Source organism: Pseudophryne corroboree, unplaced genomic scaffold (genome assembly GCF_028390025.1).
Source record: "Pseudophryne corroboree isolate aPseCor3 unplaced genomic scaffold, aPseCor3.hap2 scaffold_870, whole genome shotgun sequence".
NCBI lineage: Eukaryota > Metazoa > Chordata > Amphibia > Anura > Myobatrachidae > Pseudophryne > Pseudophryne corroboree.
In genome coordinates this window covers 190189-259185 of record NW_026970449.1, presented here as the reverse complement: position 1 = coordinate 259185, position 68997 = coordinate 190189, and the positions used below count along the sequence as shown (strand labels likewise).

Below are 68997 nucleotides of genomic sequence, written 5' to 3'. Positions count from 1 at the left end.
GGTCACCTCAGTCCCCACCCCCGTGATTGGCTCCGCCCAGTTCTGGAAACCCCCCCATGCAAATCCTGCGTTTGCCACTGCAAAACTGGGATTGATATTTTGGCTCTTTTATTTTTACTTAAAGTACAATAACTTTTACCATTTTAATTTGTTTTTATAGTATATTGACAGTATTGTTTTCTTTCAAAAATCCACTTAATTTTCTTTACCCTATTATTAAAATGGTAATTGACAAAAACAAACTACATTGTCACCAGAAGAGCAATACAAAATGTACAAGTGATATATTAAAATCATCTTTCCAGCTTGAATTTCAATGATGCATTGGGGCAACGATTTTGTGAGAAACATCTTCACCCTTAAATAAAGATTTTCTTAATTCCTTACCTGTGTGCTAATTAGATATCACCTTGTTTTCACATTAAACAGACTTCCACATGAGAAAGCAGCAAGGATGCAGTGGCGTTAATGTTTCCTGGTGTCAACCTGTATTATTTCAGTAGACATTGAAATGAGGATGCATCTTGCTGCCTTTCCAATGAAGCAAGTTTAATTTAGTAATAGGTGAAAAACCATCCTTACAAAGGTGTTAATCAGAGACTTGGCTTTGTGGACACTTTTCAGAGAACAAATTTGTTAGCATAAAAATAAAGCCAGAAAATAAAGAGCTGTTTAATCACTCAATTGGATTTTTCTGCCAGCATATTTTTTTTCTCTGCAACCCACTGCTAAATTGTGCTTCCTAGCTGTTTTTATAAAATCACTGAATCAAATCTAACTCTGATTACATCAGAGAAGACCAGGTACCCTACACCATAACAGGGGGTTTGAAATTTTGACTTGTCTACTTAAAGATCACCAAAATCTGATAACAAGGTCAATTACGTACCTGGGTGGGATTGATCCACCAACCTTTTGGTTAATAGCCGTACACACTAACTGATTGCGCCACAGAGACACATTGCAAAAGTATATACTGACAAGGTCTAATAAGCATTCATCTAAAACGTTTCCTAGAAAAACTTTAAAAAGTCAATAATCTGGAGAGTTTTTGTAAGATGTTTCTTCCATCAACCAACGAATAAACACATTGGTACTTTCCCATGATGAGTGAGTGTTTCAGGATCTCTTGCACTTACATGTGCAGCAGAGTACAGCAATGGAAGCATGCTGGGCCCATAACCCAGAGGTAGGCAGATTGAAACTATCCTCTGCTATATGCTTTTTTTTTGTTAATTAAAGTAATCCAAAACTGGGATTGATATTTTGGCTCTTTTATTTTTACTTAAAGTACAATAACTTTTACCATTTTAATTTGTTTTAATAGTATATTGACAGTATTGATTTCTTTCAAAAATCCACTTAATTTTCTTTACCCTATTATTAAAATGGTAATTGACAAAAACAAACTACATTGTCACCAGAAGAGCAATACAAAATGTACAAGTGATATATTAAAATCATCTTTCCAGCTTGAATTTCAATGATGCATTGGGGCAATGATTTTGTGAGAAACATCTTCACCCTTAAATAAAGATTTTCTTAATTCCTTACCTGTGTGATAATTAGATATCACCTTGTTTTCGCATTAAACATACTTCCACATGAGAAAGCAGCAAGGATGCAGTGGCGTTAATGTTTCCTGGTGTCAACTTGTATTATTTCACGAGACATTGAAATGAGGATGCATCTTGCTGCCTTTCCAATGAAGCAAGTTTAATTTAGTAATAGGTGAAAAACCATCCCTACAAAGGTGTTAATCAGAGACTTGGCTTTGTGGACACTTTTCAGAGAACAAATTTGTTAGCATAAAAATAAAGCCAGAAAATGAAGAGCTGTTTAATCACTCAATTGGATTTTTCTGCCAGCATATTTTTTTTCTCTGCAAACCACTGCTAAATTGTGCTTCCTAGCTGTTTTTATAAAATCAATGAATCAAATCTAACTCTGATTACATCAGAGAAGGCCAGGTACCCTACACCATAACAGGGGGTTTGAAATTTTGACTTGTCTACTTAAAGATCACCAAAATCTGATAACAAGGTCAATTACATCCCTGGGTGGGATTGAATCACCAACCTTCTAGTTAATAACCGTACACACTAACTGATTGCGCCACAGAGACACTTTGCGAAAGTGCATACTGACAAACGCTAATAAGCATTCATCTAAAACGTTTCCTAGAAAAACTTTAAAAAGTCAATAATCTGGAGAGTTTTTGTAAGATGTTTCTTCCATCAACCAATGAAGAAACACATTGGTACTTTCCCATGATGAGTGAGTGCTTCAGGATCTCTTGCACTTACATGTGCAGCAGAGTACAGCAATGGAAGCATGCTGGGCTCATAACCCAGAGGTAGGCAGATTGTAACTATCCTCTGCTGTATGCTTTTTTTTTAATTAAAGTAATCCAAAACTGGGATTGATATTTTGGCTCTTTTATTTTTACTTAAAGTACAATAACTTTTACCATTTTAATTTGTTTTAATAGTATATTGACAGTATTGTTTTCTTTCAAAAATCCACTTAATTTTCTTTACCCTATTATTAAAATGGTAATTGACAAAAACAAACTACATTGTCACCAGAAGAGCAATACAAAATGTACAAGTGATATATTAAAATCATCTTTCCAGCTTGAATTTCAATGATGCATTGGGGCAACGATTTTGTGAGAAACATCTTCACCCTTAAATAAAGATTTTCTTAATTCCTTACCTGTGTGCTAATTATATATCACCTTGTTTTCACATTAAACAGACTTCCACATGAGAAAGCAGCAAGGATGCAGTGGCGTTAATGTTTCCTGGTGTCAACCTGTATTATTTCAGTAGACATTGAAATGAGGATGCATCTTGCTGCCTTTCCAATGAAGCAAGTTTAATTTAGTAATAGGTGAAAAACCATCCTTACAAAGGTGTTAATCAGAGACTTGGCTTTGTGGACACTTTTCAGAGAACAAATTTGTTAGCATAAAAATAAAGCCAGAAAATAAAGAGCTGTTTAATCACTCAATTGGATTTTTCTGCCAGCATATTTTTTTTCTCTGCAACCCACTGCTAAATTGTGCTTCCTAGCTGTTTTTATAAAATCACTGAATCAAATCTAACTCTGATTACATCAGAGAAGGCCAGGTACCCTACACAATAAGAGGGGGTTTGAAATTTTGACTTGTCTACTTAAATATCACCAAAATCTGATCACAAGGTCAATTAAGTCCCTGGGTGGGATTGAACCACCAACCTTTTGGTTAATAGCCGAACACACTAACCGATTGCGCCACAGAGACACTTTGCAAAAAGTACATACTGACAAAGGCTAATAAGCATACATCTAGAACGTTTCCTAGAAAAACATTAAAAAATCAATAATCTGGAGAGTTTTTGTAAGATGTTTCTTCCATCAACCAACGAATAAACACATTGGTACTTTCCCATGATGAGTGAGTGCTTCAGGATCTCTTGCACTTACATGTGCAGCAGAGTACAGCAATGGAAGCATGCTGGGCCCATAACCAAGAGGTAGGCAGATTGAAACTATCCTCTGCTATATGCTTTTTTTTTGTTAATTAAAGTAATCCAAAACTGGGATTGATATTTTGGCTCTTTTATTTTTACTTAAAGTACAATAACTTTTACCATTTTAATTTGTATTAATAGTATATTGACAGTATTGATTTCTTTCAAAAATCCACTTAATTTTCTTTACCCTATTATTAAAATGGTAATTGACAAAAACAAACTACATTGTCACCAGAAGAGCAATACAAAATGTACAAGTGATATATTAAAATCATCTTTCCAGCTTGAATTTCAATGATGCATTGGGGCAATGATTTTGTGAGAAACATCTTCACCCTTAAATAAAGATTTTCTTAATTCCTTACCTGTGTGATAATTAGATATCACCTTGTTTTCGCATTAAACAGACTTCCACATGAGAAAGCAGCAAGGATGCAGTGGCGTTAATGTTTCCTGGTGTCAACTTGTATTATTTCACGAGACATTGAAATGAGGATGCATCTTGCTACCTTTCCAATGAAGCAAGTTTAATTTAGTAATAGGTGAAAAACCATCCTTACAAAGGTGTTAATCAGAGACTTGGCTTTGTGGACACTTTTCAGAGAACAAATTTGTTAGCATAAAAATAAAGCCAGAAAATGAAGAGCTGTTTAATCACTCAATTGGATTTTTCTGCCAGCATATTTTTTTCTCTGCAAACCACTGCTAAATTGTGCTTCCTAGCTGTTTTTATAAAATCAATGAATCAAATCTAACTCTGATTACATCAGAGAAGGCCAGGTACCCTACACCATAAGAGGGGGTTTGAAATTTTGACTTGCCTACTTAAAGATCACCAAAATCTGATAACAAGGTCAATTACATCCCTGGGTGGGATTGAACCATCAACCTTTTAGTTAATAGCCGTACACACTAACTGATTGCGCCACAGAGACACTTTGCGAAAGTGCATACTGACAAAGGCTAATAAGCATTCATCTAAAACGTTTCCTAGAAAAACTTTAAAAAGTCAATAATCTGGAGAGTTTTTGTAAGATGTTTCTTCCATCAACCAACGAAGAAACACATTGGTACTTTCCCATGATGAGTGAGTGCTTCAGGATCTCTTGCACTTACATGTGCAGCAGAGTACAGCAATGGAAGCATGCTGGGCTCATAACCCAGAGGTAGGCAGATTGAAACTATCCTCTGCTGTATGCTTTTTTTTTTTATTAAAGTAATCCAAAACTGGGATTGATATTTTGGCTCTTTTATTTTTACTTAAAGTACAATAACTTTTACCATTTTAATTTGTTTTAATAGTATATTGACAGTATTGTTTTCTTTCAAAAATCAACTTAAATTTCTTTACCCTATTATTAAAATGGTAATTGACAAAAACAAACTACATTGTCACCAGAAGAGCAATACAAAATGTACAAGTGATATATTAAAATCATCTTTCCAGCTTGAATTTCAATGATGCATTGGGGCAACGATTTTGTGAGAAACATCTTCACCCTTAAATAAAGATTTTCTTAATTCCTTACCTGTGTGCTAATTAGATATCACCTTGTTTTCACATTAAACAGACTTCCACATGAGAAAGCAGCAAGGATGCAGTGGCGTTAATGTTTCCTGGTGTCAACTTGTATTATTTCAGTAGACATTGAAATGAGGATGCATCTTGCTGCCTTTCCAATGAAGCAAGTTTAATTTAGTAATAGGTGAAAAACCATCCCTACAAAGGTGTTAATCAGAGACTTGGCTTTGTGGACACTTTTCAGAGAACAAATTTGTTAGCATAAAAATAAAGCCAGAAAATGAAGAGCTGTTTAATCACTCAATTGGATTTTTTTTGCCAGCATATTTTTTTTCTCTGCAACCCACTGCTAAATTGTGCTTCCTAGCTGTTTTTTATAAAATCACTGAATCAAATCTAACTCTGATTACATCAGAGAAGGCCAGGTACCCTACACAATAAGAGGGGGTTTGAAATTTTGACTTGTCTACTTAAATATCACCAAAATCTGATCACAAGGTCAATTACGTTCCTGGGTGGGTTTGAACCACCAACCTTTTGGTTAATAGCCTTACACACTAACCAATTGCACCACAGAGACACTTTGCAAAAAGTACATACTGACAAAGGCTAATAAGCATTCATCAAGAACGTTTCCTAGAAAAACTTTAAAAAGTCAATAATCTGGAGAGTTTTTGTAAGATGTTTCTTCCATCAACCAATGAAGAAACACATTGGTACTTTCCCATGATGAGTGAGTGCTTCAGGATCTCTTGCACTTACATGTGCAGCAGAGTACTGCAATGGAAGCATGCTGGGCCCATAACCCAGAGATAGGCAGATTGAAACTATCCTTTGCTATATGCATTTTTTTTGTTAATTAAAGTAATCCAAAACTGGGATTGATATTTTTGCTCTTTTATTTTTACTTAAAGTACAATAACTTTTACCATTTTAATTTGTTTTAATAGTATATTGACAGTATTGTTTTCTTTCAAAAATCCACTTAATTTTCTTTACCCTATTATTAAAATGGTAATTGACAAAAACAAACTACATTGTCACCAGAAGAGCAATACAAAATGTACAAGTGATATATTAAAATCATCTTTCCAGCTTGAATTTCAATGATGCATTGGGGCAACGATTTTGTGAGAAACATCTTCACCCTTAAATAAAGATTTTCTTAATTCCTTACCTGTGTGCTAATTAGATATCACCTTGTTTTCACATTAAACAGACTTCCACATGAGAAAGCAGCAAGGGTGCAGTGGCGTTAATGTTTCCTGGTGTCAACTTGTATTATTTCAGTAGACATTGAAATGAGGATGCATCTTGCTGCCTTTCCAATGAAGCAAGTTTAATTTAGTAATAGGTGAAAAACCATCCCTACAAAGGTGTTAATCAGAGACTTGGCTTTGTGGACACTTTTCAGAGAACAAATTTGTTAGCATAAAAATAAAGCCAGAAAATGAAGAGCTGTTTAATCACTCAATTGGATTTTTTTGCCAGCATATTTCTTTTTCTCTGCAACCCACTGCTAAATTGTGCTTCCTAGCTGTTTTTTATAAAATCACTGAATCAAATCTAACTCTGATTACATCAGAGAAGGCCAGGTACCCTACACAATAAGAGGGGGTTTGAAATTTTGACTTGTCTACTTAAAGATCACCAAAATCTGATCACAAGGTCAATTACGTCCCTTGGTGTGATTGAACCACCAACCTTTTGGTTAGTAGCTGTACACACTAACTGATTGCGCCACAGAGACACTTTGCAGAAGTAAATACTGACAAAGGCTAATAAGCATTCATCTAAAACGTTTCCTAGAAAAACTTTAAAAAGTCAATAATCTGGAGAGTTTTTGTAAGATGTTTCTTCCATCAACCAACGAATAAACACATTGGTACTTTCCCATGATGAGTGAGTGCTTCAGGATCTCTTGCACTTACATGTGCAGCAGAGTACTGCAATGGAAGCATGCTGGGCCCATAACCCAGAGGTAGGCAGATTGAAACTATCCTTTGCTATATGCATTTTTTTTTGTTAATTAAAGTAATCCAAAACTGGGATTGATATTTTTGCTCTTTTATTTTTACTTAAAGTACAATAACTTTTACCATTTTAATTTGTTTTAATAGTATATTGACAGTATTGTTTTCTTTCAAAAATCCACTTAATTTTCTTTACCCTATTATTAAAATGGTAATTGACAAAAACAAACTACATTGTCACCAGAAGAGCAATACAAAATGTACAAGTGATATATTAAAATCATCTTTCCAGCTTGAATTTCAATGATGCATTGGGGCAACGATTTTGTGAGAAACATCTTCACCCTTAAATAAAGATTTTCTTAATTCCTTACCTGTGTGCTAATTAGATATCACCTTGTTTTCACATTAAACAGACTTCCACATGAGAAAGCAGCAAGGATGCAGTGGCGTTAATGTTTCCTGGTGTCAACCTGTATTATTTCAGTAGACATTGAAATGAGGATGCATCTTGCTACCTTTCCAATGAAGCAAGTTTAATTTAGTAATAGGTGAAAAACCATCCCTACAAAGGTGTTAATCAGAGACTTGGCTTTGTGGACACTTTTCAGAGAACAAATTTGTTAGCATTAAAATAAAGCCAGAAAATGAAGAGCTGTTTAATCACTCAATTGGATTTTTTTGCCAGCATATTTCTTTTTCTCTGCAACCCACTGCTAAATTGTGCTTCCTAGCTGTTTTTATAAAATCACTGAATCAAATCTAACTCTGATTACATCAGAGAAGGCCAGGTACCCTACACCATAACAGGGGGTTTGAAATTTTGACTTGTCTACTTAAAGATCACCAAAATCTGATCACAAAGTCAATTACGTCCCTGGGTGTGATTGAACCACCAACCTTTTGGTTAGTAGCCGTACACACTAACTGATTGCGCCACAGAGACACTTTGCAGAAGTAAATACTGACAAAGGCTAATAAGCATTCATCTAAAACGTTTCCTAGAAAAACTTTAAAAAGTCAATAATCTGGAGAGTTTTTGTAAGATGTTTCTTCCATCAACCAACGAAGAAACACATTGGTACTTTCCCATGATGAGTGAGTGCTTCAGGATCTCTTGCACTTACATGTGCAGCAGAGTACAGCAATGGAAGCATGCTGGGCCCATAACCCAGAGATAGGCAGATTGAAACTATCCTCTGCTATATGCATTTTTTTTTTTGTTAATTAAAGTAATCCAAAACTGGGATTGATATTTTGCCTCTTTTATTTTTACTTAAAGTACAATTTCTTTTACCATTTTAATTTGTTTTAATAGTATATTGACAGTATTGTTTTCTTTCAAAAATCCACTTAATTTTCTTTACCCTATTATTAAAATGGTAATTGACAAAAACAAACTACATTGTCACCAGAAGAGCAATACAAAATGTACAAGTGATATATTAAAATCATCTTTCCAGCTTGAATTTCAATGATGCATTGGGGCAACGATTTTGTGAGAAACATCTTCACCCTTAAATAAAGATTTTCTTAATTCCTTACTTGTGTGCTAATTAGATATCACCTTGTTTTCACATTAAACAGACTTCCACATGAGAAAGCAGCAAGGATGCAGTGGCGTTAATGTTTCCTGGTGTCAACTTGTATTATTTCAGTAGACATTGAAATGAGGATGCATCTTGCTGCCTTTACAATGAAGCAAGTTTAATTTAGTAATATGTGAAAAACCATCCCTACAAAGGTGTTAATCAGAGACTTGGCTTTGTGGACACTTTTCAGAGAACAAATTTGTTAGCATAAAAATAAAGCCAGAAATGAAGAGCTGTTTAATCACTCAATTGGATTTTTTTGCCAGCATATTTCTTTTTCTCTGCAACCCACTGCTAAATTGTGCTTCCTAGCTGTTTTTATAAAATCACTGAATCAAATCTAACTCTGATTACATCAGAGAAGGCTAGGTACCCTACACAATAAGAGGGGGTTTGAAATTTTGACTTGTCTACTTAAATATCACCAAAATCTGATCACAAGGTCAATTACGTCCCTGGGTAGGATTTAACCACCAACCTTTTGGTTAATAGCCGTACACACTAACCAATTGCGCCACAGAGACACTTTGCAAAAAGTACATACTGACAAAGGCTAATAAGCATTCATCTAGAACGTTTCCTAGAAAAACTTTAAAAAGTCAAGTGAAGGAGATCCAACTGAGGCAGCACAAGGGAACTCTCGAAAGAGGAACAAGGCAAGAGGAAGATCTGAGACAAAGAAATCTGACTTTTACCAGAGCTGACCAGAGGAAAGCACAAACACAGTCCCCCTCTACCACAAATAATGCAGTCGAGTTTCCCACATTTGGGGAAATCACAGGGGTCAGCATACCCAGAATGCAATGAATGAACCTCACCCTGGGAGAACAATCTTCATGACCATGGTATCTCCTATGCAAAATAAGTATGATTTGGGATAGGGCTGGGGAGGGCCGCTGCTCAGGCACATCTCTGTCAAGTAAAGGAGATTCAACTGAGGCAGCACAAGGGAACTCTCATCTGGGGACAACAACTGCAGGGAGAACACATATTTTCAGATGAACATGGGAGGGCAGAAGGCTGCCTAATACTGAAGCACCCCCAAACAACAAACCAAATGCAACAACTAGTGCAAGCATTCCTGGGGGAAGGCCTGCAGCAGATGGATTTGCATATGATGTCATCCAAGCAGTGGGTCAAAGTTGGCTTCAACCCTCGTCTGCATATGAAAAGAAAAAAGGGATGTGCAGGGCATGGCGTCCTTTTGTGGCGCTTGGATGAACCCTCCTTCGGTGTGGGGCTCATGTTGGCTATGCCCCAGCCCCTGAAGCATTCAAGATGATTTCTTGCAGCAGCTGGGCACTGTAACAGCTCCAGAGTTGCTCTGTAAAGCATGTAAAAGGGTGTGGGCCCTGCAGCACTACCTGTAGTATGCATTGTGCGTTGGAAGGCACAAAGTAAGCAGACGGGAGAGGTCAGGATAGTGCGCAAGGGCATAGAAGGGAGCGGCTCAAGAAAAGAGAAGTGGAAACAGACAGCAAACTAGGCTGGAGAAAGACCTGAGACAAAGAGATCTGAATTATATGAGAGCCGACCAGAGGAAACACAAATTATGCAGTCAAGTGTCCCACATTTGGGGAAATCGCAGGAGCAGCACACCCAGAGTGCAATGGGTGAGCCTTGCCCTGGGAGAAGCACCTTCCTGATCATAGTATCTCACCTGGCAGGTAAATAGGAGTTGGGCTAGAGCTGGGGAGGGTCGCTGCTCGTGCACCCCCCTGTCAAGTGAAGGAGATCCAACTGAGGCAGCACAAGGGAACTCTCGAAAGAAGAACAAGGCTAGAGGAAGATCTGAGACAAAGAAATCTGACTTTTACCAGAGCTGACCAGAGGAAAGCACAAACACAGTCCCCCACTACCACAAATAATGCAGTCGAGTTTCCCACATTTGGGGAAATCACAGGGGTCATCATACCCAGAATGCAATGAATGAACCTCACCCTGGGAGAACAATCTTCATGACCATGATATCTCCTATGCAAAATAAGTATGATTTGGGATAGGGCTGGGGAGGGCCGCTGCTCAGGCACATCTCTGTCAAGTAAAGGAGATTCAACTGAGGCAGCACAAGGGAACTCTCATCTGGGGACAACAACTGCAGGGAGAACACATATTTTCAGATGAACATGGGAGGGCAGAAGGCTGCCTAATACTGAAGCACCCCCAAACAACAAACCAAATGCAACAACTAGTACAAGCATTCCTGGGGGAAGGCCTGCAGCAGATGGATTTGCATATGGTGATGTCATCCAAGCAGTGGGTCAAAGTTGGCTTCAACCCTCGTCTGCATATGAAAAGAGAAAAGGGGCGTGCAGGGCATGGCGGCCTTTTGCGGCGCTTGGATGACCCCTAGTTCGCATTAAACACCTCCACCCTACTTCGGTGTGGGGCTCATGTTGGCTATGCCCCAGCCCCTGAAGCATTCAAGCTGATTACTTGCAGCAGCTGGGCACTGTAATAGCTCCAGAGCTGCTCTGTAAGGCAAGTAAAAGGGTGTGGGCCCTGCAGCACTACCTGTAGTTCGCATTGTGCGTTGGAAGGCACAAAGTAAGCAGATGGGAGAAGTCAAGATAGTGCGCAAGGGCATAGAAGGGAGCGGCTCAAGAAAAGAGAAGTTGAAACAGACAGCAAACTAGGCTGGAGAGAGACCTGAGACAAAGAGATCTGACGAGAGCTGACCAGGGGAAACACAAATTATGCAGTCAAGTTTCCCACATTTGGGGAAATCACAGGGGCAGCACACCCAGAGTGCAATGGGTGAGCCTTGCCCTGGGAGAAGCACCTACATGATCATAGTATCTCACCTGGCAGGTAAGTAGGAGTTGGGCTAGAGCTGCGAAGGGTCTGTCAAAGTCAGAAAAATATCTCTATGCACACTACCATATTTGCACCTCACCCAGGTCCGTGCTGCGCATGCGTACGCTCTCCCGTACGTGCGCATACTCACAGTCGCGGGCACCCGCAGGCGCATGGTATGCGTATTTACGGTAGAGTTTATGTGGTTGTAGCGTGCGACTCAATCGTAACATATTTTCACTAATAATGTATTTTGTAGATCATGGTCCCTTTGATAGATTCTGAAAGTTTGGTTAATATAGAATGTTTATGAACAGAGGAATCCCTCTTTGTTTGATACGAAGGGTCAGACAGGAGTAATACAGTGGTGTTTAGTATCCATCGGAAGAATATTTAATTAGAAATATTCCTGTGTTGGTTTGAAGCAGATCAATCGCTCGTGCGAATAGTTATGGACATAAGAAGTTTATGAACATTTACTTTATTTGCACTTTATTACCCATGCGGCGGGAAACCCAGTTTCCCTCCCACCTGAGCAGTTGGAAATAGTCACAGCCCACCTGTATGAATCAACCTATGACCTTTTGTTATAATGCGAAGCCGAATTCCTGTGTCCAATGAACAATGAGATTGTAGGGACCATTGAATTGTATTGTGTGTGGGGCATAAATAGGCAGGCCGACCGTATCCAGTTCTCTCTCTCTTCAACGGTTCTCATTGCTGATAATCGGGAGCTGGATATCGAGGCGCATGCGATCGTTCCCCTAGTGCGTAAGTTTTCTCCGTAATCATATTGTCTTACTGTGAGCCATCTCTCTCTCTCTCTATCTCTCTCTCTCTACTCTTTCTCTCGTATTTTCCTTTAATTGTATTGTATTGTATTTCCTGTGTAGTTTATCTGGTTAGTTGGTTTATGTTATATTGTAGTGTATGCTTTGTACTGTGATTCTTTTTGCAAGTATAATAGTCATAATACATATAATAGGTTTCGGACCCTAAGCCCAGGTATCTGTGTATTCTTTATAGTGTTAAGTATTCTCTGAGCGCCGGTGACGCTCAAGCAGCTTTGTAGTTAATCAGGTTACACCAGGTTGCACTTACACTCTGTCTCTACACTAAGGTATACTGTGTATCTCATCGTTAAAGGTATAGAGATAAAGGTTTAAACGTTGTAAGCGTCTGCACCGCTGGTGATCTCCTCGTGGTCCCGAGCGTACGCTACGCTATAGCGAATCATTACGTTAGTCGGCAGCCAATAGCGTGCCTGCCTGTGATCACTGGGCCGTAAGCGAACGTGACGCTTGAGCGTCTCGACTACGGTTGAGCGATCGCTACACAACTTGCGTACCCTTACGGTACTTCTTACGTAGATAGCGTATAGTGTTCTTAGACCTCTTAAAGTGTTTTATATACGATAAATATTCAGCTTTATCAATTGGCGGCTCGCCCGTCCTTCACATATCTGCACTAGGTAGATCAGCAGACATTATCCCTCAGCAAAGGGCGGGAGGTTGTATCCCTCGTAGTGCTGACAGGATAAGCGTCTGCTTCACTTAGGTAAAGAGTGCTGAAGGAATCCGGGAACCGGAGGTAAGAACAAAACGCTAGTGTCTTTTAAAACTGTTTATTTTTCTGTCTTGCGTACACACGCACGCACACATATATATATCTGCATTTCTTTTTCTTTTTCATTTTCGTATATCACTCTCCTGTCTGCCAGTTTTTATAGTTGATAGAAGTGCTAAAAAGAGAGTTGCCGTTATTTCATAGTTTAAGAGTAAAGGTAATATAGTTAAAAGATAGACAAACACACAGTTTCGCCTGGGAGATAAGGCGAAGTAAGTGTGTTTGTGTGGTAGATGATCAAGGATCATCTACATTGATAAAAGTATAAATTGTGTTACGGTGGATCTTTGCTTTGCGTATACGTGTCTCTAACAAAGACTTGCGTACGCAATCCAAAGGCCGACGCACGCAGCGTACGTTACGCAACGGAGCGTCCGGTTACGCCCACGTAGCTCAAGTCACGATAAGTTGATTTTTAACGCAAAGCGATAAATAACGCGAGGCGAGAAATAACGCAAGTCTATTTTTGGGTGTCCGAAATTTAGTTAACAGATCCTGCTCCTAATTGGTAACACACCTGATCTGAAGAAAAATTTCTGCGCAGAAATAGAAATAGAAACAAAAGTGTACATGTGATGAGTGAGTGTTTTTACAATTTTTAAAGGTTGAACCACAAGAAAAGTCGAGTACTCGTGAGGTACATGCGTGTAAGTGACGTGCACGGTGGCTAGGGAGGCATCTCTGGTTAAATATACAATTTTGAGCATTAGAGTATAGCAGACCAGGAGGTCATACTGTAACAAGACCAGGAGGTCATAACAGACCAGGAGGTCCAGGTACAGCTGACAAGGAAGTCTGCTATACAGTTCACAGGCACAACACCGAAAAGGGTTGGTGCAACACCCATATAGGCCATATAAGCTCTGGCTGAAGGAATTCGCAGTCGTAAGTTTCGATTCCATTGGTCTTTCCGTACATAAGCTTAGTTGTTTGTGTACTGAACGACTGGACCGCACGTAAGTGTGTGCAGTAGTTAGTAATCTGACCTAATACCATTAGAGTAAAGGGGTCACAAACGCTATCTGTACACTCTAACGTGATTTGTGTAATTTTTTTATTTTAAGGGAAGTTCGCTGCTCACTCAGGAACTATCCAGCAACCAATAGTTACTGGAAAGAGTAAGTGTTCTTCGGATAACCCTCGCAGGTTCCAGTAAATAGAGGTTCAGGTCGCAGGGGCCCTAGGTCGAGTACGCCAGCACCATATCGGTGTGATCAGGTCGTATTGGTCGGCGTGGGCGAGTGAGTGGGGTACTCGGTAAACCGCCACCGTCAGCCTATTGTTGGCATTTGGTTTTGCGTAAAGGGTTGGCTAAATAAAGCAACACTTTCGAACTATGGGGGCCACTTGTTCAGGTAGGGGGCGATCAACCTCGGTTCGGGTTGATTCAGTGGTCCGGCCAATTGGGTCGGCCAGGTATATAATGTGTGAGAAATATGGAAGTCACACAGAAACTTTATGTGATGAATGGGAGAGAATGACTGTACATGACGGGGAGAAATTCCCAAGAGTAGGGAGCTTCAGCTCAGAAGTGTTACAAAATTTAAGGAGGAGGATATGTCTCATAAAATCAACAAAGAGACGAATCCAGCATTATGATTATTTACAGTTGTGGCAACAGGAAGGTGAGATACAGAGAGGTTTGGCTCAGGCGGCGGGATCTGGCTCTAACAGAAAACTGATTGCCACGGCCCCGCCGCCACCATACATATCAGGAGAGAAGTTGATTGCGGAGAAAGACGCACTAAGGTGTAACACAAAATCACTTAGTAACTGTGTAAATGTTAATGATAATGTTAACCCATTAACCCATGCAAGTATTAACCCGTGCAAGTTGTACCCTGTTTTGAACTTTCCTCAGGAGTGTGATCAAGAGGACGAATCGGCAACGATTTCAGCGCTCTCTCTAGCAGCCACCATAGCAGAGACCACAGTAGGCACAGCTCCACCCACGAGATTAGTAAAGGCCCCTAGCGGAGGGATAGGTGAGGTCGTATCAACTGGTAAGTACGGCACCATGCATTATGCTGAAACTATTTCACCACAGCCTGTAGAATCTACACAGAATGAGGTTGTTAGAATTACACCTGTTAGAGTAATAGCAGTGCCAAATGGGAAAACAGACGCATCAGGAGCCACTCCCATTAGGAACATTGCCATGTACACTCCATTTTCCCGAATGGAATTAAGGACCATAGTGTCTGAATTTCCTGACCCTAGAAAAGACTTAGTTGCCAGTCAAAAATACATCAGAGACTTAGGTAACACTGTAGAGCCCAACAATAAAGACTGGCAGATATTGCTGAGAGCATGTTTACCCTCAAATGTCGACGCAACTCAATTTTTAGCTGATTGCGGACTAGGTCATGATGTACCTCTTACAGATGTGTACAACCAAGATAATGTGAAAAGAATAAACTTGCCGTTAAAAGAGTATTTCCCAGCAGTAGCTAAATGGAATAAGATATTCTCCATTAAACAGAAGGAGTCAGAGACAGCTGCAGAGTATTTTCACAGAGCATTATTAGAAATGCCAAATACACAGGCATAGAGGACATTAAAACAGACACAAACCATCGGGAAGTAGCAGTATCGGTACTGATGGATGGTTTAAAAGAGTCATTGAAGACTAGGGTACAGACCACGCAACCATGTTGGCGAGGTCTGTCTGTGGCTACTTTGAGAGAGGCTGCTATTGATCACGACAGAAACATCACCAGACACAGGGAACAACAAGGTGACAAATTAATGTCAGTAAGTATACAGGCTCTGACCACAAGGCAGCCTTTGTTTGTATCACCAAATCCTGTGGGTAAGTCAAGTATGGTTACTTGTTATTCTTGTCACAAACAGGGACACATGGCACGAGATTGTAGAGTAAAGAATCCACGAAACTCATACCAAACCCCTAGACAACGACACGACACACGACATTGGGAGCAAGGTCCGCAGAAACGGAGTTATGAGCCACATACAGGGGAAACAAAAAGATATCCCCCAAACAGAGACTGGCATGCCTCTGGTAGTTCCCAACTATCTCCCTCACAAGTAGTTGCTGCCAGCGGGATTCAGGGAGGTCACCATACCCAATAGGGGTGTGGCCATACCTGTAATCTGCAGCCAGTAAAATTAATTGCCAATCTTGGAAGTGAACCCGAGATCGCAATTAATGTAGCTGGTAAAACTTTAAACTTTCTTGTAGACACAGGTCAGTGATAAATTCGACAGTGGGCATGAGAACCACTGGTAGGACAATTCCAGCCATGGGAGTAACAGGAGTAGTCCAGCACTACCCTGTTAGCAAACCAGCCGAGATTACAATAGGGCCTTTGCATACCAAGCATTCCTTTTTGCTGGCTGCATCGGCACCAACCAATCTCCTGGGAAGAGACTTACTGTGTAAAATGGGGTGCGTCATTTATTGTACTCCTGAAGGTGTATTCTTGGACATACCTGAGAAACACGCTCAGGAAGTGCGAGACATGTTAGACTCCCCATCAAAATTAATGTCACATACCATTATGACAAATAGGAATCCATCCCAAATAGAAGAGATGACATCTCAGATACCAGAGTCACTTTGGACAAAAGACGGACAAGACACTGGATTAATGGCAAACGTAGCTCCAGTAGTTGTACAAGTAAAAGATGGTAGGATAGCTCCAAAAATCCCACAGTACCCTCTGAAGCCAGAGGTGGAGTTAGGAGTTTACCCAGTAATAGAGCGCTTGCTACAACAGGGCATTCTGGTAAGAACGTCCAGCACTGCTAATAGTCCCATCTTCCCTGTGAAAAAGAGTGGGGGGAGGGGTTACAGACTAGTGCAGGATCTAAGGGGGATTAACAAAATAGTTGAGAGTCAGTTCCCCGTAGTGCCAAATCCAGCTGTCATCCTAATGCAAATCCCTCCCACTGCCAAATTTTTCACTGTTATTGACCTCTGCTCCGCTTTCTTTTCGGTACCTCTGCACCCTGACAGCCAATATTTGTTTGCATTCACATACAGAGGAGTCCAATACACGTGGACTCGATTACCCCAAGGTTTCATAGATAGTCCAAGTATATTTTCTCAGGCTTTGCATGATTGTTTACAGTCTTTGCAACCAGACAGTGGATCAGTATTGATACAGTATGTGGACGATTTATTACTGTGTTCAGATTCACTGGAAGCATCTCTGAAGGATACGAAACAGCTCCTGTTTCATCTTTCAGACACCGGACACAAGGTGTCCAAAGACAAGTTACAATTATGCCAAACTAAGGTAAAATATTTGGGACACTGTCTAACACAAGGACTGAGACACCTGACCGCTGATAGAATCCAAGCAATTAGAGACATGACTCTGCCACAAACCCAGCAACAGATCAGAACGTTTTTAGGAATGTGTGGGTATTGCCGTAATTGGATCCCAGGGTTTTCCATTTTGGCGTTACCTTTGCAGGAAATGGTCTCCTCAAACAAACCTGATAGGATTTCGCATACAGACGAGTCCGAAACAGCATTTGAGAGACTCAAACAGTGCCTAACGCAGGCACCAGCACTAGGTATGCCAGACTATGGGAAACCCTTTGAACTATACGGAACAGAAAGTGCTGGTTGCGCGGCAGGTGTACTAACCCAAAAACACGGTGATGCCAGTAGGCCAGTTGCATACTACAGCGCTCAGCTAGACACGGTAGCGCGATCCCTCCCCACATGCTTGCGAAGCGTTGCTGCAATAGCATTGCTAGTGACAAAAAGCGAAGACGTCGTGCTAGGCCACAACCTCACAATCCATACGCCACATGCAGTATCAGCCTTATTGAATTCTGCCCAAACCAGACACGTCTCATCAGCGAGATTTACAAGATGGGAATTGGCACTAATGGCCCCCGTAAACATCACCATAAGGAGATGCAGTGCATTAAATCCTGCAACGTATCTCCCAGGTGTGCCTGGTCAGGCACAAAGGGTGGAAGGTGAGAGTGATGGGGAAGGAGGATTTAATACAAAGGAAGATACACATGATTGTATGGAATATTTGACCCAAAATTTTACCGCAAGGCCTGACATCAGTGACAACCCACTGGAAGATGCAGAACTCACGTTCTACACGGACGGTAGTTGTCATAGACAGTCAGACTCGGGAGACTTGTGTACTGGATACGCAGTCGTAGATGACCAAGACACCATAGAAGCGGAACCGCTAGGCCCACCTCACTCAGCCCAGGTTGCTGAACTGGTCGCCCTAACCAGAGCATGTGAATTGGCTAAGGGTAAGTCAGCCAATATCTACACCGATTCTAGATACGCATTCGGGGTAGTCCATGATTTCGGAGCCCTATGGCGCCTCAGAAATTTCATGACGGCCGCTGGTACACCGGTAGCGCATGCAGCTCACATAAAAAGGCTTCTAACAGCGATACAGGAACCCGACAGAGTGGCTGTTATCAAATGTAAAGCACACACATATAGCCAAGACCCGGTATCACTTGGTAACAGCCGAGCAGACGAAGCTGCTAAGTTAGCAGCTGCTACCCCCATACAGACAGACACCACACAATTAATGGTATTTAATACCATTAACACACAGAAGTTGTGTGAAATGCAAAATTTGTGTTCCACACAGGAAAGGGCAGTCTGGAAGGCAAAGGGATGTGGCCAGGAGTCCTCAGGACTCTGGACGGATGGACATGGTAAACCAGTGGCCCCCAGAGCATATCTTCCATGTCTGGCTGAAGCAGCTCACGGGCTGACTCATCTAGGCAAGGAAGGAATGTGCAAATTGGTAAGAGCATACTGGTGCGCCCCAGGATTCTCCTCTCATGCGAGTAAAAGAGCAATGTCATGCCTTACCTGTTTGAGAAAGAATATTGGAAAGGCAATACCTACAGAACCATCCCATATCCCACCTGCCGGCGGCCCTTTCCAGGTAATACAAATTGACTTTATACAATTACCCCCTTGTCGGAATTTGAAATATGTACTTGTTTGTATAGATGTTTTCTCAAATTGGGTCGAAGCATTTCCAGCGACAACAAATACCGCTATGTTTACTGCTAAGAAAATTGTGCAGGAATTTGTATGTAGATATGGTATCCCTAGAATAATCGAAAGTGATAGGGGTACCCATTTTACAGGTGATGTCTTTCAAGGAATGTGTAAGTTGATGGGAATTGATAGCAAGCTGCACACTCCGTACCGTCCACAGGCGAGTGCGAAGGTCGAAAGAGTGAACAGCACTATTAAAAATAAATTGAGTAAAGTGATGGCAGAGACAGGATTGACATGGCCAGAAGCTTTACCCATTGTATTGTACAGTATCAGAACCACTCCCAGGTCCCCTCTTAATCTGTCTCCCTTTGAAATCTTGTTTGGTCGACAACCGCATGCCATGATTAACCCTCAGGATGATTTGAAATGTAACAATGAAGTAACTGTAAAGTACTTGATTAACATGAGTAAACAGTTGAGGAATCAAAATGATAATCTGAAGTTAGTGATTCCTGATTTACCAGATAGTAATTGTCATGACATTGAACCTGGGGATTATGTAATGATACGGAATTTTCTACGCTCAGGTTGCCTTATTGACAGATGGGAAGGACCATACCAGGTCTTATTGACTAGCACTACGGCATTGAAGGTTGCTGAGAGAGAGACTTGGGTCCATTCATCCCACTGCAAGAAGGTTGCTGATCCAGAGAAGTCCCGTGATAAGAAACAGACGGTAGAGGTTGTATCACTGGAGTGTCTGTTCCAGGAGGACTGAGGCGGCACCTGAGCCTTGAAGACCGAGAGCTGTTGTCGACTCCCCACTCCCTTTTATTATTTTCCTCCACTTCCCATCCCCTCTCCCTCAAATTTCTTTTTCCTCCTTCTCATTCTTCTCCATTTCCTCCTATAAGATGGACTTGCCCCAAGAGACTGTGATCCGGATTTTCCTGTTGACCATGATGTTGACCAGAGCAGTCTGTTCCGGCGAGAGTACCATGGAGGTCGATAGAGGTTCTGGAATGGGTTCTGATGATAAAGATGGAGGCGTAGTTTTCCAGGATCAACCTAACCAACAAGCAAAGGCGAGTATCAGAAAACGATCCAATAGCATTGACCATAGAAGAAATTGTGACGGATTGTTAGCTGAAGAAAACTGTATCTGTAGGCTCTGTAACAATGTCATTGAAGATGGGTGCATTAAGAAATGCCAATCCAGTTTTAATATCCATATGGACCGGCATCCATTGAGTGACTATCACTCCTTAGTGGGTAATGTGTTAAACAAAACAGATTGTTGGGTATGCTCTCAAGTACCTCAAGGTCATAGCAAATCAGGGCTAGTACCATTTCCTTTAACGATAGGGGAGGTACTTGAGTTAAATGGTGGGAGACCGGTGGACAGGAGGTTTAATATCTCCAGCCCTCCTAGTTTGAAGCTCCACCAATACCATGTGGATAGGTCCCTATTATGTTTCAACATCTCCAATCCCAGAAAGCCGGGAAATTGGGAAGTGTCATGGAGTAACCACACCATGACCTTTTCGCATAGAGCAGATAGAATGCCTACAGATACAGAGCTTGTACGCCACATAGCCAGTAGAGGAAAATCTTTCCGGTATAGGTACACCTTAGGAAATAGGATTACGAGAGTTGGAGAAGTATCACCAGGATACTGTGCACATATCGTACAACCTGATACGTGTATTAAGCAGATGGAAGAATTAGGGTTAGGAGATTTCACCTGGAAGGTGTGTAATATGGTTATGTCCTTCTCCGTCCCATATGTTCTCCCCGATGATGCATATTTCATATGCGGGAGAAAGGCGTACAAGTGGCTTGCCCCAAACTCTGAAGGATTGTGTTATATTGGAAAAGTATTGCCTGAAGTAATGACTGTAACACATGACAAAATGAAGGACATACATCGTGGTGCCCAAGCTCCTTATACTCACACCCACTACGAGCACGTTGTTAAAAGACACCTGATAGAGAAGACAGAGCATCCGGCCTCTGATCTGATAAGTGAATCCACCGGGATTCAATTCTTAATCGCGTTAGATTTCACCCGCACCGCTAGAGGAGTGCTAAATTATAAATACATATTGGCGCTCGCAAATTTGTTAGACAATATCACTGAAATGTATGATGACACATTTAGATATACGGGAAGGGAACTTCAAGCTTATAAAACAGAACTGGTGCAGCATAGAATGGTTCTTAATTACCTCACAGCAGTGACAGGCGGATATTGTGTTACATTGGCAACACAGTACGGCGTGAAGTGTTGCACGTATATCACGAATAGCACCGAGGATCCGGTCGAGGTCATAGACCAAAAGATGGACGATATTCTCCAATTGAAGTGGGAATTTCGCCGAAAACACAATCTCACTCTTGCTGCTGTAGGTAATGAGCTGACTGGTTGGGTGTCATGGTTGAACCCGCGAAATTGGTTCTCCGGTTTGGGAGACTGGGCTCAAGGAGTCATAATGGATGTTGGGAAGTTTCTCCTATGTATCTTAGGTGTTATCATAACCATTGGCTTGATATTTAGATGCGGTCAGGCTTTAATGAGGTGCAATCGTCGTACTAAGGTAATGAGTTTGAGGAGTGAGGAAACTGTAATTAACCTGGATTTGATTTATGACCCAATGATAGAAACAATGATGTGATGAAAATGCGATTTCTACGGTCCGTTTCTTTCACCTGTTTTTCTGGTTTTTCTCCAAGATAAAAAGACCCACTTGGACGAGGAAGTTGACGAGACGCTATACAGACAACGGATAGACCAAAGAAGAAGTTTTGACCACTTGAGATATGGACATTTGATGAACTTTGCCAGGGATCCCCAGTTTCCCTAGAATTCTTAAACTTACGCTAGCCCAACATTTTTTGTAAATCTAATGGCATTGACTAAGCTTTTTGCTCACCCCTAATGGGCAACACAGCGCAAAGAAGACGACTTTCAACTGATACCGAACAAAACTTCAACCGACAGATATACATTAACCTGACATAGAATACCACCGCATTTACCGTAATTATGTCTTTTCTTCATTTCTACAACCCTCAGGTAATGACACACATAGTATAGGGAATACAGGCACAGATATCAGCAATCACATATTCCCCCATTCATGTATCATCAACTAAAATGTGCTCCCCATTTTGTTCAAAATCCGAAAAGAGCTCGGTAAAGTTTGACAGCCCATCCACAGACCCGTACCACGGGATAAGAAGGAATTCAAATGTATACTTCGCAATACCTCGAAGCTTGATTTACAACACGTACGGCACGATGATACATGACCCCCCAAACACGGATTCATACACACATGCTTCTGCTATCTCACTAGGTCATACCCTCTTCACACCTACTCCTCTCTCCTCCCTTACCCAACCATGGAAATGAATTAACCCCTAACATATATTTTTCTCCTTTTGAAATGTTTTCAGGAAGTGGCAGTTATTATTGACTGCCAAAGGGTGGACTGTCAAAGTCAGAAAAATATCTCTATGCACACTACCATATTTGCACCTCACCCAGGTCCGTGCTGCGCATGCGTACGCTCTCCCGTACGTGCGCATACTCACAGTCGCGGGCACCCGCAGGCGCATGGTATGCGTATTTACGGTAGAGTTTATGTGGTTGTAGCGTGCGACTCAATCGTAACATATTTTCACTAATAATGTATTTTGTAGATCATGGTCCCTTTGATAGATTCTGAAAGTTTGGTTAATATAGAATGTTTATGAACAGAGGAATCCCTCTTTGTTTGATACGAAGGGTCAGACAGGAGTAATACAGTGGTGTTTAGTATCCATCGGAAGAATATTTAATTAGAAATATTCCGGTGTTGGTTTGAAGCAGATCAATCGCTCGTGCGAATAGTTATGGACATAAGAAGTTTATGAACATTTACTTTATTTGCACTTTATTACCCATGCGGCGGGATACCCAGTTTCCCTCCCACCTGAGCAGTTGGAAATAGTCACAGCCCACCTGTATGAATCAACCTATGACCTTTTGTTATAATGCGAAGCCGAATTCCTGTGTCCAATGAACAATGAGATTGTAGGGACCATTGAATTGTATTGTGTGTGGGGCATAAATAGGCAGGCCGACCGTATCCAGTTCTCTCTCTCTTCAACGGTTCTCATTGCTGATAATCGGGAGCTGGATATCGAGGCGCATGCGATCGTTCCCCTTGTGCGTAAGTTTTCTCCGTAATCATATTGTCTTACTGTGAGCCATCTCTCTCTCTCTCTATCTCTCTCTCTCTTCTCTTTCTCTCGTATTTTCCTTTAATTGTATTGTATTGTATTTCCTGTGTAGTTTATCTGGTTAGTTGGTTTATGTTATATTGTAGTGTATGCTTTGTACTGTGATTCTTTTTGCAAGTATAATAGTCATAATACATATAATAGGTTTCGGACCCTAAGCCCAGGTATCTGTGTATTCTTTATAGTGTTAAGTATTCTCTGAGCGCCGGTGACGCTCAAGCAGCTTTGTAGTTAATCAGGTTACACCAGGTTGCACTTACACTCTGTCTCTACACTAAGGTATACTGTGTATCTCATCGTTAAAGGTATAGAGATAAAGGTTTAAACGTTGTAAGCGTCTGCACCGCTGGTGATCTCCTCGTGGTCCCGAGCGTACGCTACGCTATAGCGAATCATTACGTTAGTCGGCAGCCAATAGCGTGCCTGCCTGTGATCACTGGGCCGTAAGCGAACGTGACGCTTGAGCGTCTCGACTACGGTTGAGCGATCGCTACACAACTTGCGTACCCTTACGGTACTTCTTACGTAGATAGCGTATAGTGTTCTTAGACCTCTTAAAGTGTTTTATATACGATAAATATTTAGCTTTATCAGGTCGCTGCTCGGGTACCCCCCTGTCAAGTGAAGGAGATCCAACTGAGGCAGCACAAGGGAACTCTCGAAAGAGGAACAAGGCTAGAGGAAGATCTGAGACAAAGAAATCTGATTTTTACCAGAGTTGACCAGAAGAAAGCACAAACACAGTTCCCCACTACCACAAATAATGCAGTTGAGTTTCCCACATTTGGGGAAATCACAGGGGTCAGCATACCCAGAATGCAATGAATGAACCTCACCCTGGGAGAACAATCTTCATGACCATGGTATCTCCTATGCAAAATAAGTATGATTTGGGATAGGGCTGGGGAGGGCCGCTGCTCAGGCACATCTCTGTCAAGTAAAGGAGATTCAACTGAGGCAGCACAAGGGAACTCTCATCTGGGGACAACAACTGCAGGGAGAACACATATTTTCAGATGAACATGGGAGGGCAGAAGGCTGCCTAATACTGAAGCACCCCCAAACAACAAACCAAATGCAATAACTAGTGCAAGCATTCCTGGGGGAAGGCCTGCAGCAGATGGATTTGCATATGGTGATGTCATCCAAGCAGTGGGTCAAAGTTGGCTTCAACCCTTGTCTGCATATGAAAAGAAAAAAGGGATGTGCAGGGCATGGCGGCCTTTTGCGGCGCTTGCATGACCCCTAATTCGCATTAAACACCTCCACCCTCCTTAGGTGTGGGGCTCATGTTGGCTATGCCCCAGCACCTGAAGCATTCAAGCTGATTTCTTGCAGCAGCTGGGCACTGTAACAGCTCCAGAGCTGCTCTGTAAGGCAAGTAAAAGGGTGTGGGCCCTGCAGCACTACCTGTAGTTCGCATTGTGCGTTGGAAGGCACAAAGTAAGCAGACGGGAGAGGTCAGGATAGTGCGCAAGGGCATAGAAGGGAGCGGCTCAAGAAAAGAGAAGTGGAAACAGACAGCAAACTAGGCTGGAGAAAGACCTGAGACAAAGAGATCTGAATTATATGAGAGCCGACCAGAGGAAACACAAATTATGCAGTCAAGTGTCCCACATTTGGGGAAATCGCAGGAGCAGCACACCCAGAGTGCAATGGGTGAGCCTTGCCCTGGGAGAAGCACCTTCCTGATCATAGTATCTCACCTGGCAGGTAAATAGGAGTTGGGCTAGAGCTGGGGAGGGTCGCTGCTCGTGCACCCCCCTGTCAAGTGAAGGAGATCCAACTGAGGCAGCACAAGGGAACTCTCGAAAGAAGAACAAGGCTAGAGGAAGATCTGAGACAAAGAAATCTGACTTTTACCAGAGCTGACCAGAGGAAAGCACAAACACAGTCCCCCACTACCACAAATAATGCAGTCGAGTTTCCCACATTTGGGGAAATCACAGGGGTCAGCATACCCAGAATGCAATGAATGAACCTCACCCTGGGAGAACAATCTTCATGACCATGGTATCTCCTATGCAAAATAAGTATGATTTGGGATAGGGCTGGGGAGGGCCGCTGCTCAGGCACATCTCTGTCAAGTAAAGGAGATTCAACTGAGGCAGCACAAGGGAACTCTCATCTGGGGACAACAACTGCAGGGAGAACACATATTTTCAGATGAACATGGGAGGGCAGAAGGCTGCCTAATACTGAAGCACCCCCAAACAACAAACCAAATGCAACAACTAGTGCAAGCATTCCTGGGGGAAGGCCTGCAGCAGATTGATTTGCATATGGTAATGCCATCCAAGCAGTGGGTCAAAGTTGGCTTCAACCCTCGTCTGCATATGAAAAGAGAAAAGGGGCGTGCAGGGCATGGCGGCCTTTTGCGGCGCTTGGATGACCCCTAGTTCGCATTAAACACCTCCACCCTCCTTCGGTGTGGGGCTCATGTTGGCTATGCCCCAGCCCCTGAAGCATTCAAGCTGATTTCTTGCAGCAGCTGGGCACTGTAACAGCTCCAGAGCTGCTCTGTAAGGCAAGTAAAAGGGTGTGGGCCCTGCAGCACTACCTGTAGTTCGCATTGTGCGTTGGAAGGCACAAAGTAAGCAGATGGGAGAAGTCAGGATAGTGCGCAAGGGCATAGAAGGGAGCGGCTCAAGAAAAGAGAAGTGGAAACAGACAGCAAACTAGGCTGAAGAGAGACCTGAGACAAAGAGATCTGAATTATATGAGAGCCGACCAGGGGAAACACAAATTATGCAGTCAAGTTTCCCACATTTGGGGAAATCAAAGGGGCAGCACACCCAGAGTGCAATGGGTGAGGCTTGCCCTGGGAGAAGCACCTACATGATCATCGTATCTCACCTGGCAGGTAAGTAGGAGTTGGGCTAGAGCTGGGGAGGGTCGCTGCTCGGGCACCCCCCTGTCAAGTGAAGGAGATCCAACTGAGGCAGCACAAGGGAACTCTCGAAAGAAGAACAAGGCTAGAGGAAGATCTGAGACAAAGAAATCTGACTTTTACCAGAGCTGACCAGAGGAAAGCACAAACACAGTCCCCCACTACCACAAATAATGCAGTCGAGTTTCCCACATTTGGGGAAATCACAGGGGTCATCATACCCAGAATGCAATGAATGAACCTCACCCTGGGAGAACAATCTTCATGACCATGATATCTCCTATGCAAAATAAGTATGATTTGGGATAGGGCTGGGGAGGGCCGCTGCTCAGGCACATCTCTGTCAAGTAAAGGAGATTCAACTGAGGCAGCACAAGGGAACTCTCATCTGGGGACAACAACTGCAGGGAGAACACATATTTTCAGATGAACATGGGAGGGCAGAAGGCTGCCTAATACTGAAGCACCCCCAAACAACAAACCAAATGCAACAACTAGTACAAGCATTCCTGGGGGAAGGCCTGCAGCAGATGGATTTGCATATGGTGATGTCATCCAAGCAGTGGGTCAAAGTTGGCTTCAACCCTCGTCTGCATATGAAAAGAGAAAAGGGGCGTGCAGGGCATGGCGGCCTTTTGCGGCGCTTGGATGACCCCTAGTTCGCATTAAACACCTCCACCCTACTTCGGTGTGGGGCTCATGTTGGCTATGCCCCAGCCCCTGAAGCATTCAAGCTGATTACTTGCAGCAGCTGGGCACTGTAATAGCTCCAGAGCTGCTCTGTAAGGCAAGTAAAAGGGTGTGGGCCCTGCAGCACTACCTGTAGTTCGCATTGTGCGTTGGAAGGCACAAAGTAAGCAGATGGGAGAAGTCAAGATAGTGCGCAAGGGCATAGAAGGGAGCGGCTCAAGAAAAGAGAAGTTGAAACAGACAGCAAACTAGGCTGGAGAGAGACCTGAGACAAAGAGATCTGACGAGAGCTGACCAGGGGAAACACAAATTATGCAGTCAAGTTTCCCACATTTGGGGAAATCACAGGGGCAGCACACCCAGAGTGCAATGGGTGAGCCTTGCCCTGGGAGAAGCACCTACATGATCATAGTATCTCACCTGGCAGGTAAGTAGGAGTTGGGCTAGAGCTGCGAAGGGTCTGTCAAAGTCAGAAAAATATCTCTATGCACACTACCATATTTGCACCTCACCCAGGTCCGTGCTGCGCATGCGTACGCTCTCCCGTACGTGCGCATACTCACAGTCGCGGGCACCCGCAGGCGCATGGTATGCGTATTTACGGTAGAGTTTATGTGGTTGTAGCGTGCGACTCAATCGTAACATATTTTCACTAATAATGTATTTTGTAGATCATGGTCCCTTTGATAGATTCTGAAAGTTTGGTTAATATAGAATGTTTATGAACAGAGGAATCCCTCTTTGTTTGATACGAAGGGTCAGACAGGAGTAATACAGTGGTGTTTAGTATCCATCGGAAGAATATTTAATTAGAAATATTCCGGTGTTGGTTTGAAGCAGATCAATCGCTCGTGCGAATAGTTATGGACATAAGAAGTTTATGAACATTTACTTTATTTGCACTTTATTACCCATGCGGCGGGAAACCCAGTTTCCCTCCCACCTGAGCAGTTGGAAATAGTCACAGCCCACCTGTATGAATCAACCTATGACCTTTTGTTATAATGCGAAGCCGAATTCCTGTGTCCAATGAACAATGAGATTGTAGGGACCATTGAATTGTATTGTGTGTGGGGCATAAATAGGCAGGCCGACCGTATCCAGTTCTCTCTCTCTTCAACGGTTCTCATTGCTGATAATCGGGAGCTGGATATCGAGGCGCATGCGATCGTTCCCCTAGTGCGTAAGTTTTCTCCGTAATCATATTGTCTTACTGTGAGCCATCTCTCTCTCTCTCTATCTCTCTCTCTCTACTCTTTCTCTCGTATTTTCCTTTAATTGTATTGTATTGTATTTCCTGTGTAGTTTATCTGGTTAGTTGGTTTATGTTATATTGTAGTGTATGCTTTGTACTGTGATTCTTTTTGCAAGTATAATAGTCATAATACATATAATAGGTTTCGGACCCTAAGCCCAGGTATCTGTGTATTCTTTATAGTGTTAAGTATTCTCTGAGCGCCGGTGACGCTCAAGCAGCTTTGTAGTTAATCAGGTTACACCAGGTTGCACTTACACTCTGTCTCTACACTAAGGTATACTGTGTATCTCATCGTTAAAGGTATAGAGATAAAGGTTTAAACGTTGTAAGCGTCTGCACCGCTGGTGATCTCCTCGTGGTCCCGAGCGTACGCTACGCTATAGCGAATCATTACGTTAGTCGGCAGCCAATAGCGTGCCTGCCTGTGATCACTGGGCCGTAAGCGAACGTGACGCTTGAGCGTCTCGACTACGGTTGAGCGATCGCTACACAACTTGCGTACCCTTACGGTACTTCTTACGTAGATAGCGTATAGTGTTCTTAGACCTCTTAAAGTGTTTTATATACGATAAATATTCAGCTTTATCAATTGGCGGCTCGCCCGTCCTTCACATATCTGCACTAGGTAGATCAGCAGACATTATCCCTCAGCAAAGGGCGGGAGGTTGTATCCCTCGTAGTGCTGACAGGATAAGCGTCTGCTTCACTTAGGTAAAGAGTGCTGAAGGAATCCGGGAACCGGAGGTAAGAACAAAACGCTAGTGTCTTTTAAAACTGTTTATTTTTCTGTCTTGCGTACACACGCACGCACACATATATATATCTGCATTTCTTTTTCTTTTTCATTTTCGTATATCACTCTCCTGTCTGCCAGTTTTTATAGTTGATAGAAGTGCTAAAAAGAGAGTTGCCGTTATTTCATAGTTTAAGAGTAAAGGTAATATAGTTAAAAGATAGACAAACACACAGTTTCGCCTGGGAGATAAGGCGAAGTAAGTGTGTTTGTGTGGTAGATGATCAAGGATCATCTACATTGATAAAAGTATAAATTGTGTTACGGTGGATCTTTGCTTTGCGTATACGTGTCTCTAACAAAGACTTGCGTACGCAATCCAAAGGCCGACGCACGCAGCGTACGTTACGCAACGGAGCGTCCGGTTACGCCCACGTAGCTCAAGTCACGATAAGTTGATTTTTAACGCAAAGCGATAAATAACGCGAGGCGAGAAATAACGCAAGTCTATTTTTGGGTGTCCGAAATTTAGTTAACAGATCCTGCTCCTAATTGGTAACACACCTGATCTGAAGAAAAATTTCTGCGCAGAAATAGAAATAGAAACAAAAGTGTACATGTGATGAGTGAGTGTTTTTACAATTTTTAAAGGTTGAACCACAAGAAAAGTCGAGTACTCGTGAGGTACATGCGTGTAAGTGACGTGCACGGTGGCTAGGGAGGCATCTCTGGTTAAATATACAATTTTGAGCATTAGAGTATAGCAGACCAGGAGGTCATACTGTAACAAGACCAGGAGGTCATAACAGACCAGGAGGTCCAGGTACAGCTGACAAGGAAGTCTGCTATACAGTTCACAGGCACAACACCGAAAAGGGTTGGTGCAACACCCATATAGGCCATATAAGCTCTGGCTGAAGGAATTCGCAGTCGTAAGTTTCGATTCCATTGGTCTTTCCGTACATAAGCTTAGTTGTTTGTGTACTGAACGACTGGACCGCACGTAAGTGTGTGCAGTAGTTAGTAATCTGACCTAATACCATTAGAGTAAAGGGGTCACAAACGCTATCTGTACACTCTAACGTGATTTGTGTAATTTTTTTATTTTAAGGGAAGTTCGCTGCTCACTCAGGAACTATCCAGCAACCAATAGTTACTGGAAAGAGTAAGTGTTCTTCGGATAACCCTCGCAGGTTCCAGTAAATAGAGGTTCAGGTCGCAGGGGCCCTAGGTCGAGTACGCCAGCACCATATCGGTGTGATCAGGTCGTATTGGTCGGCGTGGGCGAGTGAGTGGGGTACTCGGTAAACCGCCACCGTCAGCCTATTGTTGGCATTTGGTTTTGCGTAAAGGGTTGGCTAAATAAAGCAACACTTTCGAACTATGGGGGCCACTTGTTCAGGTAGGGGGCGATCAACCTCGGTTCGGGTTGATTCAGTGGTCCGGCCAATTGGGTCGGCCAGGTATATAATGTGTGAGAAATATGGAAGTCACACAGAAACTTTATGTGATGAATGGGAGAGAATGACTGTACATGACGGGGAGAAATTCCCAAGAGTAGGGAGCTTCAGCTCAGAAGTGTTACAAAATTTAAGGAGGAGGATATGTCTCATAAAATCAACAAAGAGACGAATCCAGCATTATGATTATTTACAGTTGTGGCAACAGGAAGGTGAGATACAGAGAGGTTTGGCTCAGGCGGCGGGATCTGGCTCTAACAGAAAACTGATTGCCACGGCCCCGCCGCCACCATACATATCAGGAGAGAAGTTGATTGCGGAGAAAGACGCACTAAGGTGTAACACAAAATCACTTAGTAACTGTGTAAATGTTAATGATAATGTTAACCCATTAACCCATGCAAGTATTAACCCGTGCAAGTTGTACCCTGTTTTGAACTTTCCTCAGGAGTGTGATCAAGAGGACGAATCGGCAACGATTTCAGCGCTCTCTCTAGCAGCCACCATAGCAGAGACCACAGTAGGCACAGCTCCACCCACGAGATTAGTAAAGGCCCCTAGCGGAGGGATAGGTGAGGTCGTATCAACTGGTAAGTACGGCACCATGCATTATGCTGAAACTATTTCACCACAGCCTGTAGAATCTACACAGAATGAGGTTGTTAGAATTACACCTGTTAGAGTAATAGCAGTGCCAAATGGGAAAACAGACGCATCAGGAGCCACTCCCATTAGGAACATTGCCATGTACACTCCATTTTCCCGAATGGAATTAAGGACCATAGTGTCTGAATTTCCTGACCCTAGAAAAGACTTAGTTGCCAGTCAAAAATACATCAGAGACTTAGGTAACACTGTAGAGCCCAACAATAAAGACTGGCAGATATTGCTGAGAGCATGTTTACCCTCAAATGTCGACGCAACTCAATTTTTAGCTGATTGCGGACTAGGTCATGATGTACCTCTTACAGATGTGTACAACCAAGATAATGTGAAAAGAATGAACTTGCAGTTAAAAGAGTATTTCCCAGCAGTAGCTAAATGGAATAAGATATTCTCCATTAAACAGAAGGAGTCAGAGACAGCTGCAGAGTATTTTCACAGAGCATTATTAGAAATGCCAAATACACAGGCATAGAGGACATTAAAACAGACACAAACCATCGGGAAGTAGCAGTATCGGTACTGATGGATGGTTTAAAAGAGTCATTGAAGACTAGGGTACAGACCACGCAACCATGTTGGCGAGGTCTGTCTGTGGCTACTTTGAGAGAGGCTGCTATTGATCACGACAGAAACATCACCAGACACAGGGAACAACAAGGTGACAAATTAATGTCAGTAAGTATACAGGCTCTGACCACAAGGCAGCCTTTGTTTGTATCACCAAATCCTGTGGGTAAGTCAAGTATGGTTACTTGTTATTCTTGTCACAAACAGGGACACATGGCACGAGATTGTAGAGTAAAGAATCCACGAAACTCATACCAAACCCCTAGACAACGACACGACACACGACATTGGGAGCAAGGTCCGCAGAAACGGAGTTATGAGCCACATACAGGGGAAACAAAAAGATATCCCCCAAACAGAGACTGGCATGCCTCTGGTAGTTCCCAACTATCTCCCTCACAAGTAGTTGCTGCCAGCGGGATTCAGGGAGGTCACCATACCCAATAGGGGTGTGGCCATACCTGTAATCTGCAGCCAGTAAAATTAATTGCCAATCTTGGAAGTGAACCCGAGATCGCAATTAATGTAGCTGGTAAAACTTTAAACTTTCTTGTAGACACAGGTCAGTGATAAATTCGACAGTGGGCATGAGAACCACTGGTAGGACAATTCCAGCCATGGGAGTAACAGGAGTAGTCCAGCACTACCCTGTTAGCAAACCAGCCGAGATTACAATAGGGCCTTTGCATACCAAGCATTCCTTTTTGCTGGCTGCATCGGCACCAACCAATCTCCTGGGAAGAGACTTACTGTGTAAAATGGGGTGCGTCATTTATTGTACTCCTGAAGGTGTATTCTTGGACATACCTGAGAAACACGCTCAGGAAGTGCGAGACATGTTAGACTCCCCATCAAAATTAATGTCACATACCATTATGACAAATAGGAATCCATCCCAAATAGAAGAGATGACATCTCAGATACCAGAGTCACTTTGGACAAAAGACGGACAAGACACTGGATTAATGGCAAACGTAGCTCCAGTAGTTGTACAAGTAAAAGATGGTAGGATAGCTCCAAAAATCCCACAGTACCCTCTGAAGCCAGAGGTGGAGTTAGGAGTTTACCCAGTAATAGAGCGCTTGCTACAACAGGGCATTCTGGTAAGAACGTCCAGCACTGCTAATAGTCCCATCTTCCCTGTGAAAAAGAGTGGGGGGAGGGGTTACAGACTAGTGCAGGATCTAAGGGGGATTAACAAAATAGTTGAGAGTCAGTTCCCCGTAGTGCCAAATCCAGCTGTCATCCTAATGCAAATCCCTCCCACTGCCAAATTTTTCACTGTTATTGACCTCTGCTCCGCTTTCTTTTCGGTACCTCTGCACCCTGACAGCCAATATTTGTTTGCATTCACATACAGAGGAGTCCAATACACGTGGACTCGATTACCCCAAGGTTTCATAGATAGTCCAAGTATATTTTCTCAGGCTTTGCATGATTGTTTACAGTCTTTGCAACCAGACAGTGGATCAGTATTGATACAGTATGTGGACGATTTATTACTGTGTTCAGATTCACTGGAAGCATCTCTGAAGGATACGAAACAGCTCCTGTTTCATCTTTCAGACACCGGACACAAGGTGTCCAAAGACAAGTTACAATTATGCCAAACTAAGGTAAAATATTTGGGACACTGTCTAACACAAGGACTGAGACACCTGACCGCTGATAGAATCCAAGCAATTAGAGACATGACTCTGCCACAAACCCAGCAACAGATCAGAACGTTTTTAGGAATGTGTGGGTATTGCCGTAATTGGATCCCAGGGTTTTCCATTTTGGCGTTACCTTTGCAGGAAATGGTCTCCTCAAACAAACCTGATAGGATTTCGCATACAGACGAGTCCGAAACAGCATTTGAGAGACTCAAACAGTGCCTAACGCAGGCACCAGCACTAGGTATGCCAGACTATGGGAAACCCTTTGAACTATACGGAACAGAAAGTGCTGGTTGCGCGGCAGGTGTACTAACCCAAAAACACGGTGATGCCAGTAGGCCAGTTGCATACTACAGCGCTCAGCTAGACACGGTAGCGCGATCCCTCCCCACATGCTTGCGAAGCGTTGCTGCAATAGCATTGCTAGTGACAAAAAGCGAAGACGTCGTGCTAGGCCACAACCTCACAATCCATACGCCACATGCAGTATCAGCCTTATTGAATTCTGCCCAAACCAGACACGTCTCATCAGCGAGATTTACAAGATGGGAATTGGCACTAATGGCCCCCGTAAACATCACCATAAGGAGATGCAGTGCATTAAATCCTGCAACGTATCTCCCAGGTGTGCCTGGTCAGGCACAAAGGGTGGAAGGTGAGAGTGATGGGGAAGGAGGATTTAATACAAAGGAAGATACACATGATTGTATGGAATATTTGACCCAAAATTTTACCGCAAGGCCTGACATCAGTGACAACCCACTGGAAGATGCAGAACTCACGTTCTACACGGACGGTAGTTGTCATAGACAGTCAGACTCGGGAGACTTGTGTACTGGATACGCAGTCGTAGATGACCAAGACACCATAGAAGCGGAACCGCTAGGCCCACCTCACTCAGCCCAGGTTGCTGAACTGGTCGCCCTAACCAGAGCATGTGAATTGGCTAAGGGTAAGTCAGCCAATATCTACACCGATTCTAGATACGCATTCGGGGTAGTCCATGATTTCGGAGCCCTATGGCGCCTCAGAAATTTCATGACGGCCGCTGGTACACCGGTAGCGCATGCAGCTCACATAAAAAGGCTTCTAACAGCGATACAGGAACCCGACAGAGTGGCTGTTATCAAATGTAAAGCACACACATATAGCCAAGACCCGGTATCACTTGGTAACAGCCGAGCAGACGAAGCTGCTAAGTTAGCAGCTGCTACCCCCATACAGACAGACACCACACAATTAATGGTATTTAATACCATTAACACACAGAAGTTGTGTGAAATGCAAAATTTGTGTTCCACACAGGAAAGGGCAGTCTGGAAGGCAAAGGGATGTGGCCAGGAGTCCTCAGGACTCTGGACGGATGGACATGGTAAACCAGTGGCCCCCAGAGCATATCTTCCATGTCTGGCTGAAGCAGCTCACGGGCTGACTCATCTAGGCAAGGAAGGAATGTGCAAATTGGTAAGAGCATACTGGTGCGCCCCAGGATTCTCCTCTCATGCGAGTAAAAGAGCAATGTCATGCCTTACCTGTTTGAGAAAGAATATTGGAAAGGCAATACCTACAGAACCATCCCATATCCCACCTGCCGGCGGCCCTTTCCAGGTAATACAAATTGACTTTATACAATTACCCCCTTGTCGGAATTTGAAATATGTACTTGTTTGTATAGATGTTTTCTCAAATTGGGTCGAAGCATTTCCAGCGACAACAAATACCGCTATGTTTACTGCTAAGAAAATTGTGCAGGAATTTGTATGTAGATATGGTATCCCTAGAATAATCGAAAGTGATAGGGGTACCCATTTTACAGGTGATGTCTTTCAAGGAATGTGTAAGTTGATGGGAATTGATAGCAAGCTGCACACTCCGTACCGTCCACAGGCGAGTGCGAAGGTCGAAAGAGTGAACAGCACTATTAAAAATAAATTGAGTAAAGTGATGGCAGAGACAGGATTGACATGGCCAGAAGCTTTACCCATTGTATTGTACAGTATCAGAACCACTCCCAGGTCCCCTCTTAATCTGTCTCCCTTTGAAATCTTGTTTGGTCGACAACCGCATGCCATGATTAACCCTCAGGATGATTTGAAATGTAACAATGAAGTAACTGTAAAGTACTTGATTAACATGAGTAAACAGTTGAGGAATCAAAATGATAATCTGAAGTTAGTGATTCCTGATTTACCAGATAGTAATTGTCATGACATTGAACCTGGGGATTATGTAATGATACGGAATTTTCTACGCTCAGGTTGCCTTATTGACAGATGGGAAGGACCATACCAGGTCTTATTGACTAGCACTACGGCATTGAAGGTTGCTGAGAGAGAGACTTGGGTCCATTCATCCCACTGCAAGAAGGTTGCTGATCCAGAGAAGTCCCGTGATAAGAAACAGACGGTAGAGGTTGTATCACTGGAGTGTCTGTTCCAGGAGGACTGAGGCGGCACCTGAGCCTTGAAGACCGAGAGCTGTTGTCGACTCCCCACTCCCTTTTATTATTTTCCTCCACTTCCCATCCCCTCTCCCTCAAATTTCTTTTTCCTCCTTCTCATTCTTCTCCATTTCCTCCTATAAGATGGACTTGCCCCAAGAGACTGTGATCCGGATTTTCCTGTTGACCATGATGTTGACCAGAGCAGTCTGTTCCGGCGAGAGTACCATGGAGGTCGATAGAGGTTCTGGAATGGGTTCTGATGATAAAGATGGAGGCGTAGTTTTCCAGGATCAACCTAACCAACAAGCAAAGGCGAGTATCAGAAAACGATCCAATAGCATTGACCATAGAAGAAATTGTGACGGATTGTTAGCTGAAGAAAACTGTATCTGTAGGCTCTGTAACAATGTCATTGAAGATGGGTGCATTAAGAAATGCCAATCCAGTTTTAATATCCATATGGACCGGCATCCATTGAGTGACTATCACTCCTTAGTGGGTAATGTGTTAAACAAAACAGATTGTTGGGTATGCTCTCAAGTACCTCAAGGTCATAGCAAATCAGGGCTAGTACCATTTCCTTTAACGATAGGGGAGGTACTTGAGTTAAATGGTGGGAGACCGGTGGACAGGAGGTTTAATATCTCCAGCCCTCCTAGTTTGAAGCTCCACCAATACCATGTGGATAGGTCCCTATTATGTTTCAACATCTCCAATCCCAGAAAGCCGGGAAATTGGGAAGTGTCATGGAGTAACCACACCATGACCTTTTCGCATAGAGCAGATAGAATGCCTACAGATACAGAGCTTGTACGCCACATAGCCAGTAGAGGAAAATCTTTCCGGTATAGGTACACCTTAGGAAATAGGATTACGAGAGTTGGAGAAGTATCACCAGGATACTGTGCACATATCGTACAACCTGATACGTGTATTAAGCAGATGGAAGAATTAGGGTTAGGAGATTTCACCTGGAAGGTGTGTAATATGGTTATGTCCTTCTCCGTCCCATATGTTCTCCCCGATGATGCATATTTCATATGCGGGAGAAAGGCGTACAAGTGGCTTGCCCCAAACTCTGAAGGATTGTGTTATATTGGAAAAGTATTGCCTGAAGTAATGACTGTAACACATGACAAAATGAAGGACATACATCGTGGTGCCCAAGCTCCTTATACTCACACCCACTACGAGCACGTTGTTAAAAGACACCTGATAGAGAAGACAGAGCATCCGGCCTCTGATCTGATAAGTGAATCCACCGGGATTCAATTCTTAATCGCGTTAGATTTCACCCGCACCGCTAGAGGAGTGCTAAATTATAAATACATATTGGCGCTCGCAAATTTGTTAGACAATATCACTGAAATGTATGATGACACATTTAGATATACGGGAAGGGAACTTCAAGCTTATAAAACAGAACTGGTGCAGCATAGAATGGTTCTTAATTACCTCACAGCAGTGACAGGCGGATATTGTGTTACATTGGCAACACAGTACGGCGTGAAGTGTTGCACGTATATCACGAATAGCACCGAGGATCCGGTCGAGGTCATAGACCAAAAGATGGACGATATTCTCCAATTGAAGTGGGAATTTCGCCGAAAACACAATCTCACTCTTGCTGCTGTAGGTAATGAGCTGACTGGTTGGGTGTCATGGTTGAACCCGCGAAATTGGTTCTCCGGTTTGGGAGACTGGGCTCAAGGAGTCATAATGGATGTTGGGAAGTTTCTCCTATGTATCTTAGGTGTTATCATAACCATTGGCTTGATATTTAGATGCGGTCAGGCTTTAATGAGGTGCAATCGTCGTACTAAGGTAATGAGTTTGAGGAGTGAGGAAACTGTAATTAACCTGGATTTGATTTATGACCCAATGATAGAAACAATGATGTGATGAAAATGCGATTTCTACGGTCCGTTTCTTTCACCTGTTTTTCTGGTTTTTCTCCAAGATAAAAAGACCCACTTGGACGAGGAAGTTGACGAGACGCTATACAGACAACGGATAGACCAAAGAAGAAGTTTTGACCACTTGAGATATGGACATTTGATGAACTTTGCCAGGGATCCCCAGTTTCCCTAGAATTCTTAAACTTACGCTAGCCCAACATTTTTTGTAAATCTAATGGCATTGACTAAGCTTTTTGCTCACCCCTAATGGGCAACACAGCGCAAAGAAGACGACTTTCAACTGATACCGAACAAAACTTCAACCGACAGATATACATTAACCTGACATAGAATACCACCGCATTTACCGTAATTATGTCTTTTCTTCATTTCTACAACCCTCAGGTAATGACACACATAGTATAGGGAATACAGGCACAGATATCAGCAATCACATATTCCCCCATTCATGTATCATCAACTAAAATGTGCTCCCCATTTTGTTCAAAATCCGAAAAGAGCTCGGTAAAGTTTGACAGCCCATCCACAGACCCGTACCACGGGATAAGAAGGAATTCAAATGTATACTTCGCAATACCTCGAAGCTTGATTTACAACACGTACGGCACGATGATACATGACCCCCCAAACACGGATTCATACACACATGCTTCTGCTATCTCACTAGGTCATACCCTCTTCACACCTACTCCTCTCTCCTCCCTTACCCAACCATGGAAATGAATTAACCCCTAACATATATTTTTCTCCTTTTGAAATGTTTTCAGGAAGTGGCAGTTATTATTGACTGCCAAAGGGTGGACTGTCAAAGTCAGAAAAATATCTCTATGCACACTACCATATTTGCACCTCACCCAGGTCCGTGCTGCGCATGCGTACGCTCTCCCGTACGTGCGCATACTCACAGTCGCGGGCACCCGCAGGCGCATGGTATGCGTATTTACGGTAGAGTTTATGTGGTTGTAGCGTGCGACTCAATCGTAACATATTTTCACTAATAATGTATTTTGTAGATCATGGTCCCTTTGATAGATTCTGAAAGTTTGGTTAATATAGAATGTTTATGAACAGAGGAATCCCTCTTTGTTTGATACGAAGGGTCAGACAGGAGTAATACAGTGGTGTTTAGTATCCATCGGAAGAATATTTAATTAGAAATATTCCGGTGTTGGTTTGAAGCAGATCAATCGCTCGTGCGAATAGTTATGGACATAAGAAGTTTATGAACATTTACTTTATTTGCACTTTATTACCCATGCGGCGGGATACCCAGTTTCCCTCCCACCTGAGCAGTTGGAAATAGTCACAGCCCACCTGTATGAATCAACCTATGACCTTTTGTTATAATGCGAAGCCGAATTCCTGTGTCCAATGAACAATGAGATTGTAGGGACCATTGAATTGTATTGTGTGTGGGGCATAAATAGGCAGGCCGACCGTATCCAGTTCTCTCTCTCTTCAACGGTTCTCATTGCTGATAATCGGGAGCTGGATATCGAGGCGCATGCGATCGTTCCCCTTGTGCGTAAGTTTTCTCCGTAATCATATTGTCTTACTGTGAGCCATCTCTCTCTCTCTCTATCTCTCTCTCTCTTCTCTTTCTCTCGTATTTTCCTTTAATTGTATTGTATTGTATTGTATTTCCTGTGTAGTTTATCTGGTTAGTTGGTTTATGTTATATTGTAGTGTATGCTTTGTACTGTGATTCTTTTTGCAAGTATAATAGTCATAATACATATAATAGGTTTCGGACCCTAAGCCCAGGTATCTGTGTATTCTTTATAGTGTTAAGTATTCTCTGAGCGCCGGTGACGCTCAAGCAGCTTTGTAGTTAATCAGGTTACACCAGGTTGCACTTACACTCTGTCTCTACACTAAGGTATACTGTGTATCTCATCGTTAAAGGTATAGAGATAAAGGTTTAAACGTTGTAAGCGTCTGCACCGCTGGTGATCTCCTCGTGGTCCCGAGCGTACGCTACGCTATAGCGAATCATTACGTTAGTCGGCAGCCAATAGCGTGCCTGCCTGTGATCACTGGGCCGTAAGCGAACGTGACGCTTGAGCGTCTCGACTACGGTTGAGCGATCGCTACACAACTTGCGTACCCTTACGGTACTTCTTACGTAGATAGCGTATAGTGTTCTTAGACCTCTTAAAGTGTTTTATATACGATAAATATTTAGCTTTATCAGGTCGCTGCTCGGGTACCCCCCTGTCAAGTGAAGGAGATCCAACTGAGGCAGCACAAGGGAACTCTCGAAAGAGGAACAAGGCTAGAGGAAGATCTGAGACAAAGAAATCTGATTTTTACCAGAGTTGACCAGAAGAAAGCACAAACACAGTTCCCCACTACCACAAATAATGCAGTTGAGTTTCCCACATTTGGGGAAATCACAGGGGTCAGCATACCCAGAATGCAATGAATGAACCTCACCCTGGGAGAACAATCTTCATGACCATGGTATCTCCTATGCAAAATAAGTATGATTTGGGATAGGGCTGGGGAGGGCCGCTGCTCAGGCACATCTCTGTCAAGTAAAGGAGATTCAACTGAGGCAGCACAAGGGAACTCTCATCTGGGGACAACAACTGCAGGGAGAACACATATTTTCAGATGAACATGGGAGGGCAGAAGGCTGCCTAATACTGAAGCACCCCCAAACAACAAACCAAATGCAATAACTAGTGCAAGCATTCCTGGGGGAAGGCCTGCAGCAGATGGATTTGCATATGGTGATGTCATCCAAGCAGTGGGTCAAAGTTGGCTTCAACCCTCGTCTGCATATGAAAAGAAAAAAGGGATGTGCAGGGCATGGCGGCCTTTTGCGGCGCTTGCATGACCCCTAATTCGCATTAAACACCTCCACCCTCCTTAGGTGTGGGGCTCATGTTGGCTATGCCCCAGCACCTGAAGCATTCAAGCTGATTTCTTGCAGCAGCTGGGCACTGTAACAGCTCCAGAGCTGCTCTGTAAGGCAAGTAAAAGGGTGTGGGCCCTGCAGCACTACCTGTAGTTCGCATTGTGCGTTGGAAGGCACAAAGTAAGCAGACGGGAGAAGTCAGGATAGTGCGCAAGGGCATAGAAGGGAGCGGCTCAAGAAAAGAGAAGTGGAAACAGACAGCAAACTAGGCTGGAGAGAGACCTGAGACAAAGAGATCTGAATTATACGAGAGCCGACCAGAGGAAACACAAATTATGCAGTCAAGTGTCCCACATTTGGGGAAATCGCAGGAGCAGCACACCCAGAGTGCAATGGGTGAGCTTTGCCCTGGGAGAAGCACCTTCCTGATCATAGTATCTCACCTGGCAGGTAAGTAGGAGTTGGGCTAGAGCTGGGGAGGGTCGCTGCTCGGGCACCCCCCTGTCAAGTGAAGGAGATCCAACTGAGGCAGCACAAGGGAACTCTCGAAAGAAGAACAAGGCTAGAGGAAGATCTGAGACAAAGAAATCTGACTTTTACCAGAGTTGACCAGAAGAAAGCACAAACACAGTCCCCCACTACCACAAATAATGCAGTCGAGTTTCCCACATTTGGGGAAATCACAGGGGTCAGCATACCCAGAATGCAATGAATGAACCTCACCCTGGGAGAACAATCTTCATGACCATGGTATCTCCTATGCAAAATAAGTATGATTTGGGATAGGGCTGGGGAGGGCCGCTGCTCAGGCACATCTCTGTCAAGTAAAGGAGATTCAACTGAGGCAGCACAAGGGAACTCTCATCTGGGGACAACAACTGCAGGGAGAACACATATTTTCAGATGAACATGGGAGGGCAGAAGGCTGCCTAATACTGAAGCACCCCCAAACAACAAACCAAATGCAACAACTAGTGCAAGCATTCCTGGGGGAAGGCCTGCAGCAGATGGATTTGCATATGGTGATGTCATCCAAGCAGTGGGTCAAAGTTGGCTTCAACCCTCGTCTGCATATGAAAAGAAAAAAGGGATGTGCAGGGCATGGCGTCCTTTTGTGGCGCTTGGATGAACCCTCCTTCGGTGTGGGGCTCATGTTGGCTATGCCCCAGCCCCTGAAGCATTCAAGATGATTTCTTGCAGCAGCTGGGCACTGTAACAGCTCCAGAGTTGCTCTGTAAAGCATGTAAAAGGGTGTGGGCCCTGCAGCACTACCTGTAGTATGCATTGTGCGTTGGAAGGCACAAAGTAAGCAGACAGGAGAGGTCAGGATAGTGCGCAAGGGCATAGAAGGGAGCGGCTCAAGAAAAGAGAAGTGGAAACAGACAGCAAACTAGGCTGGAGAAAGACCTGAGACAAAGAGATCTAAATTATATGAGAGCCGACCAGAGGAAACACAAATTATGCAGTCAAGTGTCCCACATTTGGGGAAATCGCAGGAGCAGCACACCCAGAGTGCAATGGGTGAGCCTTGCCCTGGGAGAAGCACCTTCCTGATCATAGTATCTCACCTGGCAGGTAAATAGGAGTTGGGCTAGAGCTGGGGAGGGTCGCTGCTCGTGCACCCCCCTGTCAAGTGAAGGAGATCCAACTGAGGCAGCACAAGGGAACTCTCGAAAGAAGAACAAGGCTAGAGGAAGATCTGAGACAAAGAAATCTGACTTTTACCAGAGCTGACCAGAGGAAAGCACAAACACAGTCCCCCACTACCACAAATAATGCAGTCGAGTTTCCCACATTTGGGGAAATCACAGGGGTCAGCATACCCAGAATGCAATGAATGAACCTCACCCTGGGAGAACAATCTTCATGACCATGGTATCTCCTATGCAAAATAAGTATGATTTGGGATAGGGCTGGGGAGGGCCGCTGCTCAGGCACATCTCTGTCAAGTAAAGGAGATTCAACTGAGGCAGCACAAGGGAACTCTCATCTGGGGACAACAACTGCAGGGAGAACACATATTTTCAGATGAACATGGGAGGGCAGAAGGCTGCCTAATACTGAAGCACCCCCAAACAACAAACCAAATGCAACAACTAGTGCAAGCATTCCTGGGGGAAGGCCTGCAGCAGATTGATTTGCATATGGTAATGCCATCCAAGCAGTGGGTCAAAGTTGGCTTCAACCCTCGTCTGCATATGAAAAAAGAAAAGGGGCGTGCAGGGCATGGCGGCCTTTTGCGGCGCTTGGATGACCCCTAGTTCGCATTAAACACCTCCACCCTCCTTCGGTGTGGGGCTCATGTTGGCTATGCCCCAGCCCCTGAAGCATTCAAGCTGATTTCTTGCAGCAGCTGGGCACTGTAACAGCTCCAGAGCTGCTCTGTAAGGCAAGTAAAAGGGTGTGGGCCCTGCAGCACTACCTGTAGTTTGCATTGTGCATTGGAAGGCACAAAGTAAGCAGACGGGAGAAGTCAGGATAGTGCGCAAGGGCATAGAAGGGAGCGGCTCAAGAAAAGAGAAGTGGAAACAGACAGCAAACTAGGCTGGAGAGAGACCTGAGACAAAGAGATCTGAATTATACGAGAGCCGACAAGGGGAAACACAAATTATGCAGTCAAGTGTCCCACATTTGGGGAAATTGCAGGAGCAGCACACCCAGAGTGCAATGGGTGAGCCTTGCCCTGGGAGAAGCACCTTCATGATCATAGTATCTCACCTGGCAGGTAAGTAGGAGTTGGGCTAGAGCTGGGGAGGGTCGCTGCTCGGGCACCCCCCTGTCAAGTGAAGGAGATCCAACTGAGGCAGCACAAGGGAACTCTCGAAAGAGGAACAAGGCTAGAGGAAGATCTGAGACAAAGAAATCTGACTTTTACCAGAGCTGACCAGAGGAAAGCACAAACACAGTCCCCCTCTACCACAAATAATGCAGTAGAGTTTCCCACATTTGGGGAAATCACAGGGGTCAGCATACCCAGAATGCAATGAATGAACCTCACCCTGGGAGAACAATCTTCATGACCATGGTATCTCCTATGCAAAATAAGTATGATTTGGGATAGGGCTGGGGAGGGCCGCTGCTCAGGCACATCTCTGTCAAGTAAAGGAGATTCAACTGAGGCAGCACAAGGGAACTCTCATCTGGGGACAACAACTGCAGGGAGAACACATATTTTCAGATGAACATGGGAGGGCAGAAGGCTGCCTAATACTGAAGCACCCCCAAACAACAAACCAAATGCAACTACTAGTACAAGCATTCCTGGGGGAAGGCCTGCAGCAGATGGATTTGCATATGGTGATGTCATCCAAGCAGTGGGTCAAAGTTGGCTTCAACCCTCATCTGCATATGAAAAGAGAAAAGGGGCGTGCAGGGCATGGCGGCCTTTTGCGGCGCTTGGATGACCCCTAGTTCGCATTAAACACCTCCACCCTCCTTCGGTGTGGGGCTCATGTTGGCTATGCCCCAGCCCCTGAAGCATTCAAGCTGATTTCTTGCAGCAGCTGGGCACTGTAACAGCTCCAGAGCTGCTCTGTAAGGCAAGTAAAAGGGTGTGGGCCCTGCAGCACTACCTGTAGTTTGCATTGTGCGTTGGAAGGCACAAAGTAAGCAGATGGGAGAAGTCAGGATAGTGCGCAAGGGCATAGAAGGGAGCGGCTCAAGAAAAGAGAAGTGGAAACAGACAGCAAACTAGGCTGAAGAGAGACCTGAGACAAAGAGATCTGAATTATATGAGAGCCGACCAGGGGAAACACAAATTATGCAGTCAAGTTTCCCACATTTGGGGAAATCAAAGGGGCAGCACACCCAGAGTGCAATGGGTGAGGCTTGCCCTGGGAGAAGCACCTACATGATCATAGTATCTCACCTGGCAGGTAAGTAGGAGTTGGGCTAGAGCTGGGGAGGGTCGCTGCTCGGGCACCCCCCTGTCAAGTGAAGGAGATCCAACTGAGGCAGCACAAGGGAACTCTCGAAAGAAGAACAAGGCTAGAGGAAGATCTGAGACAAAGAAATCTGACTTTTACCAGAGCTGACCAGAGGAAAGCACAACACAGTCCCCCACTACCACAAATAATGCAGTCGAGTTTCCCACATTTGGGGAAATCACAGGGGTCATCATACCCAGAATGCAATGAATGAACCTCACCCTGGGAGAACAATCTTCATGACCATGATATCTCCTATGCAAAATAAGTATGATTTGGGATAGGGCTGGGGAGGGCCGCTGCTCAGGCACATCTCTGTCAAGTAAAGGCGATTCAACTGAGGCAGCACAAGGGAACTCTCATCTGGGGACAACAACTGCAGGGAGAACACATATTTTCAGATGAACATGGGAGGGCAGAAGGCTGCCTAATACTGAAGCACCCCCAAACAACAAACCAAATGCAACAACTAGTGCTAGCATTCCTGGGGGAAGGCCTGCAGCAGATGGATTTGCATATGGTGATGCCATCCAAGCAGTGGGTCAAAGTTGGCTTCAACCCTCGTCTGCATATGAAAAGAAAAAAGGGATGTGCAGGGCATGGCGGCCTTTTGCGGCCCTTGGATGACCCCTAATTCGCATTAAACACCTCCACCCTCCTTCGGTGTGGGGCTCATGTTGGCTATGCCCCAGCACCTGAAGCATTCCAGCTGATTTCTTGCAGCAGCTGGGCACTGTAACAGCTCCAGAGCTGCTCTGTAAGGCAACTAAAAGGGTGTGGGCCCTGCAGCACTACCTGTAGTTCGCATTGTGCGTTGGAAGGCACAAAGTAAGCAGACGGGAGAAGTCAGGATAGTGCGCAAGGGCATAGAAGGGAGCGGCTGAAGAAAAGAGAAGTGGAAACAGACAGCAAACTAGGCTGGAGAGAGACCTGAGACAAAGAGATCTGAATTATACGAGAGCCGACCAGAGGAAACACAAATTATGCAGTCAAGTGTCCCACATTTGGGGAAATCGCAGGAGCAGCACACCCAGAGTGCAATGGGTGAGCCTTGCCCTGGGAGAAGCGTGTACATTTTCGGTATCGCCTGCCTAGAGAAATGGAACCTAGATGGCATTTGGTACCGGGGACACAGTACCTCAATCAAGTCTCTAGTTGCCTCTGAATTAACGATGGATACCGGAACCACGTTTCTCACCACCCAGGCTGACAAGACCTGAGTTATCCGCTTTGCAGCAGGATGACTGCTGTGATATTTCATCTTCCTCGCAAAGGACTGCTGGACAGTCAATTGCCTACTGGAAGTAGTACAAGTGGTCTTCCGACTTCCCCTCTGGGATGACGATCGACTCCCAGCAGCAACAACAGCAGCGCCAGCAGCAGTAGGCGTTACACTCAAGGATGCATCGGAGGAATCCCAGGCAGGAGAGGACTCGTCAGACTTGCCAGTGACATGGCCTGCAGGACTATTGGCTCTCCTGTCTAAGGAGGAAATTGACACTGAGGGAGTTGGTGGTGTGGTTTGCAGGAGCTTGGTTACAAGAGGAAGGGATTTAGTGGTCAGTGGACTGCTTCCGCTGTCATCCAAAGTTTTTGAACTTGTCACTGACTTATGATTAATGCGCTGCAGGTGACGTATAAGGGAGGATGTTCTGAGGTGGTTAACGTCCTTACCCCTACTTATTACAGCTTGACAAAGGCAACACACGGCTTGACACCTGTTGTCCGCATTTGTGTACAGGATGCAAACCTTCATGTCCAAATTTATCCATCTCATCAGTCGTACCTCAGATTTGCGGTACAGGACTGTCATTGCCAATTTCAGACGTTGCTGTTTGGTCTCTCCACGGCCCAGAGAATTTTCACCAAGGTAATGGTGGAAATGATGGTTCTCCTGCGCAAGCAATGTGTCACAATTATCCCGTACTTGAGCGATCTCATAAAAGCGAGATCAAGAGAGCCGTTGCTGAACAGCGTATCACTTTCACTGAAAGTGTTACAGCAACACGGCTGGATTTTCAATATCCCAAAGTCGCAGTTGGTTCCTACGACTCGTCTGTCTTTCTTGGGCATGATTCTGGACACAGACCAGAAGAGGGTTTATCTCCCGATAGAAAAGGCCCAGGAACTCATGACTCTTGTCAGGAACCTATTGAAACCAAAACTTGTGTCAGTGCATCACTGCACTCGAGTCCTGGGAAAGATGGTGGCATCATACAAAGCCATTCCATTCGGCAGGTTCCATGCGAGGACTTTCCAATGGGACCTACTGGACAAGTGGTCTGGGTCACATTTACAGATGCATTGGTTGATCACCCTGTCCCCCAGGGTCAGGGTATCACTCCTGTGGTGGCTGCAGAGTGCTCACCTTCTCGAGTGACGCAGATTCGGCATTCAGGACTGGATCCTGGTGACCACAGATGCAAGCCTCCAAGGTTGGGGAGCAGTCACACAGGGAAGAAATTTCCAAGGTCTTTGGTCAAGTCAAGAGACTTGTCTTCACATCAACATCCTGAAACTAGGGGCCATATACAATGCCCTACGTCAAGCGGAGACCTTACTTTGCGACCAACCGGTTCTGATCCAGTCAGACAACGTCACCGCAGTGGCTCATGTAAACCGCCAAGGTGGCACAAGGAGCAGAGTGGCGATGGCACAAGCTACCTTTGCATTTTTCTCCCAAACGAAGGACACTAGAATGAAAATTTTAAAGCCTCCTGTTAGTGCTTCATCTACACGGTATAGCCCTGAATTTTCCAATGCGTAGCTCTTTGCAAAAGAGAGATATTGGCAAGGAAAAGCTGTCTTGTACCTTTGCATTTTTCTCCCAAACGAAGGACACTAGAAAGAAAATTTTAAAGCCTCCTGTTAGGCCATCATCTACACGGCATAGCCCTGAATTTTCCAATGCGTAGCTCTTTGCAAAAGAGAGATATTGGCAAGGAAAAGCTGTCTTGTACCTTTGCATTTTTCTCCCAAACGAAGGACACTAGAAAGAAAATTTTAAAGCCTCCTGTTAGGCCATCATCTACACGGCATAGCCCTGAATTTTCCAATGTGCAGCTCTTTGCAAAAGAGAGATATTGGCAAGGAAAAGCTGTCTTGTACCTTTGCATTTTTCTCCCAAACGAAGGAAACTAGAATGAAAATTTTAAAGCCTCCTGTTAGTGCTTCATCTACACAGTATAGCCCTGAATTTTCCAATGCGTAGCTCTTTGCAAAAGAGAGATATTGGCAAGGAAAAGCTGTCTTTCAACTCTTCCACAACTGAAAAACAGATAGTGTTCCCAAGCCTTCCATCCTGTAATATCTTCAGTCTCTCGTCAATGAAGAAAACAATCCCTCCAGCAGACTCTTCAACCACGATACAAGATCACAGCCAAAAGGGCGAGAAGCAACTACACTTGCGTTTAACCAAAATGGCTAAAACTTAGTGGAGGAAAGTGCAGTGCACCAAAACATAAGCTGACACAATCATGGAGAATGCGCCAGCATATATGCTCTTCTATCTATATTTTGCAAACCTGCTCTTGTCCCCTCCAGCTGCTCCATGTAGATTTGACGCCTGGCAAGGTGCATAACCCACTGACAAGCAGGCACACTCCTGCATGAGTTTTCACTCTCACTAGCAGGATGATACACATTCATTTGCATGTGCTCCACCTCTGACACACCGCCCACCCAACCACCCAGTCACCAGAGCCACCCACAAGCCAACTGGCTCCGTGATTTAATTTGCACAGTGCAGTCATCCAGGCAGCATGTCCTTCTCAATGGAATAATCTCTGGTTCCATGGAATCTTCCGCATTGGAATGCTGCGGAACAAAAAGGATTTAAACATTCAGCTTGCTAGCATTCAATGTACCTGCGGCTTGGCTCTAGCACATGGGTCTTCATCCTGTGGCCCTCCAGCTGCTGTGAAACTACACATCCCAGCATGCCCTGCCACAGTTTTGCTATTAAGGTATGCTAAAACTGAGGCAGGGCATGCTGGTATATGTAGTTCCACAGCAGCTGGAGGGTCGCAGGTTGAAGACCCATATTCTAGCATGCCTGTTCTATGATGCATGTTCCGTGATGTCACAATCAGCTTGGAATGGGGTGTCTAGCATGCATTTGCTGACAGCCACTTGAGGGAGACACACATCAGGAGATGCAGCATATCGGAGGTCTTCGATGCCTTTCCAGCAAATGCACACCACCAGCTGCTGGTCTGGACACAAAACAATACCCACAATTGAAGGCTCAAAATGCCCAACTACAGGATTAATGTAAGTAGTGAATTTAGGAATGAATTTAGAAGTAGGAAATTAAGTTAGTTCACAAGTACATTCAAATTCCGATCTAAAGTCTAGGTAGGCCTCACGTCCTGGCAGCCCCCAGCATTTAAAAATGCCTTGATTAGAGGTAGGGAATTAAATGTAGATAAGAAGTAGACACAAAATAACACTCCACAGAGCAATTATCAGGTGTCTTTATCAATTGTTGCATTTAAAAAATCAAGCAATTAGGGAACACAATGTTGCGACAATGTAACCCTATTTGCAAAATAGTACTAAATAAGTTTGTCGATGTAAGACATTTGCAAAGGCGCAAACAAAACACGCTGGAAAATGCAACCGAATCTGTTTTTGGAGGTTAGAATAGATGCAGGATCAAGTAGCTCAATGGGTAGGGTGTTTGATTAGAATTCAACAGGTTATAGATTTGAATCCTGGGTATGATAGTTTGAGGTGTTATTTAATAAAGTATGTTTATATATTAGTCACACATGGCTTACTTGTACAAATGGCATGTCACCAGTTAGTGCTGACTGCTGATATGCCATTTGCACAAACACGCCATGTGTGACTGTATATGCATTTAAGGAGGGCACCCCGGCAATACCACAAACCATTGAGTGTCAAGTATACTAGATATATCTTCATATCTCATGTGCTTTCTCTGAGACCAATCTTGTTATGCCCCTTCCCCACAAGGCATGCGCCTTTTGTCCATATTGCAAAAATGGGGAGGGGAGGGGGGGGGCATATAATTCTCTGTCACAGGGCACCAAAAAGTCTAGTTATGGCTCTGGTATGCATTATGTAATCTGGCAGACCATATCTCCAACACTGGCTGGTTGGAATAGAAATCCGGTTATCTATGTGAGCAAATGACCATCAACGATTTACTCTCAAACACTAGAAAATGGACAAACATGGTCCCCTAAACAAATTGGTTAAATTTTGGGTTTAACCAATTTGTGTAATGACCATTTTTGACCACTTTTCTAGTGTTTGGGAGCAAATGGTTAATTGACATTTGCTACTATACATTACCAGATTTTCATTCCATCCATCCAGACTGGATAGATAGCCTGACAGATAATTGTGTAGTGTACGCCCAGGATAACTGTCAGTTGTGCTTTCTTTTATGACGGCACATAAATGGGTGGGCAGATCCAGAGCAAGCACTGCCCACTCATGCATAGTTGTCAACTGATGTGAAGTTCCAGGGGGCAATCTCAGTTATAAAGAAAAGTATCTGGAAATTGTCCCTAGTTTAAAAAAAAAATAAAAAAAAAATTGATCAACTCCATTTATTTAGTATGATATCCCAGCAGTCAGAACAACATACTTTATTAAATAACACATCTCAAACTACCATACCCAGGATTCAAACCTATAACCTGTTGAATTCTAATCAAACACCCTACCTATTGAGCTATTTGATCCTGCATAAAAATTGTGAACATTATATGAAGCTATTGGTACTTTGCAAAAAAAAAGTATCAGCATTACAACGCAGCAGATCCATGCAGTTTGCAGCCACACACTACATGTATCTGCTCAGCCACAATGCTGATTATTTCTTCACAAAGTACAAGGTGAGCTCCAAACAGAATTCTCTAGCTTAGAATTATACCTTTCTATGCCAAACCTAGAAGTCGGGCCCCCCACCCTGGGATCCCCCAGAGGGAGGCCTGCACCGTCATGCGGCAGGCTTGTCCGTTTTGGAAGCAGGCTGATGGGCAGCCCAGGCTTGCTTCAGTCTGGGCTTGGCAGGTCTGGAAGCATGAGCTTGCTTTGGGTATGCCTGACCTTGGGTACGCTTTACCTGAGGGATGAAAGGGCCAAGGGAAAGTACTTTTAGCCTTCTGCGTGGTAGGAGTCATACGAGGTAGGCAAGCTGTTTTAGCAGTAGCCAGATCAGCTACAATCTTATTGAGGTCTTCTCCAAAGAGAGTGTCTCCCTTGAAAGGAAGCACCTCCAGGGTTTTCTTGGAATCCATATCCACCGACCAGGATCTCAACCAGCTGTATAAAGTATTACCTTGGAACTGGCTCTCCACTCCCCATTATCTGGTTATCATGGCTTCCTCCGCCAGTGTCCAGACTCGCTTGCTGAAGCTCGGCCACTTCTTCCTAGCAGCAGGCTCCTGGATCACTGGGCAGCAGAGGTGCTTGGGAGCCGGAAGGGGGCGGAGCAATCAGGCAGGCAGTTGCAGTGCTGCCCAGCTATCTGTGGTGTGAGAAGAAGCAGGGGCACCCCACCGCTGGCAGTGCTGCAGCTAGCGGTGGTGGCAGCGGCGAGGCTGCTGGGCTGGGTCTTGAAAAAGGTGGAAAGAAGGGTGTTACGGCATGGAATGTACAAACTGCGAGACCCTGCTGGTAGCGCCTTTGTCTATTTAGTAGGAAGGGCACGTAACAGCCGGGGGGCAATGGAGGAAGCCCCTTTAGGGCTGGAGCCCCTTCAGGGCTGGAGCCCGGCGGCAACTGACTCCGTTGTCTCTGGCAGTTCTGCCCCTGGACTAGAGGAATGGTCAAGAACATGGCAACATTTAATGCCAAAAAATGCAAAATCATACACGTCTCAAAAATGCAAAGGCTAACTATAATATTAAGGGCATTATAATGGCAAGAGGAAAGCTATCTAAGTATTACTATTTCAGGTGAGCAATGTAACAAAGCAATAGGAAAGGCAAGTCAGATGCTTGTTTGCATAGGTTAAAGAACCAGTAGCAGAAAAAAGTAATACAGGTTGAGTATCCTATATCCAAATATTCCGAAATACGGAATATTCCGAAATACGGACTTTTTTGAGTGAGACTGAGATAGTGAAACCTTTGTTTTTTGATGGCTCAGTGTACACAAACTTTGTTTAATACTCAAAGTTATTAAAAATATTGTATTAAATGAACTTCAGACTGTGTGTATAAGGTGTATATGACACATGAATGAATTCTGTGAATGTACACACACTTTGTTTAATGCACAAAGTTATAAAAAATATTGGCTAAAATGACCTTCAGGCTGTGTGTATAAGGTGTATATGAAACATAAATGCATTCTGTGCTTAGATTTAGGTCCCATCACCATAATATCTCGTTATGGTATGCAATTATTCCAAAATACCGAAAAATCCGATATCCAAAATTCCTCTGGTCCCAAGCATTTTGGATAAGGGATACTCAACCTGTAATGCCACTGTATAGGTCCTTGGTACAGCCACATTTAGAATCCTGTGTTCAGTTCCAGAAGCCATATCTCCAGAAGGCTGTAAATACATTAGGGCAACTAAAATTGTGCATGGCCTACATCACAAAACTTACCTGGAAATACAAAAAAATGTTGATGTGTATAGTTTGGAGAAGGGAAGAGGGAACATACAGTAATAGAAACATTTAAATATATAGGGAGGAATGTAATAGGGTGTGAGAATCAGAAAGTGAGAGATTTTGTGTTTTTTCCTGTTTTTTTTTTTTTTTATTGTTTGTTTTTTAAAGTGGCAATCCTTTACATGGCAAAACCAGGTTGATATTTGCCATGTAAAGGATTGCCACCGTGGGCATGTGTAGAAGGGGCACTGCTACTGTTGGCATTATGTGTGTAAGCTGCACTGATATGGTGGTTATGTGTATAAAGGGCACTGCGACTGTGGGTATTATTATTATTATTATTATTATTATTACATGCGGTGTAATGACAATAAGATAGTGCTACTGTGTGGCGTATTTTGATTTGGGGTGCTATTGTGTGGCCATGCCCCTTCCTTGTGATACCACACCTTCTTTTTTTAAGGAGCGCACTGTCCCTTTATTAAGTATTGGAGAGAGGGCCCAAATTAATAGTTTGCAGAGAGGCGCCAAACACCCTAGCACTGGCCCTTTGGTAGGGGACAGGATTTGCTTCTGCTTGTGCACATATGTTATGATTGCCAGCCAACAGCACTGGTTTTGCCTATAACACTAACTATAAATATTTTGAATTGGTCCTGGACCACCAATCCAAGGCACCCCTGCAAGTGTCCTGAGGCACCCCAGGGTGCAGTTTGAGAACCACTGGTCTAGTGAGTACCCAGGATAATTATTGTAGCTGGTCTGCGGGTAACAGCTCTCAGATCCACTTCTAGAAAAAATGCAGCAATGTAATTTGAGTGACAAACTGCAGAGATGAACCCTTTCTGTGACTGCTGCACAGGGATCACACAAACTCTATTCATAGGGCTGACTTCACTTAGGGGAGATGTTCTCACCCCGCAAAGAAGTGCGAGTATATACCGCACTTACGGTACCATTGGATTTACAGATATTTTCTTGCAATACACTATGGGGGTCATTCTGAGTTGATTGCTCGCTAGCAGTTTTTAGCAGCCATGCAAACGCATTGTCGCTGCCCACTGGAGAGTGTATATTCACTTTGGAGAAGTGCGAACACTTGAGCAGCAGAGCGCCTGCAAAATCGTTTCAAAATAAGACCAGCACTGTAGTTACACTTCGTGTGCGTTGATTCTAACAACCGAGGGACGGCTTTTGATGTCACACACCCATCCAGCGAATGCCCAGCCACGTCTGCATTTCTTCTGCCACGCCTGCATTTTTCCAAGCACTCCCTGAAAACGGTCAGTTGACACCCAGAAACGCCCTCTTTCTGTCAATCTCCTTGTGGCCTGTTCTGTGATTGGAATAATCGCTAGAACTAGTGCAAAACCACAATGGACTTTGTACCCGTACGATGCGCATGCACATTACGGAGCATGCGCATGCACAGATTAGCCATTTTTTTTCAACTGATTGCTACGCAGCGAACAACGGCAGCAAGCGATCAACTCGGAATGACCCCCTATATACATAGAAACATGGATTTTTACTGCAGGAATTATGGTTAGTTTAGGGGTATCGGTTAGGGTCAACAGAGGTGTAGCTAGGGGTCCAAGCGCCCCTGGCAAAGTAAGGGACTGGCGCCCCCCCTTTCGATAAAGCATTGCAGTCCATTGGCGGTTACCATGTTGGAGCCACAGCAACTGACCCCCTCCCCCACACGCTGCCCTACATCATCGGCTGGGATTCACTGTTGGTGTGAAGCCACTGGGAACATCCTGGTAGCATTAGCAGCAGTCTGTGTCATAGATAGGGAAGGCAGAAGGTTAACTAGCTAATAGCAGTCTGTTGGCAGCAGAGGCTGGGCGGGGGGCTGAGAATGAGCCAACGCTGATCAGTGTCCAGTCTGCTCAGACAAAAATATTTTGTGATCAGGGCTGGTTCTAGACCAAAGGAGCCAATGGCAAAAATTTCCTTTGGCACCCCCCCCCCCACACACACACATACACACACACACACACACACACACACACACCAAAAAAGAACATATCCCAGTTTAACATAACGCTATGTGGTGCAAGGTGTGGAGCTGGTCACTTGTATCAGACCTCTGACATTTGCCTTTTCACCCATATTGCATACTTTTTCTTGCAGGTTGTGTCTTAATTCAAGAAGTGTTCTAAGTACTTCAGCTTAGTATCTTTACTGACCCCTCTTTACCCCACACTACATAACTGACCCCTCTATACCCTACACTACATCACTGACCTTTCTATAACCATCACTGCATTACTGACCCCTCTATACAGTACACTGACCTCTATATACCTGCTAGTACATCCCTGATGCCTATATTCCCTAAGCTAAATCCCTGACGCCTCTATTCCCTACGCTACATCCCTGATGCCTCTATTCCCTATGCTACATCCCTGACGCCTCTATACCCTACGCTACATCCCTGATGCCTCTATTCCCTACGCTACATTCCTGATGCCTCTATAACCTACGCTACAACCCTGACGCCTCTATACCCTACGCTACATCCCTGACGCCTCTATACAGTACAATGCATTACTGATCCCTCTAGACCATACATCCTCATTACATCAGAGAGATAGTGAAACACTGGAAAAAATAAGGATAAAGTGGACTACAGAAACTGATGCTCTAAACAAAGGAGAGAGAGAGAAAAGCACAAGGGAAAGTGGGCAATCGGAACACCATAGAGAGAGGAGAGATAGAAATGCCTGAAAAAGTAAAGGGGGTTGGGTATGGCATCCGGCGCTCGGGATTCCAGCAGTCACATGATACCTAATCCTAATCCTAACCCTCTGGGGGGGTGGCGGATAGGGCTAACCCTCAGGGGGTGGCAGCTAGGACTAACCCCCCCCCCCTCCTAGTGCCTTCCCTAACACCCCCTCCCCCGGTCCTAACCCTCCCTCCAATACTCGCCTTCGGGATGTTGGCTGTCTGTGTGCCGGCACCAGTCTCCCAAGTGGTGTCAGGATTCCAACATCGGTCAAATGACCGCCGGTATACCGTCTGCCGGGATGGTAAATGTATCCTGAGGACAGGTAGTGAGTGTGGAGGGATAGGTGGTTCAGTAAAATGTAACAGCTCAAACTGCGATCATTCACTGATAAATTGATTTATAGCTCTCCCTTTTTAACCATTGCAGTCATAAAAGCAATGTTTTTTAAACTTTTAAATAAAGCTTGTTAGCATCCCCAGCACACTGTATATGCTGGGAGATGTAGTTCTCAATATGAAAACATTTAATTACTGTATGAACTCTAATTCCCCAACTGAAACCTCTCACAAACACACACTCCTAAATCTAGCACACACACACACACACACACACACACACACATTTCCCCAGTACTGACAACTCTCATCACTTCCACACACTGACAACTCCCTCCTGCTCCTCTCCCCACTGACACTGACAGCTCCCTCACAGTCACACACATCCTCCACCCCCCCACCCCCCCCCCCCACACACACACACTGAAAGCACACATGCACAAATCCCCCCCTCCTCGACACTAACTGTCACGGACTGCTTGGGCAGCAGGGGGCAGGCTCTGACTTGAAGTGCTGAAATTCAACAGCTCTCTCGAACTTGCAAGGCATGGCTGTGCAGCTGTCTCCAGCCATTTCCTTGCCCACTGTGTAATTTGTGGCGTTCTCTGATGTTCCCCGCTCTGCCTCTACAACCGGCACATAATGTACAGCAGTGGTGACTCCTGAGTATGGGCCTGGAGAACTCCGCCTACCGGGGGGTAGGGATTAATAATTTCAAAGGGGCAGAGCTAGGAGTGAAGCAGTGGACAGCAGTTGAGGGGCGTTTCAAACTGTAACAGGGTTGGGACAATTTCAGTATCCTTCCCTCACCGTCTAATTGGTCAGTCCCACGCTGATTGCCATAGCGCCCTTTCGAGACTGCAGAACTCTATCCCTTAGCCACGGTTGGCACAGCTGGATGGTGCCCCTGGCAAGTGCCATCCTGGCCAAGGGGTAGATACGCCCCTGAGGGTCAGGGCCAGAAACAGAAATCTCGGGGCCCAGTACACTGATATCTCTGGGGCCCCCTCAACCCCCCCTTAACTTGGCAGAGGGATCTTTAAAAAAAAAATGGAGCCTTTGACTCGGACCGTCAGTGAGGCCGGCAGGTGGTTTTCATACTGGGCTATCCAGCTCTTCGGTGGCGGTGGCAGGGACATTCAGAAAAGGGCCAGCACAGCAACATGCATAATAATGGCAATACAGTATGGACCACAGGGACTGGACAAAGTGATGGGGTAAAAGGAGGGGGGAGGGTTTAGTTGGCCTGTTAATTGTTTTCCTGCTTAAATTGAGCAGTTGGTGGATACACTTTAAAAAGCAATATTGGCACTGTGGCCCCATTATTTCAGTTCTTAATACTTGGAGCCCTGAACAAGTGTCCCCTTGGTCCCCCCTGTCACCGGGCCTGTTCAGGCGTTACCTATGGAGAAGCTGCGACATGACATCCTAGGACACGATACTGCACCATGCATCACCATTATATTTCAGTGTGCCTTGTCAATATTTAAATCTTGTTCTGTGTGACGTGAGTTGTAAATGGTTGAAAATCTCTGTGCTACAGTATCGTCACCATGTAGTTATAACAACACCGCAAAACCACCAAAAGACGTGTTTTGGTAGAGGGACTGCTGGAGGGGCCCATTGGGGCCCCCAGTTTGCTACCCCACCCCAGTATACCTGTGCTGTAGCCAGTGGAAGGGGCACTATCTTCCCGGTGATCTCTTCGGGAAGATGGTGCCGCACATAGAAAGCAAAGACTCTGGCTGCACTCTCCTGCCCTCGCTCTAAGCAAGGTGATCGGGCCACAAAAGGACCCCTGTCGGACCCCTGCCGGACCCCGGCCTGTGGGCCACAAAAGGATGCATTGGGGGCGGCATGCGGCCCATGGGTTTGACACCCCTGCCCTAGAGTATCAAAATTTGTTTCACGGCACCCCTAGGCCAAAGTTTTTTTTATTGAGAAATTCAGAAAAAAATATAAAATTAAGTAAATTGTGTTTATAGCATGTCATCCTCAGGTTCAGTTATGTTGTGAGGGAATGGTTTTGCCAATTTAATAAAGTATAAATAATTTTAATTGGTCCTGGACCACCAAACTATGCTACCAGTGCAAGAACCCCAGTTTGGAAACTACTGCAATAAAATAAACCTTTTTTGTTTTTTTTAAACTACATGTAATACACCTTAGAGCTCAGTTCCTAAAAGGTTTTAAACCCTTGCATACAGTAAACTACACATATTTAAAAATCCTACACCGGGCACAAGTGCTCACGGGCCAATTTCATGGCAGTCTCGGATAGGAGGGCATTGTGGATTCACCAAGGGAATGCTGATGCTGACTCCAAGAAGAAAGGGAGTCTCTTCCCTATGAAGGTGAAGCCTTGTTTGGCGACGGCCTAGTTAATTTGATCTCGGCAGCTCCCGCAAGTAAGTCATCCTTCTTGCCCTATGTTCCCTCTCAACGGATGAAGACGCATCATTATCTGACGCAGTCATTTCGGCCCAATAGATATGCAAGAAGTTAAGATTCCCCTTTCTTTGCAGGTAGAGGAAGGAAAAGAGGGAAGAGGTCTGTAGCCTCTTCAAGATCGCAGGAGCAGAGATCGTCCTCTGCTTCTGCCAAATCCACTGCATGACGCTGGGGCTCTCTTGCAGGAGCCCGCACCAGTGGGGGGCACGTCTAAAACTCTTCTGTCAGTTCTAGATTCATTCGGACCTGGACTCGTGGGTTTTACAAATAGTGTCCCAAGGGTACAAACTGGGGTTTCAAGACGTTCCCCCTCACCGATTGTTCAAATCAGCCTTAGTCAGCAGGGAGAAGGTTTTTATTCAAGCCTCTTCGTGGTCCCGAAGCCGGACGGCTCAGTCAGACCAATCTTAAATCTGAAATCCCTTAATTTCTACCTAAAGAAATTCAATTTCAAGATGGAATCTCTCAGGGTAGTGATCTCCAGTCCGGGGAATAAAGGAGATTTCATGGTTTTGGTAGACATAAAGGATGCCTACTTATATGTTCCCATTTAGCCACTGCATCAAGCTACCTGAGGTTTGCAATTCAGGATTGTCATTACCAATTTCAGACGTTGCCGTTTGGTCTGTCCACGGCTCCGAGGATTTTCACCAGGGTGATGGCGGAAATGATGGTCCTCCTTCGCAAGCAAGGAGTCACAATTATCCCGTACTTGGATGATCTCCTGATAAAGGCGAGATCCAGGGACCAGTTGGTGCAAAACATCTACTCTCCCTGACAGTTCTTCAACAACATGGTTGGCTCCTAAACTTGCCAAAATCGCAGTTGGTCCCAATGACGCGGTTGTTGTTTTTGGGAGTGATACTGGACACAGAAGAGGTTTTCTTCTAGTGGAAAGGCTCTGGAGATCCAGAGTCTGGTCAAACAAATTCTGAAACCAGCAAGAGTGTTAATCCATCAATGCATTCAGTTGCTGGGGAAGATGGTTGCGGCCAACGAGGCCATTCAGTTTGGCAGGTTCCATGCCAGAGTGTTCCAGTGGGACCTGTTGGACAAGTGGTCCGGATCCCACCTACACATGCACCGGAGGATAATCCTGTCTTCCAAGACCAGAATCTCACTCCATTGGTGGCTGCACAGTTCTCACCACCTAGAGGGGCGATGGTTCGGGATCCAGGACGGGATCCTAGGGACCACGGATGCAACCCTCCGAGGCTGGAGAGCAGTCACACAGGGGGAAAACATCCAAGGAAGATGGTCAAGTCTTCCTTGGATGTTTTCATCTCCACATAAATGTTCTGGAGTTAAGGGCCATTTAATAACTGCAGACACAGTGCGCACTGGGACGGGTGCCCAGCATCCTCTACAGACTAAGAGAAAAGGATTTACCGGTAGGTATTAAAATCCTATTTTCTCTAACGTCCTAGAGGATGCTGGGGACTCCGTAAGGACCATGGGGATAGACGGGCTCCGCAGGAGACATGGGCACTTTAAGAAAGACTTTAGTTCTGGGTGTGCACTGGCTCCTCCCTCTATGCCCCTCCTCCAGACCTCAGTTTGATACTGTACCCAGTGGAGACTGGGTGCTTTTCAGGAGCTCGCCTGAGCTTTCTGACAGAAAGTATTTTGTTAGGTTTTTAATTTTCAGGGAGCACTGCTGGCAACAGACTCCCTCATCGAGGGACTGAGGGGAGAGAAGCAGCCCTACTCTCTGAGTTGCAAGGTCCTGCTTCTTAGGCTACTGGACACCATTAGCTCCAGTGGGATTGGTACGCAGGATCTCACCCTCGCCGTCCGTCCCAGAGCCACGCCGCCGTCCCCCTCGCAGAGCCGGAAGATAGAAGCCGGGTGAGTATGAGAAGAAAAGAAGACTTCAGAGGCGGCAGAAGACTTCATGATCTTCACTGAGGTAACGCACAGCACTGCAGCTGTGCGCCTTTGCTCCCATACACCTCACATACTCCGGTCACTGTAAGGGTGCAGGGCGCAGGGGGGGCGCCCTGGGCAGCAATATAAACCTCTTTCGCAAAAATATAACATATATACACCTGGGCACTTTATATATGTATAAGCCCCCACCAATTTTACAGTTTAAGCGGGACAGAAGCCCGCCTCCGAGGGGGCGGGGCTTCTCCCTCAGCACTCACCAGCGCCATTTTTTCTCCACAGCACCGCTGAGAGGAAGCTCCCCGGACTCTACCCTGCTTATACCACGTTAGACAAGAGGGTTGAAAAGAGGGGGGGGGCACATAATTCGCAAATTACATACAGCAGCACTACTGGGCAAACATTAAGTTACTGTTTTATTCCTGGGTTATATAGCGCTGGGGGGTGTGCTGGCATACTCTCTCTCTGTCTCTCCAAAGGGCCTTGTGGGGCAACTGTCTTCAGAAAAAGCATTCCCTGTGTGTGTAGTGACACACACGTGTGTCGACATGTCTGAGGAAGAAGGCTATATTAGAGAGGAGCGGGAGCAAATGAATGTGGTGTCTCCGCCGACAGCTGATTGGATGGATATGTGGAATGTTTTAAATGCTAGTGTAAACTCATTGCACAAAAGATTAGACAAGGCAGAAGCTTTGGGACAGTCAGGGTTTAAACCCATGCCTGATCCTATGTTGCAGGGACTGTCAGGGTCTCATAAGCGCCCACTATCCCAGATTGTTGACACAGATACCGACACGGATTCTGACTCCAGTGTCGATTACGATGATGCAAAGTTACAGCCAAAATTGGCAAAATCCATTCGATTTATGATTATGGCAATAAAAGATGTTTTGCACATCACAGAGGAACCCCCTGTCGCTGACAAGAGGGTACATATGTACAAGGGTAAGAAGCCTGAGGTAACCTTTCCCCCCTCACACGAGCTGAACGAGTTATGTGAAAAAGCTTCTTATGGCGTATCCTTTCCCATCAACGGATAGGTTACGATGGGAATCCTCCCCTAGGGTGGACAAAGCATTAACACGCTTATCCAAGAAGGTAGCCCTCCCGTCCCAGGATACGGCTACCCTCAAAGAGTGTGCTGACCGCAAACAGGAGATTACCCTGAAGTCCATTTATACACATTCAGGTACCTTACTCAGACCGGCAATTGCGTCGGCCTGGGTGTGTAGTGCTGTAGCGGCATGGACAAATACCTTATCTGAGGGGATGGATAGCCTAGACAAGGATACTATTTTATTGACCCTGGGGCATATAAGAGATGCTGTCCTATATATGTGTGTATGCAAACTACAGGTGGTGCTGCAGGGCCCACACCCTTTTACTTGTCTTGTAGAGCAGCTCTGAAGCTGTTACAGTGCCCAGCTGCTGCAAGAAATCAGCTTGAATGCTTCAGGGGCTTGGGCATGGCTAACATGAGCCCCACACCGAAGGAGGGTGGGGGTGTTTAATGCAAACTTGGGGTTATCCAATCGCCGCAAAAGGCCGCCATGCCCTGCATGCCCCTTTTCTCTTTTCATATACAGATGAGGGTTCCAGCCAACTTTGGCCCACTGCTTGGATGACATCACCGTATGCAAATCCGTCTGCTGCAGACCTTCCCCCAGGAATGCTTGCAATAGTTGTTGCATATGGTTTAATGTCTGAGGGTGCTTCAGTATTAGGCAGCCTTCCGCCCTCCCATGTTCATCTGAAAAGATGTGGTCTCCCTGCAGTTGTTGTCCCCAGACGAGAGTTCCCTTGTGCTTCCTCAGTTAAATCTCCTTAACTTGACGGGGCTGTGCCCGAGCAGCCGCCCTCCCCAGCCCTATCCCAAAACATACTTATCTTGCATATGAGATCTCTTGATCATGAAGATAGTTCTCACAGGTTGAGGTTCATCCTGGCCCCGCTCCCCGCTGGAGATCGCTGATGGGGACAGCAGCTGGGCTTCAGCAGAAGGGTGAGTATGTGTGGCCAGAGACCTCCCTTCCCATGTGCAGGCTTGCAGAGTCTGCCGCGCAGGATGGGGCATGTGGCACTCTCCCTCCCAGGGGCTCTTCCAGATGTAGCTCCTCAGCAGTATTTTTCCCGGGCTGCGCGGCGCTCTCCCCGACTGGCATCCGCCCTGGAACACTGCCTTCCTCAACGCAACATCAGCAGGGGGCCCTGGCCTCATCACCATCCCAGGTCTTTCTCATGTATGTATCATGTATGTGTGTGTGATATATGTATGAATCATATATGTTTGTGATACATATATATATTCCATAGACAAAAAACCTTACGGTTTCACATGTCCCATTAAGGCTTCTTAGACATGATCGAAATTTCAGAAACCTGTTGTAACTCTTCCACTCAAACTCCAAAAAGCAATGAAATTCCGATCATTAAGGCTGACGCCTTAATGGACGTGTTCCTTGCGCAATACAGATATGGTATGCCATCACAGCCTGTGGGTAAGTGCAGATTCAGCACTCTCACAGAGTGAGATTGCTGTCACTCACACAATGGTGGAGCTGCTAATTCACAGATTTGTGTGCTCATTGGAATACACACATGCAGTCTATGCAACTGAAGGTCTGAGCAGTTTTGTGGTGCTCCCATCCCACACAGTGCCCACAACCATCCCATTCAGTCAACACAACAAAGCCACCTTGTTACAACATCCTTCTAACTCCATACATCCATCTCACTTAGTATACACATTTAGCTCCCTCAAACATCTTGGTTAATTGCTAAACTATAATACCCCATCTACGGTCTATGCATCTACACTTACGTCCCCTATACACCCCCATGCTGCCCGGTCTTCCCCAATCCCTACTGCTGTGTTCTCCCATCTGTGCTAGTCTGTACTAACTTATCTGTACCATCTGTCTTTCCCCACCTGTGCATTGTCTGTACCACCGTTTCCTTCTCTCTGTGCTGCTCAGTGTTTCCTTCTTCAACGTCACTCTGCCTCCTCCAGTACATGGCACACTGTCTTCTCTCCCATCTGCACCAGTTTTCTACCCATCCATGCCAGTGTTTTCAACCCATCTGCACCATTTCCCCCATCTGCACCGCTCTGTCTCCCTTCCCATACTTGCTGCTTAATCTACCCCCTATCCACACCACTCTTACCCTATTCATGTAGCTGACATCCTGAAGGTAAATTTAGTGGATCCTGCGCTCTTGGCAGGGGGATAACCGCCACAGCCCACCCCCCAGTGGTCCGGAAACGCCTCCGTTGTGCAGACCATGCCCTGCCAATGGCATTCTAACGCTGTTTGCACGCCCCCCTCCTTCCCCGCAACCACCTCTGCCTATCAATCAGGCAGGGTGATAGCATCTCACTGGGCTCCTGGGGTACGCACGCGCAGTGCGGCCATTGCACGTGCGCACCTCACAAACTAATTCAGACTGCAATCGCTGCTGCTGCTGCGGTCTGAATTACCCCCTGTGTTTCTCTGTCCCCCCCATTAGTGCTGCTTAGTGTTCCCTCTATCCACACACTTCTGTTCCCCCATCCACACCGCTCTCCTCCCTCCAATCAACAACACTCTTACCTCATCTGAGCAGCTTTGTCTTCCGCTCAGACCTTCAGTTGCATAGACTGCATGTGTGTATTCCAATGAGCACACAAATCTGTGAATTAGCAGCTCCACCATTGTGTGAGTGACAGCAATCTCACTCTGTGAGAGTGCTGAATCTGCACTTACCCACAGGCTGTGAAGGCATACCATATCTGTATTACGCAAGGAACACGTCCATTAAGGCGTCAGCCTTAATGATCGGAATTTCATTGCTTTTTGGAGTTTGAGTGGAAGAGTTACAACAGGTTTCTGAAATTTCGATCATGTCTAAGAAGCCTTAATGGGACATGTGAAACCGTAAGGTTTTTTGTCTATGGAATTTCATCGCTTTTTAAAAAAAAAAAAATTTTTATTCAGAAATGTAAAATTTCACTGTAAGAATAAACATTTGATTTTTTAAATGTTTAATGAAAATGTTCGTATAACATCACTGTTCTGTGCAAAATTATTTTATTAACCAAACCAAATTGTTTAAGGTCCGTACACACTTAACGATTTAATGAGCGACGTCGCTCATTTTATCGTTAAGTGTGTATGCAGCCAGCGACAAACGATGCGCGGCCCCGCGGGTCGGCAACAATCTTCGCTGTCGGTAGGGCATGCAGGAAGGATGTGGACTGTCGTCCACGACCTTCATGCAGGGCTGGCGGGGGCGTGACGTCACTGAGCGATATGAGCGGTCATATCGCTCAGTGTGTACAGTCGGCCGCCGGCCGGCCCGGGAGGGGAAACATTAGACGATGTAGCTCACAGAGCGACATCGTTTAATGTGTACGGGCCTTTAGACTTTGGTCAAAATATTTTGCTGCCTTTGCAGCTGATGCAGGGAGGGGGGTAGGCGGCAGCAGCCTGTAACTGAGGCTGGAGGTAGGCGTGAAATGCATTGCTTGTACGTGTGAGTGCGTGGTGTCAGGTGCTGCGCGTGTATATGTGTGTGTGTGTCAGGTGCTGCCTGTGTATGTGTGTGTCAGCTCCTGTGTGTATGTGTGTGTCAGGTGCTGCGTGTATATATGAGTGTGTCTGATGGTGCGTGTGTATGCGTCAGCTGCCGCACGTGTGTGTGTGTGTGTGTCAGGTGTTGCGGGTGTATATGTGTGTGAGTATCAGGTGCTCCGCGTGTGTACAAGTGTATGTCTGGTGCTGTGCATGAATACGTATGTCTGTGTCAGGTGATGCGCGTGTACATGAGTGTGCGTCAGGTGCTGCACGTGTACATGAGTGTGCATTAGGTGCTGCGCGTGTACATGAGTGTGCGTCAGGTGCTGCGTGTGTACATGAGTGTGCGTCAGGTGCTGCGCGTGTACATGTGTGTGCGTCAGGTGCTGCGCGTGTACATGTGTGTGCCTCAGGTGCTGCACGTGTCTATGTGTGTGTGAGTAAGGCACTGCGTGTGTATGTGTGTGTCTGATGGTGTGCGTGTATATGTATGTGTCAGGTGCTGCGTGTATATGCATGTGTCAGGTGCTGCGTGTATATGCATGTGTCAGGTGCTGCGTGTATATGCATGTGTCAGGTGCTGCGTGTATATGCATGTGTCAGGTGCTGCGTGTATATGCATGTGTCAGGTGCTGCGTGTATATGCATGTGTCAGGTGCTGCGTGTATATGCATGTGTCAGGTGCTGCATGTTTATTTTATTGTGTCTGATGGTACATGTGTGTGTCAGGTGCCGCACGTGTATATGTGTGTGTGTCAGGTGTTGCGCGTGTATGTGTGGGTCAGGTGCTGCATGTTTATTTTATTGTGTCTGATGCTACGTGTGTGTGTGTCAGGTGCCGCACGTGTATGTGTGTGTGTCAGGTGTTGCGCGTGTATGTGTGGGTCAGGTGCTGCATGTTTATTTTATTGTGTCTGATGCTACGTGTGTGTGTGTCAGGTGCCGCACGTGTATGTGTGTGTGTCAGGTGTTGCGCGTGTATGTGTGTGTCAGGTGCCGCGCGTGTATGTGTGTGTCAGGTGCCGTTCCCCTTCTTCCCATCCCAGCTCTCTCTGTAGAATACAGCTCTGCACCCAGAGAGAGGGAAAGACTAGGGGGCTGATCACTGCACTGCTCACTTTTTGGTCATGAGTTCGGCCTCCTGTTTCTTCCAGTGCTGTGTTCCTGCAGCCTAGCCCTCCCTGTTGTGCCAGAGAATCAGCCCTTCCTTCCCCTGACAGAGAGAGAGAGCCCGAGGCAGAGACACTCTTCCCGTAGCTGGCCTACCCCCAGTACTTCAGCACTGGCCATGCGGCAGTCAACAAAGGAGACCAGCAGGGGGTTCTGGCAGCATCAGCTGTGGCCGCAGCTGGATCGGGGAGGCCTGCAGTGTCTGAGGTGGGCAACACTTCCTCCGCCGCTGTCACCTTCCCCTGCCGGAGAGAAAGCCAGAGACATACCCTTCCCGCAGCTGGGATACCCCTAGTACCTCAGCGCTGGACAGGCAGAAGTCTATGGAGGGGACCGGCAGGGGTTTCGGGCCGCAGCAGTAGCAGCGGCCGCAGTCAGTTGAGGGAAGCCTGCAGGGTCAGAACTGGGCAGCACTTCCACCAACACTGTCACCTCTGTGCTGGGCATGTACACCAGTCCGTACGGACGGAGGTGTCCACAACAGGCAGCAGTATAATGAGTCAGACAAACTCATTACACGCTGCCCACTGCTGCGCCGCATGCCCTCGATGGAGGAAGCCTAGATGCGGTCCCCAGCGGCAGCGAGGGAGAAGGGTGATCACATCACCCTTCAACCCGGCACCTCACAATCAGCTGGGGATCTGCAGTAGCTTCATCTCTCTCTTCCTCTCCCTCTCTGACAGCACAGCAGCCCCTCTGGGTCCCATGTAGCTCTGCCCCCCTGCTCACAGTTCACTCGGCCTCTCCTGATTAAAAAGAAAATAAGAGCCTGACCTGCTGCTCAGATGCGAGGAGGGGACAGGCGGTAGGTCCTCTGTGAGTACACTACACAGTCAAAATTAACTCTGACTCCTCACAACAGTGTGGACTGCAGGCGACGTCAGATGCCAATTTGGGTGTGCTTGCCGCACTACCTGCCCATCAAGCCCAACGTGGCATTTTGTATTAGGAACCCTATAACAGCATTCCGACATCCCTCCCTATGACGCTGCCATCCATACACTGCCGCTCTCATACATCCGTACACCGCCACTCATATACATCCGCACACTGCCGCTCTCACACAACTGTACACTGTTGCTCTCACATACATCCATACACTGCCGCTCTTATACATCCGTACAACCCCTCTCTCATACATCCGTACAACCCCGCTCTCATACATCCGTACAACCCCGCACTCTTACAGCCGCACTCTTACAGCCGTACTCTTACAGCCGTACTCTTACAGCCGCACACTGCCGCACTCTTACAGCAGCACACCGCCGCACGCATACAGCCGCACACCATCGCACTCATACAGCCGCACACCGACGCAGTTATACAGCCGTACATTGCCGCTCTCATACATCCGCACACTGCCGCTCTCATACATCCGCACACTGCCGCTCACATCTATACATACATAGCCTCCATACATCTACACATCCAATCCCCGCGCAAGGGAACACTGAAATCACTATCACTTTTCCCCGGGGTGTGACCACAGCCAGCCACTACTCCGGCCACCTTCTTGTGACACCAAAATGCATCTTACCTATCATCAGGGTGGTGCTGCTGCTGGGGGCAGGTTGCTGCCTCAGTCTCCTAGTTGGTGCTGCGATTGGAGGGGGTACTGCTTCCCTGTGCTGCCACTGTCTCCCGGATCATCGTGCCGCTGGCTGAATTGCAGCTTGACGCTACTGCTGCCGGGAGTAACAGCTTCCTGACTGTTGTTGCTGGTGGCTGCCTACTGCTCATTGCCGCCGAAACACTGACCGGCTCGGCAGTGATGCTGGCGGAGGAGTAGTGGCGGTGGGGTGGTGCCTGCTCCCTTCCCTCGAGCATGCCGCAGTGTAAAAAAATAAATAACAGAGAGCATACCAGGGTGAGAGTCTGTATGGATCACAGTGATTACACGGGGCACAGCATAAGGACACCTTGCTGTGAGGGGCTCTGCCCACACAGATTGCTGCACCCTCTCTGATGTCAGCCGCTGCCCTCTCGTTCTCTGGGCGGCCAGTTCCAGTGTGAGGTAGGAGAGGAAGAGAACACACAGGTGTTAGGCGCCGTGGTCCGCGATGTCCTCGCGGCCCGGCGCCTAGCAACTAGGGACGCCGAGCGTGCTAGCCGCCGGCTCCCTAGCAACGCTAGGACGCCGGGCGCGCTGAGCCGCCTGGACCCTAGCAACGGGGACGCCACGGACGGACTGCGCTCCCCTTGCAGGGTCAATCAAGTGAACTACACACACTTGTCTTCTGGTCGTGCAGCAAGGCAGCTGCACGGCATTGTGCTAATCAGGCTCTGAACTTCTGATTGAAGGACTCCCTGCTAAATACCTTCTCAGTGCTTCACACAGACGCCGGTAATAGCTTCCTGCATGCTGCTTTGGTTTGCTGACGTCTGTTCCAGTTCTGCTGTGTCCGGTCATTCCTGTCCTCAGAGTTCCTGAATCTTAGTGTTGTCATCTCTTCCAAAGGAGTCTTCCAGTCCTCATTTACCCGCAACAGTCGCTAGAGGATCTCGTGTGGTTTTCGTGAGTGGCGGCTCTGCCGCGTGCTGCGGCCTAGGCCGCTTTATTTTGTATTCTGTGTTGGTGCATTTGCGGAGGTTTACTCTCCCACACTCCTCTCCGGAACTCGCCGGTGATGGGTAGAAGAGTGGACAAGTGGGTATTTTGGTTGTCCTTTTCCCTGGCGGTTTTCCGCACATACTCTAGTTTAAAGTTAGTTTTGAGCCCCTGGCTTTGTTGTTTAGTAGAGGGCCCCTTGTTATCACCCTGTCTCGGATTTCTCTTTGTCTCCCATTAAGACCTGAGGGGGCATCGGAGTTGGGCAGACGTAATCCGCCCTTCAAACGCGGCTGCCATGGGCCCAAGCAACCATAGTCTCGCAAGAGATTTCTGACAGCACGGGCGAGACAACGGAGATAGGGCGCCAGGGGCTATTCCCGTTCCCACTCCCTTTCCAAGCATTACGTTCCAGTACTCAGGTCCTTGCTATAAGATATCCCCAGACCAGAGTATTGGAATCATAACAACAGGACAGCAGCCCTGATATATAACAGAGGTGGAAGTTCTATAGGCAGCAGAGACGGAGACCAGCCAGCCAGTCTCCCAGTGCCCTGATCACTACACGCCGCCAGCACAGCATTACAGGAGGGTCCTATAGTGCTGCCCTGAGCTAACAGGTGTGTGTACCAGTGTGCTGCGCCCTGGTGTCTCTGAGAGGGGTGAGGTCACCGTGCCGCTTTAGTATATGGCTTTTCCTTAGTACTGTAAGTTACAGCCCTGCACTAGTAGTGGCAACTCTGCCCTATGTGAACCTGTGAGGTTATTTTCCTATTTACAGAATAACCGGGGAGAAGGCGGCCATATTGCGGCTCTCAAGAGAAGGCACTCTAGTACACCCCCTGCTGGCGGCCACTGCGCAGGCGCAACAAATTGAAATGCCCGATCTCTATAATGGGGCATATTTCTCTTAATTAAAAAAAACCTGTAACTTTCTGAAAAACCACAACCCCAAAAGGCACTTCACAGGGACATGCTCTATCTAATAAAACAAACCCCAAGTCATATATATATATATATATATATATATAATAAGATTTTACTCACCGGTAAATCTATTTCTCGTAGTCCGTAGTGGATGCTGGGACTCCGTAAGGACCATGGGGAATAGCGGCTCCGCAGGAGACTTGGCACAACTAAAGAGAGCTTTAGGACTACCTGGTGTGCACTGGCTCCTCCCCCTATGACCCTCCTCCAGACCTCAGTTAGGATACTGTGCCCGGAAGAGCTGACACTAAGGAAGGATTTTGAATCCCGGGTAAGACTCATACCAGCCACACCAATCACACCGTACAACTCGTGATATTATACCCAGTTAACAGTATGACAACAACGGAGCCTCTGCACAGATGGC

The 68997-nt window shown here is 45.4% G+C and overlaps 15 non-coding genes and 4 pseudogenes across 15 annotated transcripts; all 19 read right to left on the bottom strand.

Moving 5' to 3' along the window:
• Positions 1 to 9313: 9313 nt before the first annotated feature.
• Positions 9314 to 9477, bottom strand: LOC135043527 (U1 spliceosomal RNA). The gene has a single exon (XR_010236368.1). It is a non-coding gene; the product is annotated as a U1 spliceosomal RNA (small nuclear RNA).
• Positions 9478 to 10120: 643 nt separating this feature from the next.
• LOC135043523 (U1 spliceosomal RNA) lies at positions 10121 to 10283 on the bottom strand. Its single transcript, XR_010236367.1, has one exon. It is a non-coding gene; the product is annotated as a U1 spliceosomal RNA (small nuclear RNA).
• A 152-nt stretch (positions 10284 to 10435) lies between these two features.
• Positions 10436 to 10599, bottom strand: LOC135043515 (U1 spliceosomal RNA). Its single transcript, XR_010236360.1, has one exon. It is a non-coding gene; the product is annotated as a U1 spliceosomal RNA (small nuclear RNA).
• Positions 10600 to 11270: 671 nt separating this feature from the next.
• Positions 11271 to 11427, bottom strand: LOC135043520 (U1 spliceosomal RNA). Its single transcript, XR_010236364.1, has one exon. It is a non-coding gene; the product is annotated as a U1 spliceosomal RNA (small nuclear RNA).
• A 12587-nt stretch (positions 11428 to 24014) lies between these two features.
• Positions 24015 to 24178, bottom strand: LOC135043513 (U1 spliceosomal RNA). The gene has a single exon (XR_010236358.1). It is a non-coding gene; the product is annotated as a U1 spliceosomal RNA (small nuclear RNA).
• Positions 24179 to 24849: 671 nt separating this feature from the next.
• On the bottom strand, positions 24850 to 25012 carry LOC135043521 (U1 spliceosomal RNA). Its single transcript, XR_010236365.1, has one exon. It is a non-coding gene; the product is annotated as a U1 spliceosomal RNA (small nuclear RNA).
• A 152-nt stretch (positions 25013 to 25164) lies between these two features.
• Positions 25165 to 25328, bottom strand: LOC135043522 (U1 spliceosomal RNA). Its single transcript, XR_010236366.1, has one exon. It is a non-coding gene; the product is annotated as a U1 spliceosomal RNA (small nuclear RNA).
• Positions 25329 to 26020: 692 nt separating this feature from the next.
• Positions 26021 to 26162, bottom strand: LOC135043526 (U1 spliceosomal RNA; annotated as a pseudogene).
• Positions 26163 to 26314: 152 nt separating this feature from the next.
• LOC135043514 (U1 spliceosomal RNA) lies at positions 26315 to 26478 on the bottom strand. Its single transcript, XR_010236359.1, has one exon. It is a non-coding gene; the product is annotated as a U1 spliceosomal RNA (small nuclear RNA).
• A 671-nt stretch (positions 26479 to 27149) lies between these two features.
• Positions 27150 to 27306, bottom strand: LOC135043519 (U1 spliceosomal RNA). The gene has a single exon (XR_010236363.1). It is a non-coding gene; the product is annotated as a U1 spliceosomal RNA (small nuclear RNA).
• A 12592-nt stretch (positions 27307 to 39898) lies between these two features.
• LOC135043512 (U1 spliceosomal RNA) lies at positions 39899 to 40062 on the bottom strand. The gene has a single exon (XR_010236357.1). It is a non-coding gene; the product is annotated as a U1 spliceosomal RNA (small nuclear RNA).
• Positions 40063 to 40733: 671 nt separating this feature from the next.
• LOC135043517 (U1 spliceosomal RNA) lies at positions 40734 to 40896 on the bottom strand. The gene has a single exon (XR_010236362.1). It is a non-coding gene; the product is annotated as a U1 spliceosomal RNA (small nuclear RNA).
• Positions 40897 to 41048: 152 nt separating this feature from the next.
• Positions 41049 to 41212, bottom strand: LOC135043529 (U1 spliceosomal RNA). Its single transcript, XR_010236370.1, has one exon. It is a non-coding gene; the product is annotated as a U1 spliceosomal RNA (small nuclear RNA).
• A 655-nt stretch (positions 41213 to 41867) lies between these two features.
• On the bottom strand, positions 41868 to 42021 carry LOC135043524 (U1 spliceosomal RNA; annotated as a pseudogene).
• Positions 42022 to 42173: 152 nt separating this feature from the next.
• LOC135043511 (U1 spliceosomal RNA) lies at positions 42174 to 42337 on the bottom strand. Its single transcript, XR_010236356.1, has one exon. It is a non-coding gene; the product is annotated as a U1 spliceosomal RNA (small nuclear RNA).
• Positions 42338 to 43035: 698 nt separating this feature from the next.
• LOC135043518 (U1 spliceosomal RNA) lies at positions 43036 to 43171 on the bottom strand (annotated as a pseudogene).
• A 152-nt stretch (positions 43172 to 43323) lies between these two features.
• LOC135043528 (U1 spliceosomal RNA) lies at positions 43324 to 43487 on the bottom strand. The gene has a single exon (XR_010236369.1). It is a non-coding gene; the product is annotated as a U1 spliceosomal RNA (small nuclear RNA).
• Positions 43488 to 44179: 692 nt separating this feature from the next.
• Positions 44180 to 44321, bottom strand: LOC135043525 (U1 spliceosomal RNA; annotated as a pseudogene).
• Positions 44322 to 44473: 152 nt separating this feature from the next.
• LOC135043516 (U1 spliceosomal RNA) lies at positions 44474 to 44636 on the bottom strand. The gene has a single exon (XR_010236361.1). It is a non-coding gene; the product is annotated as a U1 spliceosomal RNA (small nuclear RNA).
• Positions 44637 to 68997: the final 24361 nt, after the last annotated feature.